The sequence below is a fragment of the Cannabis sativa genome, chromosome 5 (assembly GCF_029168945.1).
Source record: "Cannabis sativa cultivar Pink pepper isolate KNU-18-1 chromosome 5, ASM2916894v1, whole genome shotgun sequence".
Lineage (NCBI taxonomy): Eukaryota > Viridiplantae > Streptophyta > Magnoliopsida > Rosales > Cannabaceae > Cannabis > Cannabis sativa.
Genome location: NC_083605.1, coordinates 20,854,435 through 20,926,523, shown reverse-complemented (window position 1 = coordinate 20,926,523; position 72,089 = coordinate 20,854,435). Strand labels below are relative to the sequence as shown.

The window sequence follows — 72,089 nt, the reverse complement described above, 5'->3', positions numbered from 1 at the left end:
AGTTAACCACAAACACTGAAATTTTAGCGGCATAACTATCTAAACTCTGGTTCCGTTTTGCTCTGTACCCCTCCGTCTAAAAACTAAAGTTAAGTGCAACGGTGGACTGTCCACGTGTACATACTTGTAAACGTGGTAAATTTTTAGTGATCCACGTAATTTTAATTTTAAAAAATAATTATAAATAATTTAAAAATTAAAAAAAAAACAATTTATAAAAATAAAAAAAAAAAGTCTTTTTCTTTCTCTTTCTTCTCGACAGAACCTCTTTCCCTTTCTCTTTCTTCTCGACAGAACCCCCTAACCCTTCTGCCCTTCTTCTTCTTCTTCATCTGCCATTTTAAAATTGGGACAAAGATAGACTCATCCAATACCAGGTTAACTTAACAAAAATTCTAATTCAAACATAGGGGGAAAAAACATGTTTTTTTAAAGTATCATCAACAACAATGAAATTCACTATCAAAGGTGCACAGCGCCAACTAATGTAAACGGAAAAACAAAAAGCAGTTACCAATTGACTGAGGATGATACAATGTCGTCGTTGTCCAACGCAAGACCCGTGACTTGCAACTCATGGCTCTTTAGAGTGTGGACCTTCTCCCCAGTTCTCAAGTCCCAAACTTGGACCAGCGTGTCCATGTTGGGTTTTATGCCCTAAATAAAACTCATTTCAATATAATCAGATTTACTTACTAATATAGATTAGAAATAACATTTAATGTTGCATGGCTCACATGATTTATTTCATGATTATGTGTACATAATTTAAAAATTCATCTGAAACCCTTTTCACATACTTGATCCTGTTTATTGTGCTGTCAACACATTGGAAAGTAAACATGACTATGTGAATAAAGTTTCCTAGATTTATCAGACACAGGGTTTTACTGATATGATAATCTACAACAGAGTTTACTTGCATTTGGAGAAATGCTATGTTCTTTCCAGAGCATTGGTTAAACACACCCTTATAGACTAACATATAGTTCCTCTTCTTAATCTTAGGATTTACTTGATTGTCTTCCAATGTTCTTCTCCTGGATTAATCTGATACCTACTTATTACTCCCACTCAACAGCAGGTGTCTGGTCTAAGGCATACAAAAGCATATCTAAGACCTCTCACTGTTGATATAAGAAATTCTTTCATAGCTTTATCTTTTCTGGAATAGTTGAGATTTTTCCTTAGATAAATAAAATCTATGCCTAAGAAGTTGTGAAGCTTCTATAGATTGCCATTAGAAAGAAAATGCTTCAGCATCTTACTAAAGTAAGTTTCTTGCATTAGAGTAAGTAATTACCAGGTATACCACAAGCCATAGGTTTGGATAAACTCAAACCTATAATACTAGGAACAAGAAGCTTTGTTAAGTCTATTGAATGGACTTATAAAAGAAAATTTCCTTTTATGTCCTTGTAATAGAAAACTTTAGGTTATTCCATGTGAGTGGATTAAACCATATTTCTTTTGGCTTTCTTCTTAGTTTCTTATCTTGACAATCCATTACTTGTTTAAACTCACAATGGATTTTAATCACTAGTGTCTCCCAAGTCATAAGAAGGTGAGTTCCTAGAAACTCTCCCACTACGACAAGGTACCGTGAATTATGTCTAAGAAAACTAAATGGTATTGATCTCTTCGGTTGTGACAAGACAACAGAGGCAGTGGGATCATCATATGTAGGATGATAGAACACTTTTGGAATCAAGAATTAAATATCTCCTTTGTTTGCTACTTGATTTTTCAGACTTAGTCATTTTCTTAGAAAAGTAGTATTTGTTTGAACAAACACTTTCTTATCTATTGACAATGGGATGGTCCACCCCTAATCACTTAGAATAGCTAACAAACCATGGTTAACAGTTCTAGCTTTTCTTAAGATTTTGATTAGGTCATCTATGAATCTAGTAATGATTTACATTAAGTATACAACCATTACATCATTCTGAAATTGTATTACCATAGAAGGATTTAGGCAACGACTAGTAACTAATCATCAACATGCAACTCGAAATTTCTGGGGAGGTAAGTTTGGATATAATTCAAAAATCAAATTAATGATCTTTGAACTGCATATCTACTAACTATTTCTCCACCCTTATCAGTTCGCAAGATCTTTAACCACTTACCTTAATGGTTTTAACCATTGCTAGAAATTAATGAAATTTTTCAAACATTTCAAATTTCTTGCTAAAAGGTATACCTAGAGTTATCGTTTTTAGAATACAACAAAAAACTCATATCCACCCCGGAATGTACATCCATCTGCGAATGAGATGAACTACTTTCAGTGGATATAGGCATATTAACTCTTTGCAGAGATTGATCTTGTCAAATCCACTATGAACAAGATACAAATGCCATAGATTAATAAAAATGTGGTTGTGTCGTTTTGATGACTTAGGTTTAGTTACATCAAAGAGTTCTTAGAATAGTGCAAGTGGATCCTGGTCACAGAATACCAAACTCATATTCCATACAGTTTGAATCCATTAATAGAAGATGGATATTGAACACTTGGAAAGTGTAACTGTATTGCTTCCTGGAAATAGAAATATAAGAAAATTTCTGTTTGGATTCTAAAATTAAAGTCAAAGACTTAAATTCAACCAAATATAATGAGTAATTCTATCTTGGACCACCACTACTAATATAACTCTAAGTCTGATTTGCCCATACAAGTAGGAGATTTCTAAGATTAAGGTTTTATATCAATTGGGAATAGAATTTCGGGATTATAATCATATGCGTCATTTAATTTCTTAAGAAAAAATATAGAATGACATGAAATGATTTTTAGACCATTCATCCAATGATATGTTATTGACCTAATTCGCAATGAATAAGCTAAGAGGAATTAGGATAATTTCGTTGTTTAAATAAGAATCCAACAATGCTTCGATTAGCGAAAGTCAAAGTAATCTTATTTATATAATCTTCTTGTTTCATATTGTAAAAATACTAGTCTAAGGTGTCATCAATTGATGAACAGCTAGATGTCGCATATACAATATTTATCTTTCGAGATCTAACACTATTATGAATGTCTAATGGTGAAAATCTATTAGGGATTTATCTCATTAGATAAACAAACGAAGTTAGACCAACAATGAAGATTCGAAATTAAGCTACAACTTAATAACAGAAAATAACATGGTTCAATATAAATTCATACACAATTCAGAAATTATTAAACATATAGCAAGTAGGAATGACAAGTGAAAATACTAAAACATACAATCCTAAATAATTTCTAAGGTTTTCAACAAACTGATATCAGTGTCCCGTTTAGGCGAGAGTCAAAGCTACCATCCATTGAATAGAGTTGTCAGCTCATCTAAAATGTTAAACATTCTAGCAACCTTTTATTCGATCAAGATTGGAATTCAGCGTTGTCCCGTTTAGGCAAGAGTTAAGGCAATTCTATCTTATGAGCTTACACAATTGTATCGCAATTTGCAAGTCAAATATGGTCGCCACTATTAGGGTGATCCATACCATATAAAATACTTACAAACTACTTATCTTTTGAGATTAAACGGTGCGAAATTGCTAATGAACGTTCCTCCATTAGGGAGGATTACTCACTAAAACAAACGCGGTGTAAAACTAACAATGGAGATCGAATATCTTAATAATAAAGCTTACTATTTAAAGAGAGTTGTATTTTCTTTGATTCTCTTTATTTAATCTATTTATTTTAAATATATATTTATTTAATTAAAATTTCTAATTTAGAATGAAAAATTCTAAATATAAATTTTAATTTAATATTTATAAATTTTACTTAGATGGATATGAAAATAACATGAATTATTTCCATCTTAGTAATAATTTCCAATAAATATTTAGAAAAATATTCAATTTAAGTTGTTACAAAATTAATTTAAATTAATTTACGACTCAAATTTAATTTTCTATAAATATATATTGCATTTCGAAAAATTAAAGTATTCAAGGACACAATTTTCGAAAATGCATGTTAAAATAAAAAATTAATCTTGGAAAAATTATTCTAATTTAATGTTGGCCCAAAATTAATTAATTAATTTACAACAAAAAATATAATTTTCCTATTTAATTAAATATATAAGAAAAATTTCAAATATTTAAGTATGATGATGAAAATCAACTTAAATATTAATTTTCAATTTAATTAAATACACTAGAAAAATACTTCAAGCAAAAATATCATCTATCTAGATTTTCCTTTGACTAATTAATTCAATTTCTAATAATATACTTTAATTCAATTTATTTTAAGTTAATCAATAAATGAAAAAATCATTGATTTAAGTTGATCCAAGAATTAATTAAAATAAATAATTAATTTACAACTTAATCTATTTTTCAAGATAAATTCAAAATCATCTTGCATTATGAAATGCAATTTTGAAAATTGATTAATAAAATAAAGAAAAATATATTTTACTTCATTTATTTTAATTAATCATTAAATGAAAACAAATAATTGATTTAAGTTGGTCCAAAATTAAAATAAATAGTTTACAACTTTAATCTATTTTTCAAATAAAATTCGAAATTCCAGCACTTAAGAAATGCAATTTTGAAATTTGATTAATAAAATAAAGAAAAAATATATTTTGAAAATTATTTAAATTTAGTTGAAAAAAATAAATTTCAACTAAAAATAATTTTCTATTTAATTAAGTGTCATGAAAAAGAAATATTTAAGTATTATGATGAAAATCAACTTAGATGTTTAATTTTCAAATTAATTAAATGTATTAAATTCAAGAAATAAATAATTAAGTGTAGAGAAGGCTTAATTATTAATCTCTAGTTTAATACTAGGAAAAAATATACTTAAAATAAATTGTACCAAAATCAATTATTTAAATAATTAATTTCACAATGTATAATATTTTCCTATTTAATATTAGAAATAATAAGTAGTCTAGAAATAACTATCTAGAAAATATCTTATTTGACTAAGTATCTTTTCCACAAAATTTGAAAAAATATCTAATTTAAGTTGTATTAGAAAAAATCTAGAACTTAAATATTTTCAAATTTAAATTTAATTAAATATCAAAAATTAAGTTGTAACCACTTAATTTATAAATATTCAATTTTAAGTTAATATTCGAAAAGATATTAACTTAAAAAAAATATCTAAAATATTCCATTTTAAGTTAATATTCGAAAAGATATTAATCAATCTTCGAAATTGCATTTCATAATGCAAGATGATTTTGAATTTATCTTGAAAAATAGATTAAGTTGTAAATTAATTATTTATTTTAATTAATTCTTGGATCAACTTAAATCAATGATTTTTTTCATTTATTGATTAATTTAAAATAAATTAAATTAAAGTATGTTATTGGAAATTGAATTAATTAGTCAAATGAAAATCTAGATAGATGATATTTTTGCTTGAAGTATTTTTCTAGTGTATTTAATTAAATAGAAAATTAATATTTAAGTTGATTTTCATCATCATACTTAAATATTTGAAATTTTTCTTATATATTTAATTAAATAGGAAAATTATATTTTTTGTTGTAAATCAAGTAGCAAATAAAGGAGATATTTTTATTGATTCCAAAAGTATTCTATCATCTTATATGACATATGATGATCCCACTGCCTCTGTTGTCTTGTCACAACCAAAGAGGTTAATACCATTTAGTTTTCTTAGACATAATTCACGGTACCTTGTCGTAGTGGAAGAGTTTCTAGGAACTTACCTTCTTATGACATGGGAGACACTAGTGATTAAAATCCATTGTAAGTTTAAACAAGCAATGGATTGTCAAGATAAGAAACTAAGAAGAAAAGCCAATAGAACTATGGTTTAATCCATTCACATGGAGTAACCTAAATTTTTCTATTACAAGGACATAAAAGGAAATTTTAGTTAATAAGTCTATTCAATGGACTTAACCAAACTTCCTGTTCCTAGTATTATAGGTTTGAGTTTATCTAAACCTATGGCTTGTGGTATACGTGGTAATTACTTACTCTAATGCAAGCAACTTACTTTAGTAAGATGCTGAAGCATTTTCTTTCTAATGGCAATCTATAGAAGCTTCACAACTTCTTAGACATAGATTTTATTTATCTAAGGAAAAGTTTCAACTATTCCAGAAAAGATAAAGCCAAGAAAGAATTTCATAAATCAACAGTGAGAGGTCTTAGATATGCTTTTGTATGCCTTAGACCAGACACCTGCTGTTGAGTGGGAGTAATGAGTAGGTATCAGATTAATCCAAGAGAAGAACATTGGAAGACAATCAAGTAAATCTTAAGATAAAGAAGAGGAACTATATGTTAGTCTTTAAGGGTGTGTTTAAAACTCTTAGACTACACCACATCAGATTTCAAAATTTTCCTTTGTGCTAGAAAATCTTTCTGATAAGATGGTGATTACTCTGGGGATGGAATAGTGATTTTGGAGAAGTGTAAAACCCTATCTGAAGTCTCTAGGTCTACCAGGAAGGGACTGAATGTTAAAGTTCCAGGAAAGGTACTTATTCAGTCTAAGGAAAGTTCTATACATTTTTGGCATCATTCCAAATTGCCTTAACTACTAGTGTTAATTTCCTGAATAACCAAGAAGTAGTTGCCAAAGGTATAGAATCCAGTATCCCAAGAGAGTAGACATATAGAGAAGAATTTTCACATTATCAATGATTTTGTGATTAAGGAAGAGTAATGGTGGAGAAAAAGTTGTGTTTAAATTCAACCTTTCACATCCTATTACGAGGAGTTTACTACTACTACACTTGATTTGTATATCAAGGTGTTGAGATTATTTGAAACACACTTTTTGTTTTATATTAGTGCAAGTGGGAGTTTGTTGGGTTTTATGCCCTAAATAAAACTCATTTCAATATACTCAGATTTACTTATTAATATAGATCAGAAATAACATTTAATGTTGCATGGTTCACATGATTTATTTCATGATTATATGTACATAATGTATGAATTCGTGTGAAACCCTTCTCACATACCTGATAGAACTTACAATGCGGTAGAAAGCATGAACAGATTCGCTTGAAAGCTTAAAAATTTTACACCATGCAATTCAAGTTTTGTCGATCACAGCTAATAAGCACTCTTCAACTAACAACTCTAGGAAACTTTCAAACCCCAAAACTAAGACCAAACATGTGCTTCAGAATCACTCTGAGATCACAAAATGAAGAAATCCCACAAACACACAAACCAAAACTTGTAGAAAAGAAAGAAAAGGAGAAGAGGAGGGTAGCAACAAAAGACACAGTAGACTAGAGAGAGAGAGAGAGAGAGAGAGAGAGAGAGAGAGAGAGAGAGAGAAACCCTAAGGAGTCACTGTTAAAAATGTCCCAAGAAACAAGATGGAAGAAAGTTAAAAGAGAAAAACTTGTAAATTGTTTGGGCAACACGAAAACGCCATAAATGTGACTACCCAATTAAGAAAAACAATTATTTTTCACTATCTTTTGAGTTCGCAACTTTCCCAATTATTTTTTAAAAAACTAAAAAGGAAAAATAACCAATATCTTTTAGTTATGGTATTCTCCATTGAAGGTAAGCTTGAGATTAACACTGATTAGTTTAATACACTTTAATAAAGTTAATAGATTTAAAATGAGAGAGTTAAAAATGGTGTTGGGTTTTGGAGTTTCCTCATAAAAGGAAGAAGCGCGTGGGTCAATGTGTGTGTGTGTGTGACAGTTGAGAACCTGGGATAAAATTTTACTCTGCCTTCATATTAGGGGAATACATACTTTGAAATCAAAGAAAGGTACCGACGAGGAAGGGTAAAATAGTTCCTATGGTGGAGTTGTATTCCATATATATATAGATAATAATCTAAAGTAAAGCTCAGGTTGGATGCATGGAGTATGCATCGGAAGGGACCGATATTGAACTTTGACTTAGATTTATTAAACTTACCGTAATATCTATTCAAGTCAATATCGCCTAGTTGACCCTAGATCAAATGATCTTAATCCTGTTATGATTAGGCTCAATCTCAAGAGGCTATTCGTGTTCTTTGATTTGTTAGTTAAGCCTACTTTTAGGTCAGGGTGATACGTACATTTTGGGAACACGGTAGTGCAATTGAGTGGGAGCGCTAAAATAAACATAGAATCTATAGCTTCTATCTGGCGAATAGTAAGTAAAGGATGATCTCCTTCGAGCTTGACCAAACGAAAATAAATGGTGGAGATCTCATTTCACATAAGCTGAAATATCATTTATACGGGGTTAAGTGTTTTAAGGATAAAATACATTGTAGGGTGTAACGGTAATCTAATCCCTTTACAGTGTAGATCATTCATATAGAGGATCATTTCTCAAATTAGGATTATAACAATGGATAACTAATGATGTGTCTATATGGTGGAACATATAGAGCATTCTATATACTGAGAGTGCAATTCTAAGTTCTATGCGTGGGTTCAACGAAGAATTAATAAGTTAGTGAATTTTAGTAATAAATTCTTGATCTACTTATTGGAAGCTCGATTATATAGACCCATGGTCCCCGCACTAGTTGAGATAATATTGCTTGTAAGACTCATATAATTGGTTTTGATTAATCAATTATAATTCTCAAATTAGGCTATGTCTATTTGTGAATTTTTCACTAAGTAAGGGCGAAATTGAAAAGAAAGAGTTTTAGGGGCATATTTGTTAATTATGATACTTTGTATGGTTCAGGTAATAAATATGATAAATGACAATATTATTTAATTATTATTTATAGTTATTAAATAGTTAGAATTGACATTTAAATGGTTGAATTTGAAAATTGGCGTTTTTGAGAAAATCATATGCAGAAAAGATAAAACTGCAAAATTGTAAAAAGTGAGGCCCAAATCCACTATGTATGGCCGGCCACTTTTGTAGGGAATTTAAACTGATATTTTCATTATTTTAATGCCAAATAATTCAAACCTAACCCTAGTGGAATGCTATAAATAGATAGTGAAGGCTTCAGGAAATTTACACTTAAATTTCACACTTCTGATTCAGAAAAAACTGAGCCTTCTCTCTCCCTATCTGGCCGCCCACTCCCTCTCTCTCTCTTCTTCCTCTTGAATTTTGAAATTTTTAGTGTGACAATAGTGCTCACACACAGCAAGTGATACCTCAATCATAGTGAGGAAGATCGTGAAGAAAGACTTTCAGCAAGAAGGAGTTTTAGCATCAAAGATTTAGAGAAAGAGATCCAAGTTCAGATATTGATAATGCTCTGCTACAGAAAGGAATGAAGGGCTAGATATCTGAACGGAAGGAGTCATATTATTCCGCTGCACCCAATGTAAGGTTTCCTAAACTTTATATGTGTTTATTTCATCGTTTTAGAAAGCTCATATTTAGGGTGTTAATCAACATACTTGTGAGTAGATCTAAGATCCTGGTAAAATAATTTGCAACACTCTCTCTCTCTCTCTTCTTCCTTGAGATTTCTAAATACTTAGTGATTAGAGTAGTGCCCACACACAGCAAGTGATACCTCAATCATAGTGAGGAAAATCGTGAAGAAAGACATTCAACAAGAAGGAGTTTCAGCACTAAAGAAGGAAAGAAAGAGATCCAGGTTCAGATATTGATAATGCACTGCTGCAGAAAGGAATCAAGGGCTAGAAATCTGAACGGAAGGAGTCATATTATTCCGCTGATCGTGAAGAAAGACATTCAACAAGAAGGAGTTTCAGCACTAAAGAAGGAAAGAAAGAGATCCAGGTTCAGATATTGATAATGCACTGCTGCAGAAAGGAATCAAGGGCTAGAAATCTGAACGGAAGGAGTCATATTATTCCGCTGCACCCAATGTAAGGTTTACTAAATTTTATATGTGTTTATTTTATCGTTTTAGAAAGTTCATATTTAGGGTGTTAATCAACATACTTGTGAGTAGATCTAAGATTCTAGTAAAATAATTTCCAACAACTGGCCTCAGAGCCATGGTAATTGATTTTCTTGCAAGAAATTTAGACTTTAAAACGATTGTTTGATGTTTTGAATGGTATCATGTTGTATTGAGTGTTATATGATGATTGATTGATGTTTGTGAATTTTCGTGTAAAATAATTGAACATTTGTTTCTGGAATTATTTTTATTAGATAGTATGGAAAAAATTAAGCAATTTACTTTTTTACAGAACTCAATTTCGATTTAATTTGAATTAGTTATGATTTTTTGAAGTTTCGAAAAAAAATCGGGATCGAGCAACAGGGACACGCGCGCGGAAATCATGCTGTCTCCTCCTTGCGCCGTGTCTCCTCGCCCAAGCAACCCTATAGCGCGCGGACGTGTATGCACAGCATACCGTCCATACAACTCGCATTTTTTTTTTCGTTTTTCTTCAATTTTTCATGCTATTTCATGGATTTAAGTTCCGATTTTTTGTGTAGTTCTCTATTTATACATTTACTATTCCTAATTCAATTCTAATTATCATAATTAGATTAATTAATCTATTAGTGTAATTTGAATTTAAAAAAAATAGTAAATATCTATCTTTTTGCTTAATTATCTATATTATTTTTAAATTTGATTATATCTTATCTTATTTTTAAATTTAAGGTCAGATATTAAATTTTTTAAATTAATTTTTTTTAAATAATTTGACCTTATTTAAATTTAAAATAAGATAACTATAATCATGTAATTTTTAATAGATGTAAGATATTTTGCTAACTTTTAAATTTTGTTGTTTTATTTATTTAAATTAAATTATAAAATCTGAAAAAGATATTTATTTATCTTTTTTAAATTTTTTATTTAATTTTTATTTATAAAATAACATTAAATTTTTAAAAAGTAGTTAGCAAATTTTGAAATGATATTTAGGTTGGTTGAAATCTAATTTTTCAAAAATTGTAGGTTTAATTTTAAATATTATTATATTAATTTCGAAATTTTTTAAATTTTATTTTGTTTTATTAGTTTTCGAAAATAATTTTTTTTTATTTAATTTTTCGAAATTATTTATTTAAAATAAAATAAATCCTACATCCAACTATCCAGCTAACCTTGTTGCAGGAGTATGTGTTTTAGCTTGTGTGTAAGTTTTCAAAACCTATTATTACTTGATTGCAAATAGCCATGGTTACTTTTTGCCAGATCTAATGATCTGATGGCTCCCTTGGTCAAGTAAATAATTTGTAACAGGTATATTTACAATCTTCTTTCATCTGTGTATGACCTAGCAACATGATAGGACCCATCCAAAGTGTGTCTGTGTGAGCCTATGTGTTTAATTTTATTTAGGCCCATTTAGTTTTGGGCCTATTCAATTAATAACAGTTGTTCATTTTAAGGTTAAATTCCTCTCTTTTGGGCCTTGTGTGAGAGTTGGGAGCCATAGAAGTGGGTACGACATACTAAACCCAGCACCCCCTCACATGAACTACCCCAATTGTGAAGGCCCATTTGCTTGATTTGAATAACTGTACTAGATTAATTAAATTAGTTTAACCTAATAAAATTGATTAGCAACATAATTAATTTCATTTATTTTGAAATTAATTTAAGAAAACCATAGTTTAAAGAATTTTATTCTAAGCTAAACTATATGTATTTTCTTGTATTTAATTAAATATAGAATTATAACCATCTAGATTCTTTCTGCAGCTTAATTTAAATTTTTCATTAAATATTCCTATTTAAGTTGATATTTAGGTATCAATAACTAATCAGCTTAAATCTGAATATCTTTTGGATTTAAAATTTCAAAATTAAGTTGAGGAATTTTAGGAATTGGTTATTAAGATTCTTTAGATATTTTTTAAGTTGATATTTTTCCAAATATTTACTTAAAATGGAATATTTTCAAATTAAGTGGTCATAACTTAATTTTAAATTTAATTAAATCTAATTTGAAAGATATTTAAGTTGATCTTTTAGATTCTTCTAAAACAACTTAAATTAGATATTTTTTTCAAAAGTTGTGGAAAAGATACTTTGTCAAATAAGATATTTTCTAGATAGTTATTTCTAGACTACTCAATATTTCTAATATTAAATAAGAAAATATTATACATTGTGAAATTAATTATTTAAATAATTAATTTTGGTACAATTTATTTTAAGTATATTTTTTCTTAGTATTAAACTAGAGATTAATAATTAAACCTTTTCTACACTTAATTATTTATTTCTTGAATTTAATACATTTAATTAAATTAAAAATTAAATATCTAAGTTGATTTTCATCATGATACTTAAATATTTCTTTTTCATGACACTTAATTAAATAGAAAATTATTTTTTAGTTGAAATTTATTTTTTCAACTAAATTTAAATAATTTTCAAAATATATTTTTTCTTTATTTTATTAATCAATTTTCGAAATTTCATTTTATAATGCAAGATGATTTTGAATTTATCTTGAAAAATAGATTAAGTTGTAAATTAATTATTTATTTTAATTAATTCTTGGACCAACTTAAATCAATGATTTTTTCATTTATTGATTAATTTAAAATAAATAATTAAAGTCTATTATTAGAAATTGAATTAATTAGTCAAAGGAAAATCTAGATAGGTGATATTTTTGCTTGAAGTATTTTTCTAAGTAATTATTGTTTAAGTATTTCGAAAAACATAAAGTTTTTATACTTTCTTTTTCAAAATACAATAAATATATTCTCATGAAAATTTATTTTGAGTCGCAAATTAATTTAAATTAATACAACTTAAATAATTTTCTTAATATTTATATAAATTACTACTTAGATGGAAATAATTCAATTTATTTTAATCAACATCTAAGTGTAATTTTATAAATATTAAATTAAATTTTAATTTAGAATTTTAATTCTAAATTCGATATTTAATGAATATATTTTATTATAAATAATAATGAAAATACATTTTAAAGAATAAGCTTTATTATTAAGATATTCGATCTCCATTGTTGGCTTTACATCGTGTTTGTTTTAGTGAGTAATCCTCCCTAATGGAGGAACGTTCATTAGCAATTTCGCACCGTTTAATCTCGAAAGATAAGTAGTTTGTAAGTGTTTTATATGGTATGGATAACCCTAATGGTGGCGACCATATTTGACTTGCAAATTATGAAACAATGGTAGAAGCTCATAAGATAGAATTGCCTTGACTCTCGCCTAAACGGGACAACGCTGAATTCCAATCTTGATCGAATAAAAGGTTGCTAGAATGTTTAACATTTTAGATGAGCTGACAACTCTATTCAATGGATGGTAGCTTTGACTCTCGCCTAAACGGGACACTGATAACAGTTTGTTGAAAACCTTGGAAATTATTTAGGATTATATGTTTTAGTATTTTCACTTGTCATTCCTACTTGCTATATGTTTAATAATTTCTGAATTGTGTATGAATTTATATTGAACCATGTTATTTTCTGTTATTAAATTGTAGTTTAATTTCGAATCTTCATTGTTGGTCTAACTTGGTTTGGTTATCTAATGAGATAAATCCCTAATGGATTTTTACCATTAGACATACATAATAATGTTAGATCTCGAAAGATAAATATTGTATATGCAACATCTAGCTGTTCATCAATAGATGACACTTTAGACTAGTATTTTTACAATATGAAACAAGAAGATTGTATAAATAAGATTACTTTGACTCTCGCTAATCGAAGCATCGTTGGATTCTTATTTATAAATAAAATTATCATAATTCCTCCTAGCTTGTTCATTTCGAATTAGCTCAATAACATATCATTTGATGAATGGTCTATAAATCATTTCATGTCATTCTATTTTCTCTTAAGAAATTAAATGATACTTATAATTATAACCCGAAATTCTATTCCACAATGATATAAATCCTCAATCTTAGATATCTCAAACTTGTATGGGCAAATCTGACTTAGAGTCTAAATTAGTAGTGGTGGTCCAAGAAGAATTACTCATTATATTTGGTATAAATTTAAGTCTTTGACTTTAATTTTAGATTCTAATCAGAAATTTTCTTATATTTCTAATTCCAGAATACAATACAGTTACACTTTCACAAGTGTTTAATATCCATCTTCTATCATTGGTTTCAAACTGTATGGAATTTGAGTTTAATATTCTGTGACCAGGATCCACTTGCACTATTCTAAGAACTCTTTGATGTAACTATACCTAAGTCATCAAAAAGACACAACCACATTTTTATTAATCTATGGCATTTGTATCTTGTTCATAGTGGTTTTGACAAGATCAATCTCTGCAAAGAGTTAATATGCCTACATCCACTGAAATTTGTTCATCTCATTCGTAGATGGATGTACATTGTATTCTTAAAACGATCACTCTAGATTATACCTTATGCAAAGAAATTTAAAATGTTTGAAAAATTTCATTAATTTCTAGCAATGGTTAACACCATTAAGGAAAGTGGTTAAAGATCTTGCGAACTGATAGGGGTGGAGAAATAGTTAGTAGATATGCAATTCAAAGATCATTAAATTGATTTTTGAATTATATCCAAACTTACCTCCCCAGAAATTTCGATTTGCATATTGATGATTAGTTACTAGTTGTTGCCTAAGACCTTCTATGGTAATACAATTTTCAGAATGATGTAATGATTGTATACTTAATGTAAATCATTACTAGATTCATGGATGACCTAATCAAAATCTTAAGAAAAGCTAGAACTGTTAACCATGGTTTGCATGTTTGTTAGCTATTCTAAGTGATTAGGGGTGGACCATCCCATAGTCAATAGATAAGAAAGTGTTTGTTTAAACAAATACTACTTTTCTAAGAAAATGACTAAGTCTGAAAATAAAGTAGCAAATAAAGGAGATATTTATTTCTTGATTCCAAAAGTGTTCTATCATCTTATTTGACATATGATGATCTCACTACTTCTGTTGTCTTGTCACAACCAAAGAGATCAATACCATTTAGTTTTCTTAGACATAATTCACGGTACCTTGTCGTAGTGGGAGAGTTTCTAGGAACTTACCTTCTTATGACTTAGAAGACACTAGTGATTAAAATCCATTATGAGTTTAAACAAGTAATGGATTGTCAAGATAAGAAACTAAGAAGAAAAGCCAATAGAACTAGGGTTTAATCCATTCACATGGAGTAACCTAAACTTTCTATTACAAGGACATAAAAGGAAATTTCGTGTATAAGTCTATTCAATGGACTTAGCAAGACTTCCTGTTCCTAGTATTATAGGTTTGAGTTTATCTAAACCTATGGCTTATGGTATACCTGGTAATTACTTACTCTAATGCAAGCAACTTACTTTAGTAAGATGCTGAAGCATTTTCTTTCTAATGACAATCTATAGAAGCTTCTCGACTTCTAGGCATAGATTTTATTTATCTAAGGAAAAGTCTCAACTATTCCAGAAAAGATAAAGCCATGAAAGAATTTCTTATATCAACAGTGAGAGGTCTCAGATATGTTTAGTATGCCTTAGACCAGACACCTGCTGTTGAGTGGGAGTAATGAATAAGTATCAGATTAATCCAGGAGAGGAACATTGGAAGACAGTCAAGTAAATCTTAAGATTAAGAAGAGGAACTATATGTTAGTAAATAAGAGTGTATTTAAAACTCTTAGACTACACCACATCAGATTTCAAGACTTGCCTTTGTGTTAGAAAGTCTGCTGATAAGATGGTGATTACTCTGGGGGTGGAATAGTAATTTTGGAGAAGTGTAAAAACCTATCTGAAGTCTCTAGGTCTATCAGAAAGGGACTGAATGTTAAATTTGCAGGAAAGGTACTTATTCAGTCTAAGGAAAGTTCTATATATCTTTGGCACCATTCCAAATTGCCTAAACTACAAGTGTTAATTTCCTGATTAACCAAAAGTAGTTGCCAAAAGTATAGAATCCAGTATCCCAAAAAGAGTAGACATATAGAGAGGAATTTCACATTATCAATGATTTTGTGATTAAGGAAGAGTAATGGTGGAGAAAAGGTTGTGTTTAATTCAACCTTTCAGATCCTATTACGAGGAGTTTACTACTACTACACTTGATTTGTATATCAAGGTGTTGAGATTATTTGAAATGCACTTTTTATTTTATATTAGTGCAAGTGGGAGTTTGTTGGGTTTTATGCCCTAAATAAAACTCATTTTAATATAATCAGATTTACTTATTAATATAGATCAGAAATAACATTTAATGTTGCATGGTTCACATGATTAATTGCATGATTATGTGTACATAATTTATAAATTTATCTAAGACCCTTTTCACATACTTGATCCTGTTTATTGTGCTTTCAACACATTGGAAAGTAAACATGACTATGTGAATAAAGTTTCCTAGATTTATCAGACACAGGGTTTTACTGATATGATAATCTATAACAGAGTTTACTTGCATTTGGAGAAATGCTATATTCTTTCCAGAGCATTGGTTAAAGTAAAGCTCAGGTTGGATGCATCGAGTATGCATCGGAAGGTACCGATATTGAATTTTGACTTAGATTTATTAAACTTACCGTAATATCTATTCAAGTCAATATCGCCTAGTTGTTCCTAGATCAAATGATCTTAATCCTGTTATGATTAGACTCAATCTCAAGAGGCTATTCGTGTTCTTTGATTTGTTAGTTAAGCCTACTTTTAGGTCAGGGTGATACGTACATTTTGGGAACACGGTAGTGCAATTGAGTGGGAACGCTAACATAAAGATGGAATCTATAGCTTCTATCTAGCCAATAGTAAGTAAAGGATGATCTCATTCGAGCTTGACCAAATGAAAATAAATGGTGGAGTACTCATTTCACATAAGCTGAAATATCATTTATACGGGGTTAAGTGTTTCAAGGATTAAATACATTGTAGGGTGTAACGGTAATCTAATCCCTTTACAGTGTAGATCATTCATATAGAGGATCATTGATCAAATTAGGATTATAACAATGGATAACTAATGATGTGTCTATTGTTGGAAAATTATTTTACCAAGATCTTAGATCTACTCACAAGTATGTTTATTAACATCCTAAATATGAACTTTCTAAAACGATAAATTAAACACATATAAAGTTAAGAAAACCTTACATTGATGCAGCAGAATTAATGTCTCCTTCCACTCAGATCTCTAACCATTGAATCCTTTCTGTAGCAGAGTATAATCAAGATCTGAGCCCGAATGTCCTTCTTCTTCAAGTTTGATCCTTCACAGTCTTCCAATCTATGATTGAGTTACTGCTTGCTGTGTGTGGGCACTTACTCTTTCACTAGGGTCACGAAAAAGATGAAGGGAAAAGAGAGAGAGGTATTTCGGCCAAGGATAGAAAGTGGGAAGGCTCAGTTTTCTGAAGAGAGAAATTTCTGTCAGAAAGGCTTGTTAAAAACTTGTGATTTGACTGAGCCATCACTTTCTATTTATAGGCAACTACTAGGTCTAGGTTTAGAATTATTTGGCATTAAAATAATGAAAATATTAATTTGAAAAATCAACATTAAGTGGCCGGCCTAGGTGTTGTAATGGGCCTCACTTAATTTTGCAATTTTATCAAATTTTATCTCTATTTTCTCAAAAACGCCAATTTTCCAATTCTAACCTTTTAAATGCCAAAACTAATTATTTAATAACTAAAATAGATTATTAAATAATATTGTCATTTAATTTAACTATTAATTAGACATATAAAGTCCATTAATAAATAAATAAACCTAGAAAACTCTTTTCTTTACAATTTCACCCCTGCTTAGTGAAAATTCATAAAATTAGACATAGTCTAACTTTAGAATTATAATTGATCAATCACGAATCAATTAATGAGTCTTACAAGCAGAATGTTCTCAACTAGAATGGGGACCATGGATCTATATGCTGAGCTTCCAATAAGTGAACCAAATTTACCAAGTAAATTCCTACTTATTAATTCTTCGTTGAATCCACTCTTAGAACTTAGAATTGCACTCTCAGACTTATATAGAGCATATTGTATGTTTCACGATACCAATATACTATCTCATTTAACCATTGTTATAATCTTATTGTGATTTAAAGATCCTCTATATAGATGATTTACATCGAGATGGGATTTCTTTACCGTTCTCACCCATCAATGTATTTTGCCCCTTAAAACACTTAGCTACCTGTAAATGGTGTTTAGTGATCTAATAATTAGTCAGTTAAACAAGAGCTCATCCATTTACTTCTATTTGCTAAGCTCGAAGGGAATCATCACTTAACTTCTATACACCAGTAGAAGCTATAGATTCCATATTTATGTTCAGCACTCCCACTCAATCATACTATCATGTTCTCGAAATATACGTATCATCCTGACCCGAAAGTAGGCTTAACTAATAAATCTAAGAACATGAATAGCACTCCTGAGTTGAGCCCAAGCATATCAGGATTTAGATTCTTTTAATCTTAAGATCAACTACTGATATTGACTTGGAAAGATATGTATAACGGTAAGTTTGTAATATCTTAACTTAGTTGCAATATCGGTCCAGTCCAATGTATACTCCATACATTCGAAACTAGTATACTTAACTAATGTCCTGGAAAGAACATAACACTTACTCCAAGTGTAAGTACACATCATCGCTGATTATCACATTAGTGTAAATCCAATAACACTGATGAAACAGGGACCAAAACTTTTGATTCATATGATCACAATCACATTCCACTGTGTTGACGATACTGTAATTGTGAATAAACATATGATCTGGATTTAACTGATTTTGTGTGTATGAATGTAATAAACATATTAAACATATTAAACCATTAGCATGTAGAATTCATGCAAACATCAATCACTTCAAATTTCTTATATTGATAACTAATCAGATTGTAAAGAGTTTTATTTAGGGCATAAAACCCAACAAACTCCCACTTGCACTAATATAAAAAAAACTGTGCAAATAGGTTAATCTGATGTCTTGATCTTCAGATCAAGTGTAGTATATTTGAATCCACCCAAACTTCTGGAAACTAGTTCATAAATACACTTATGAAACATCCTTTACTATATGCTTTATTCATCAAGGGATACTGAAATCTTTACTGTTTTAAAAGTGCATCTGAATTAACAGAAGACATATCTCTCATATTTTAAAATATGTAATTGAGATAATACAGTGTAGACTTTTCTTCAGTGATATAACTTTCTGGTATTTTCGAATAGACCAAGTTATAGTTCTTCTCTGGTAGAGCTTGAATTATTATACAATAATTCCTCCACCCCCAAAGTAAGCACCATCTTATAGAAATCGAAATTAGATGGTGAGATACAAGGATAACTGATACACAGTTCCTTAATATCTAACATATAGATCACTTTCATAAATCCTTCTTGAATATCTTCTAATGTTCCCTATTTGATTACATCTCAGATAGCTCCCACTCAATAGCAGATGTCTGGTTAAATAATACTTTTAACCTCTGATTGTTTAGAGAGTTACCTAGTTGTGACTTTTGTATTAGTCTGAAACTTTAAGTCAAGACTAAGTCATCAACATAGCAGACTAGTATTTGAAGTGAAAAATACATGCCAGAGATTAAAGTAATCAAAATTAAGATACCATCAAATTTTATGAGGATTAAGAATTCTTGGTTCAAGTCATTCGAATGGACTGAACTAGAGTTCTTTATCTTATTCTCATAATACTGATAAGCTATACCTATCCATGTGAATGGTTAGATTTGCTTTTCAGTATTGTTCTTAAGTACCTATCACAATTATCAACCTAATGAAGATGGGTATAGAACTTTAAAATTCTCCCACTCAATTAAGGTAGTGTGAAACTTTAACAAAGAACTTTCAAAGGTATCAAACTTTTACTTACAATAGTAAAATCGAAATGGAACATACAATCAAGATCAAGAATTTATATTGACAATAGTTGACTCATTATATTACTTCCATGTTTGAACAAGATATGTGTTTCATAGGGAATTGTGGAATGGACTCCTCCACCCCTAAGAATATACATATAGGGTACTATGGATAACCTCCACCCCTAAGTATATAGAGATTATGATCCACCCCTAAGGGTTGTAAAGATCATGATTCTCTTAGTGTGATAGAGTTTATGTGGAGTTGAATACTATCCAGAGTTCATTAGATATAAAAGATCGTTGAATTGCATAGTTTTCTTAACTTTTCTCCACCCCTATCAGATCATAAGATCCTTTTATTAAACAAATTCTTAATAATTGTATGAGAATTAACAATTATTGATAAACATAGAAATAATTTCTAGTGTTTATATAATATAACTCTATGAAGAGTTGTAAATATTATAGAATTTGCATCAATAATAAAAACACTTACACATACAAACATACAAATATAATGTGGTAATAGTTGATGAAGATAAAATAAATGAAGCTCAGTCTCATAATTTGCAATAGTGAATTTCGAAAAAAATAAAACTTTATTAATAAAAAAAAATGTATTGCAACAATATGAGAAAAACAGGGATAAATATCCCTAACTAAAATTTGAAATCCAAATTGTCTTTAAACTAAAACAATTAATTCAAAAATTGAAGAGCTTCATCTTCATCTGGACGATTTCACCCTTGGTCCAAATTACGATCCAACTCAATTGAGTTCAAGTAGCTTGGCCTATAAGAAGAAGAAAACAAATAAACAAAGTTAGTCCAGAATCATAAATCCAATTGGATAATAATTCACTAAAACTCTTAAAGTTTATAACTGGAAATACCTTGTTTCTTTGCAAGAAGTTTAGGACACTGGGGTTTCCAATGACCTTTTTCATTGCAGTGGAAACACTTTCCTTTAAGTGTAGCATCACCAGAAGGAGCAGCCTTTTTCATGGCTTTTGCTCGCTTCTTGGTGTTCTTCCACTTCTTCTTCGATTTGGGCTTTGAAGCAGAGGCAACATTTGCTTCAGGTTTCATCGTCCATTACCAGGATTGTGAGGTTTACTCCCTTTCTTCTTGGGTCCTCCAATCAAATTTTCATAAGTTTGAAGGTCATTGACTAATTCATGAAAGTCAATTTCCTTCTTATTCATGACATAATTTGATGTGTATGGTAGAAATACTGGAGTCAGGCTATTCAAGATGAGACTAACTTGAGTAGCACTGTCCATTTCAGCACCTTGATCCTGGGCTTCTTGGAAATAACTGGACATGAGGAGAACATGATCACGCACGTTTTGATGAGGTTCCATCCGTGCATTGATGTACTTCTTAGTCGCGTCAAAGCGTGACTGAAGTGATGCCTTACCGAATAGCTCATTTAACTTCGTCATAACTTCAGCAGCCTTCTCAGTTTTAGAAAACCGAGTTTTGAGGGTGTCAACCATGCTAGAAAGCATAAAGTATAGAGCTTTGTCATTTGCCTTCTGCCAACGCTCATACTTTTCTTTCACAGCTTTGGATGCATTATCCCCGGGCACTTCAGGTGACGGCTCAGTTAAAACAAACAAGGCACTTTCTCCTATGAGAGCAATATTAATGTTCTCATTCAATTTATTGAAGTTAGATCCATTCAAACCTTTTATTTTCTAACAATAAATGATAACATGGGATTCATTTTGACAAAACAGGATGCTACAAAATAATAGAAATCAACAAATAGAAATTAATAATGGTTTAACACACAAAATCAATTCAGAAATTATAAGCACATAGCAAGTAGGAATGATATGAGAAAATACTTAAAAAATTCAATCCTAAATAATTTCCAAGGTTTTCAACAAACTGATATCAGTGTCCCGTTTAGGCGAGAGTCAAAGCTATCATCCATTGAATAGAGTTGTCAGCTCATCTAAAATGTTAAACATTCTAGCAACCTTTTATTCGATCAAGATCAGAATCCAGCGTTGTCCCGTTTAGGCGAGAGTCAAGGCTATTCTATCTCATGAGCTTCTACCATTGTTTCGCAATTTGCAAGTCAAATATGGTCGCCACCATTAGGGTGATCAATACCATATAAAACACTTACAAACCACTTATCATGCGAGATTAAACGGTGCGAAATTGCTAATGAACGTTCCTCCATTAGGGAGGATTACTCACTAAAACAAACGCGGTGTAAAATCCACAATGGAGATCGAATATCTTAATAATAATAAAGCTCATTATTTAAAATGTATTTTCTTTATTATTCTAATAAATAAATCTCATTAAATTCTAAATTAAGAATTAAAATTCAAAAATAAGAATTTAATATAATATTTATAAAATTATACTTAGATGGTGATTGAAATAAAATTAATTATTTCCATCTCAGTAATAATCTTAAATATAAATATTAAGGAAATTAATTTAAGTTGAATTAAATAAATAATTAGCAACTTAAAAATCTCCTTTGAGAATATATTTATTGGGTTCAAAAAATTTAAAGTATATAAAAATACAGTTTTCGAAAATAATAAAAATAGAAAAGAAATACTTCAAGCAAAAATATCACCTATCTAGATTTTTCTTTTGACTAGTTAATTCAATTTCTAATAATATATATATATATTTTAAATTCATTTATTTAAAGTAATCAATTAAATGAAAAAATCATTGACTTGAGTTGGTCCAAGAATTAATTAAAATAAATAATTAATTTGCAACTCAATCTATTTTTCAAAAAAAATTCGAAAATATTGCATAATTAAAATGCAAATTTCGAAATTGATTAATAAAATAAAGAAAAATATATATATTGAAAATTATTTAAATTTAAGTTGAAAAATTAAATTTCAACCTAAAAATAATTTTCTATTTAATTAAGTGTCATGAAAAATCAATAAATATTTAAGTATCATGATGAAAATCAACTTAGATATTTAGATTTTTCAAGTTAATTAAATGTATTAAATTCAAGAAATAAATAATTAAGTGTAGAGAAGGCTTAATTATTAATTTCTATTTAATACTAGGAAAAATATACTTAATAAAATTGTACCAAAATTAATTATTTAAATAATTAATTTCACAAAAATATAATATTTTCCTATTTAAATATTAGAAATAATAAGTAGTCTAGAAATTACTATCTAGAAAATATCTTATTTGACTAAGTATCTTTTCAAAATTTGAAAAATATCTAATTTAAGTTATATAGAAAAAATCTAAAACTTAAATAATTTCAAATCTAGATTTAATTAAATATCACAAATTAAGTTGTAACCACTTAATTTGAAGATATCTTTTAAAGTTAATATTTGAAAAGATATTAACCAAAAAAAAATATCTAAGATATTCCATTTCAAGTTAATATTTGAAAAGATATTAACTTAAAAAATATCTTAAGAATCTTTAATAACTAATGCCTAAGATTCCTCAACTTGATTTAAAATTTAAATCAAATATTCAAATTTAAGTTAGTTAAGAAAAATCAGTTGATACAACTAATTTATAACTTAAATAGGAATATTTAATTAAATAAGCTCCAGAAAGAATCTAGTTAGTTAAAATTCTTTATTTAATTAAATACAAGAAAAATACAAATAGTTTGTCTAGAAATAATATCTAAACTAAAAGTGTTTTTCTTAAATTTAACTTTAAAATATTAAAATGAAAATAAATTTCATATATTTTAAAAGTTAATTATGTTGCTAATTCAATTTTATTAGGTCAAACTAATATAATTGACCTAGTACAGTTATTCAAATCAGGCAAATGGGCCTTCACAATTGGGGTAGTTCATGTGAGGGGGTGCTGGGTTCAGTATGTCGTACCCACTTCTATGGCTCCCAACTCTCACACAAGGCCCAAAAGAGAGGAATTTAACCTTAAAATGAATAACTGTTATTAATTGAATATGTCCAATAACTAAATGGACCTAAATAAAATCTATCAAGGTGTGACATTTTATTTAGCAACAACCTATATGCATCTATATAATAAAATAAACACATAGGCTCACACAGGCACACTTTGGATGGATCCTATCATGTTGCTAGGTCATACACAGATGAAAGAAGATTGTAAAATATACCTGTTACAAATTATTAACTTGACCAAGGGAGCCATCAGATCATTAGATCTGGCAAAAGGTAACCATGGCTATTTGCAATCAAGTAATAATAGGTTTTAAAAACTTACACACAAGCTAAAACCACATACTCCTGCAACAAGGTTAGCTGGATAGTTGGAAGTAGGATTTATTTAATTTTAAATAAATAATTTCGAAAAATAAATAATAAAAAAAATATTTTAATTTTCGAAAAATAAAATAAAATTTAAAAAAAATTTAATTTCGGAAATAAAATTTAAATTTCGAAATTTAAAAAAAAAAAAATATTTAAAATTAAACCTACTTTTTGAAAAAATTAGGTTTCAACCAACCTAAATATCATTTCAAAATTTGCTAACTACTTTTAAAAAATTAAATGTTATTTTAAAAATAAAAATTAAATAAAAATCAGAAAAGATAAAAGAAATATCTTTTCAGATTTTTAAATTTAATTTAAATAAATAAAATAACAAAATTTAAAAGTTAGCAAAATATCTTATATCTATTTAAAATTACATGATTATAAATATCTTATTTTAAATTTAAATAAGGTCAAAATATCTAAAAAGATTTAATTTAAAAAAAAATCTTAAAAGATAAGATATTATTAAAAAAATATCTTAAAAGATAAGATATTTTAAAATATCTTAAAAGATTTTATAAATATCTTATAAAATCTGACCTTAAATTTAAAAAAAAATAAGATATAATCAAATTTAAAAATAAGATAGATTTTTAAGCAAGAAGATAGATACTAATTCTATTCAAATTCAAATTACACTAATATCTTGAATTAAATTTAAAAAATATTAAATTAATTCAAAATGATAATTAGAATTGAATTAGGAATAGTAATAGTATATATACAAAACCATACAAAAAATCGGAAGTTAATTACATGAAAAAGCATGAAAAATCGAAGAAAAACGAAAAAATTCGAAACTGTACGGACAGATTTGCGATCGCAGGAAAAAGTCAGCACAGCCCCGATTTTTTCAAATCTTCAAAAAATCATAACTAATTCAAATAAAATCCAAATTAAGTTCTGTAAAAGGCTAACTTGCTTAATTTTTTCCATACTATCCAATAAAAATAATTCCAGAGATAAAATCGCAATTATTTTTCACGAAAATTTAACAAACATCAATCAATCATCAAATAACACTCAATACAACATGATACCATCCAAAGAACATACAAACAATCGTTTTAAAGTCCAAATTTCATGCAAGTAAATCAATTACCATGGCTCTGAGGCCAGTTGTGGGAAAATTATTTTACCAGGATCTTAGATCTACTCACAAGTATGTTTATTAACATCCTAAATATGAACTTTCTAAAACGATAAATTAAACACATATAAAGTTAAGAAAACCTTACATTGATGCAGCGGAATTAATGTCTCCTTCCACTCAGATCTCTAACCCTTGAATCCTTTCTGTAGCAGAGTATAATCAAGATCTGAGCCCGAATGTCCTTCTTCTTCAAGTTTGATCATTCACAGTCTTCCAATCTATGATTGAGTTGCGCTACCGTGTGTGGGTACTTACTCTTTCACTAGGGTCACGAAAAAGATGAAGGGAAAAGAGAGAGAGGTATTTCGGCCAAGGATAGAAAGTGGGAAGGCTCAGTTTTCTAAAGAGAGAAATTTCTGTCAGAAAGGCTTGTTAAAAACTTGTGATTTGACTGAGCCATCACTTTCTATTTATAGGAAACTACTAGGTCTAGGTTTAGAATTATTTGGCATTAAAATAATGAAAATATTAATTTGAAAAATCAACATTAAGTGGCCGGCCTAGGTGTTGTAATGGGCCTCACTTAATTTTGCAATTTTATCAAATTTTATCTCTATTTTCTCAAAAACGCCAATTTTCCAATTCTAACCTTTTAAATGCCAAAACTAATTATTTAATAACTAAAATAGTTTATTAAATAATATTGTCATTTAATTTAACTATTAATTAGACATATAAAGTCCATTAATAAATAAATAAACCTAGAAAACTCTTTTCTTTACAATTTCACCCCTGCTTAGTGAAAATTCATAAAATTAGACATAGTCTAACTTTAGAATTATAATTGATCAATCACGAATCAATTAATGAGTCTTACAAGCAGAATGTTCTCAACTAGAATGGGGACCATGGATCTATATGCTGAGCTTCCCATAAGTGAACCAAATTTACCAAGTAAATTCCTACTTATTAATTCTTCGTTGAATCCACTCTTAGAACTTAGAATTGCACTCTCAGACTTATATAGAGCATATTGTATGTTTCACGATACCAATATACTATCTCATTTAACCATTGTTATAATCTTATTGTGATTTAAAGATCCTCTATATAGATGATTTACATCGAGATGGGATTTCTTTACCGTTCTCACCCCTCAATGTATTTTGCCCCTTAAAACACTTAGCTACCTGTAAATGGTGTTTAGTGATCTAATAATTAGTCAGTTAAACAAGAGCTCATCCATTTACTTCTATTTGCTAAGCTCGAAGGGAATCATCACTTAACTTCTATACACCAGTAGAAGCTATAGATTCCATATTTATGTTCAGCACTCCCACTCAATCATACTATCATGTTCTCGAAATATACGTATCACCCTGACCCGAAAGTAGGCTTAACTAATAAATCTAAGAACATGAATAGAACTCCTGAGTTGAGCCCAAGCATATCAGGATTTAGATTCTTTTAATCTTAAGATCAACTACTGATATTGACTTGGAAAGATATGTATAACGGTAAGTTTGTAATATCTTAACTTAGTTGCAATATCGGTCCAGTCCAATGTATACTCCATACATTCGAAACTAGTATACTTTACTAATGTCCTGGAAAGAACATAACACTTACTCCAAGTGTAAGTACACATCATCGTTGATTATCACATTAGTGTAAATCCAATAACACTGATGAAACAGGGACCAAAACTTTTGATTCATATGATCACAATCACATTCCACTGTGTTGACGATACTGTAATTGTGAATAAACATATGATCTGGATTTAACTGATTTTGTGTGTATGAATGTAATAAACATATTAAACATATTAAACCATTAGCATGTATAATTCATGCAAACATCAATCACTTCAAATTTCTTATATTGATAACTAATCAGATTGTAAAGAGTTTTATTTAGGGCATAAAACCCAACATCTATATGGTGGAACATATAGAGCATTCTATATACTGAGAGTGCAATTCTAAGTTCTATGCGTGGATTCAACGAAGAATTAATAAGTCAGTGAATTTAGGTTATAAATTCTTGATCTGCTTATTGGAAGCTCGGTTATATAGACCCATGGTCCCCCCACTAGTTGAGATAATATTGCTTGTAAGACTCATATAATTGGTTTTGATTAATCAATTATAATTCTCAAATTAGACTATGTCTTTTTGTGAATTTTTCACTAAGTAAGGGAAAAAATTGTAAAGAAAGAGTTTTAGGGGCATATTTGTTAATTATGATACTTTGTATGGTTCAATTAATAAATATGATAAATGACAATATTATTTAATAATTATTTATACTTATTAAATAGTTAGAATTGGCATTTAAATGGTTGAATTAGAAAATTGGCGTTTTTGAGAAAATCAGATGCAGAAAAGATAAAACTGTAAAATTACAAAAAGTGAGGCCCAAATCCATACTGTATAGGGCCAGCCACTTTTGTAGGATTTTACCTCTGATATTTTCATTATTTTAATGCCAAATAATTCAAACCTAACCCTAGTGGAATGCTATAAATAGATAATGAAGGCTTCAGGAAAATTACACTTTTCATTCAGAAAAAATTGAGCGTTCTCTCTCTATACCTGGCCGCCCACTCTCTCTCTCTCTCTTCTTCCTTGAGATTTCAAAATACTTAGTGATTAGAGTAGTGCCCACACACAGCAAGTGATACCTCAATCATAGTGAGGAAGATCGTGAAGAAAGACAATCAACAAGAAGGAATTTCAGCACTAAAGAAGGAGAGAAAGAGATCCAGGTTCAGATATTGATAATGCACTGGTACAGAAAGGAATCAAGGGCTAGATATCTGAACGGAAGGAGTCATATTATTCCACTGCACCCAATGTAAGGTTTACTAAACTTTATATGTGTTTATTTCATCGTTTTAGAAAGTTCATATTTAGGGTGTTAATCAACATACTTGTGAGTAGATCTAAGATCCTGGTAAAATAATTTCCAATAGTCCATGCCTCTAGACACAATTGCACCATTCAGGAATTCTTCAGCATCAGGCAAAATCCATGCCAACAGACCCACAAAGCTCATATGGCCGAGAAGAATTTTAGATGCCGGGAATCGTCTCTCGTCGGAGGGGTCCAAAGACCAGAACCTCGCAGTTCGATCCCGAGACGAAGTGGCAATACTGCATTGCTGCAAACGCAAATCCCTCGAACCTAAAAATAGATTCTCACCAATCAAGTAAATTAACAAGAAAGAAGAAGAAGAAGAATGGCAGAAGAAGGGTTAGGGGGGTTCTGTCGAGGAGAAAGAGAAAGAGAAAGAGAAATAAAAAGAAAAAAGAGAAAAAAAAGAAAAAAGAAAAGATTTTTTTTTATTTTTATAAATTGTTTTTTTTTTATTTTTAAATTATTTATAATTATTTTATATAATTAAAATTACGTGGACCACTAAAAATTTGCCACGTGTACAAGTGTGTACACATGGACAGTCCACCGTGGCACTTAACTGTGATTTTTGGACGAAGGGGTACAGAGAAAAACGGAACCAGAATTTAGATAGTTATGCTGCCAAAATTTTGGTTTTTGTAGTTAACTATTACAAACCTAAAAGTTAGGGTGGTTTAGCCACCAATATCCCTTATTTTTATATTACTTTTATGTAGTTTTCTTGTTGTTTTGTGTTGTTTGTATAGAAACCGTAAAAATGTAAAAAAAAAAAAGTCTTTAAACGTCACTACTGCAAATATTAAAATTCATGACAGTCCTAAACACGATTTTTTTCGGGGACCGTCGCTAAAAAAATTAAGTAACTATTTAAAACCGTCGAGAAAAATTTAGTATTCCCGACGGTTTAAACTCGTAGTAAACAAAATAGGCGAAATTTTTTAATAAAATTAGATTTTTTAATAGACCCTTATAGGCGACGGTTTTATTAAAAAAATCATCATCTACTTCTCGCCACATTTCTCACGTGCCCACCTACTTTTTTTCTATTTCCCACATGCCCACCTATTTCTTCTCCATTTCCCACTCCCTAAAACAAAAATCTTAACTCTCTAAAACCCCACCCACGCGTCCGCACTATCGCCCTCATCTCTCGCTGTCTTCCTCCCTCTCTCAATCTCTCTTTCTTCTTATCTCTCTCGTCCATCGATCTCCCCCCACCCCTCCTCTCGTTGGTCTCCCTCTACTCTCTGTCGCATACGTCGGACCACCACCACCTCCCATCGGTGTCCCTCTTATCTTCGTCTCATATGTCGGACCGCCACCACCTCACGTCCGTCTCCCCCTCTCTTTTTCTCTCTCTCCGAGCTCGATATAAATATATTTATTTATTTATATACTTTTTTATTTATTATATATATTTATTTTGTTATTGTATAAATTTAATGTGTTTTAAAGTTAGTTGTTATTGTAACAAAATTAATTAGTTCTTTTATTTTAATTTAGGTAAAATTATAAAATGGGGGAAAATACAGATTTTTTTGCCATTAATGGCAGAAAAATCTATATTTTTTCTCTTTTTTTTTACATTCCTGGCGGTTATAAATTGTCGCCTATACCCAGTTATAGGCGACGGTTTTAAACTGTCAGGAAACCGATATTAGCGACGGTTTTGAACAGTCTCCTATTCTGCCCGTTTTACGACGGTCGTATAGGCGACGGTTATAGAAACCGACAGAAATACTTTAAACGACTGTTTAAAAACGTCGAGAAAACTCATTTTTGTAGCAGTGCATAAAAATGTAATTTTTTTACAAAAAATAGTGCTCTATATAATTATCCCCTTCTTTTATATATTATATTCCACTCTTCATCTCTTCACCATAATCTTATATATCTATACTTTATATTAAACTTGTTCTATATTATACTTATGTTTTATATTGCTTTTACATATTTATATGTAATTTATACTGAGTAACTCTAATCTTCTACCTTGCTAATCTTTTCTTTATTTGTATTTTGAGCTTTTAGAATTATAACACTTTAATTCTCTTTTTAGTGCTCAAAGCTTTTTACATAGAGTTGTCTTAATATTATTTTATTTATGTCTATTATTTTCCTGTATGCCCCCATCGTCTAGCGGTTTAGGACATCTCTCTTTCAAGGAGGCAGCGGGGATTCGACTTCTCTTGGGGGTAGGGTACTACGAAAGGAAGTTGATCGTGGATTATCACTAAGCATGGATTGATTCTTCCTGGGTCGATGCCCGAGCGGTTAATGGGGACGGACTGAAAATTTGTTGGCAATATGCTCGAGCGGTTAAGATCCAGTCGAAAGAATAAGTGATGCGGCATAATTTTGATTAGATTATGTTTTTTATCTTTCACTTACTTAATAGTATATAAATGGATTCATTTCCTATGCATTGACTTGATTTATCATACTATCGGAGTGAAACAAGGGATCTAAAGAAGAATAGAGGCTAAATTCAATTAGTAACAAGTAAATTCTTTGTATACAAAAAATCTCGCTATTTGGGGGGATAAAGCCCAATTGAGAGGTCCGAAACGACCCATAAAGCACTTGATTATAATCAACCTTGCAAGCTTACTTGGGTATTGAGCATTTATCTGTATTGATCTTCGTATTCTCTAACATGTCTTGCATTGCAAAAACATTGTGTGGATTATGCTGCCTTTGGATTTGTCTTATCTTATGTTTATGAATTTTGCTCTTGAATGAATGTTGTTGAGATAAATTATATTGTTCCAAGTCTATTAAGTATTGCTCATAATTTAGCCAAGTTGACTTTGACTTTGACTTTATAATCTGCAAAGGTATATTTGTCGGGACTTCCACTACAAAAAACTGCTACTTTTAGTGACAACTTTTTAGTCATAACATAAATTTTTTGTGACTAAATGTGACTTTTAGTCACAACAAAAAATTATTTGTGACTAAAACATACCATTTAGACACAAGTTATCACTAATTTAGTTTTAGTCACAACAAGTATTGTGACTAAAAACACATTTAGTCACAATAAATTGTAATTTTTGTGACTAATACCTTTAACCACGAACCTTTTAGTCGCAACATAAGAATAATAATTTTTAATTAGTCACAACTTTTTTACTTTTAGTCACAAATTTTATTGTGACTAAAAGTAAGATTTTTTGTAGTGTTCCCTGTTATATATATCGTATTCATATATTTCTATCCTTTTATTGAGCATATCTCTTGTAATTGTTTTTTTTTTTCTTAATCTTAAAAATTAAAATGTCCAAGCTTTTTACAATTGCCCACAAGTAATTTTATAATTTTTTATTATTATTTTCTTTCTAAATCATAAGAGTATGTTAGTATATGTCATCATTTCAAAAAATTATAGCAAATGATCCTAAATCATAGGACTATGTTAAACTTGTAGAGAAATGACTCTTTTAAACTATTTATTATTTATATTGCCTTTTGTCACATAAAAAATCATTAATTTTTTTTTTATTATTTTTTTTAGAATTAGAAGCAAATTATTTAAATATTATGGTCTATCTATATTAGTTTTGTTAAAATCTTTTTTATTTAAAAGTTATGTCAAATATTTTTTTAAAATTTTTTATGAGTTGTTGTGGGATGTTGGTATATAGATTTTGTTATACAATATATTTCTATTTTATTGTATGGTATATTATTATTCTTAGATGATAGTTATTTTTTATTTTGATATATATATAATATAGTGGTATCTAATTTTATTAGCATAATAAAAATATTTTAATGTATGTATATAATTTTATTGGCATGCTACATATATTTAATTATTATTTTTATATATTTTGCTTGTATGATTATTTATTTTAAATAATATTTAATTAATTTTTATTTTATTATATACAATGATAGTATATAATTTTGTTATTATGGTATATATATTTTAATTGTGGTATATAATTTGGTTAGTTAATATATATATATATTAGAAATATATATTTTTATTGTTATTATTTTTGGTATATATATTTTGGTAAATGGTATATGTATTTTATGTTATACGGTATATAATTTTTTTAAATAATATTTAAGTTCTATTTTCTATTGTACTTTTGTTGACATGATATATAATTTTATTAGCATCCTATATATTTTTATTTTTATTTGTTGTTATTATTATATATATTTCTATTATAAGGTATATATTTTCTGTTATATGGTATATAAATTTTATTGTATAGTATATCATTTTATTTTAGATAATGCATGTTTAGTTTTAATTTTATTATACATAAAGGTGTCGGTGATATATAATTTTGTTAATATGATATATATAATTTTTTTTTAATAATATTATATTATTTTGTTTTCTTTTTTATTGTAGGTACGTATATACGTTTTCTTGTATAGTATATAGTTTTTGTTGTCTATAGTATATTATTTATTTAAGATGATATTTAGTTTCTATTTTATTATATATAAATTTTTTGGTATGTATTCATATTTTAATAGTGGTATATATAATTTTATTAGCATGGTATACATTTTTTGAGTAATAATTTAGTATTGTTATAATTTTTTTTTGTGGTATATAATTTTATTACTACGGTATATTAATTTTCAGTAATACGATATATCAAATACTGCTATATATATTTAATGATCTAATATATTTATTTATTTTTGTTACAATATATAATAATATGCAATACTAAAAAAATGATATAATTTAATTTTATTATTATACATATTTTTTTAAAATATCTGGTAAATGTATTTTTATAATTTTTATTAGCTAATTTATTATATTCGGTCATTTTCTTAATTTTTTAAAAAATGGACATTTAGTAACTTAGTTTCCAAAGTTCTCAAATTTAAGACTGCATCTCAGCCCATCAAAAAAATTAGAACAAAGTTTCACATTCCACATACAATTGTACTCTTTTTCTAAATATGTCTTTTAAAAAAAAAAAAAAATCATAAATTAAAAGTTGGATGATGTAGTGTTAGGCCTGAGAATGTAAGATTTTAACTTTTGCGTATGCAGAAAAATTGTTTACGATCAAACACAAACTATAAGTAATGTAACAAAATGAAAAACATTGCACGAAGCAATAACAAACTTGCTGATATTGTAATTCCACGCTACTAACTTACATTTATAAAAGCTAATTTTCATTGAAAGTAGAAAGTAGAGCGCGCAAGTACTCTCTCAATCAAAACGATACGCGAAAAAAGACTGGAAAAGGCCATGCAAGCAAATCAATAATAATATATATTTATATATAGGGTCTATTTGAAAGGTCAAATAGTCAATCTGCTACAATCAGTGGGCTTAAACGATACCGTTCCACCATCAATATCATAGCCCACCAAAAAGTTCATTTGAGCTAAGTTTCCAAATATGGCAAAATCCGTAGAAGGCGCCATAGTGAAGCAGAATAAATCATCCTCAACCTTTGCAAACGTGTTCAGTGGATTCAAAACGACGTCGGCTCCTGTAAAGTGAGCTGTGATAGCAGGAACACTAATACTACTCTCCGATCTAAAACACAGACTCAACACTCCTTTCGGATCACTCACCTTCTCGGCTTCAATGGATTTTTCTAGAACCTGCACCAAATCATCGTAGAACCCAGCCGGGAGAAACGTCAGAGTCGTCCCGGAATCGATTATGATGTTCCCCTCGTTATCCGCTACCCCAGCCTTGGACGATGACGTCATATTGTAATGGTTAGTATCATATACCAACCTCTGTTTTCCAACGCTAATGGCTTCTAAAGTGAGGTAATAGTAAGTTTTAGGGTCTTTGTTTGAGACTAAAGACGTGGAAACCACACCGTTACCAGATACAACCGCCGCACTGCCGAAACTGATCTTGCTTGTGACGTAAGATTCAGCTGACAAAGGAACTAAACAGTAGGAGAACTTACCACCGATGGTCTTGCCCAATTGAGTGACTAACGAAAGAGACCCACCTCCGAGACCAATCAAGCCAGAACCAGACTCATCGAACGTACCACCATTGTCGTGGCCACAGCCGAAAACGATTTTGGGGATTGAAGTAGAGCCAACGGTAAAGGTCTCGGAAGCGAGATCGCCCTTCGTGTAGGAACGGTCTCCGTATGAGTAGCTGTACATGCACGTGTCGTGGTGCGAACCACAAGTAGCTTGGTAGAGCTCGGCGCAGGGTTTGGCGGAGCATGGAACGTCGTGGTAGGTGGTGGACTTGGCTGGGTCGAAAAGGGTTGGGGTCTGCTTGAAGCACTCGGTGCATGGCTTGCACTGAGTCCATATTAGATCGCTGCCAGTGTCAGCTATGCCGATGAGTTGGATTGGTGGGGTTCCGATGGAAATGTTCATGAGGTACTCGCCTTCGCTGGGAATGATTCTTGATTGGATAGCTGATTTTTGTGTCACTAAGGTTGATTGGTAGTGGCTGAGGCGGGAGAAAGAGCGGCGGAAAGCGTTGTGAAGGCGGTCATAATGAGTGGTGGAAGGAATTGTAGTGTGGGAGAATGGAGAATCGCGTTGAATGAGATCAGTTGAGAAACTATTAGTTTTACTGATTGATACTCTCGATGCAGCTGTGAAACAAAAACCTGGTATGAAACAAATAATTGTTAACAAAGGAAGAGCAATGTGTAGAGCCATATTATTCTCTTAGGTAAGTAACAATCAATTATATGAAAAATAACAAGACAATATTCTATATAAATGAGAATTTGACGAGGAAATCATAGTGGTTTTGCAGGGCTTATATAGAGATTGCGGTAAATGACCGTTATTAAATTTTACTTCATTGTCCCATGAATTGGTTATTAAGAGTAGGGAAAAGTGAAGAGTTGGTCAATAAGTATTTATATGTTTATCATGATCAAATGTTAATAAATGTGTACGTTTCTAGGTATAAATTAATTAATTTTCTTTCTCGTTATTAAGTATTGTGATATTTATGAAATAATCTCGTTACTAGTTATTAAGTATAAACTTCTCCGCATAGAAAATAACATTTTAACATTCTGAGTTGAAGATGAAAAAGCGAAACCTATATATGCATTAAAACATACGTTATGTGCCTATGAATTTTATTGTATTCAAAGGGGTTATTGACCACGATAATGTTATTTAAATGTCATCCTTCAAAGAAAAGAAAAAAGCTACTTAGTTCTCTCTCTCTCGTACACCCAAAAAAAAAAAAAAACAATGTCAAAAATGATTTAAGGGTTATCGTAGGAATTTTGACAGCACTAAAATATTGCGATTACTTACTTAGAATATTGAGTACATACTTTATATGGTTTACAATATATGCTCTAAATAATATAAAATTGACTCAGAAAATTATAGTGGTTCTAATTAATTCACTTTTAAAAGAGTACTCTTATTATGTATTTTTATTTCTCATCAGTCTCCCTTTAAATACAGGTGGATTCACTAAGGTACTCAATGAATGTTAAGTCAGAATTATTTTACCAGGATCTTATATCCACTCACAAGTATGTTGTTTGACATCCTAAATATGAACTTCTAAAACGATATGTAATAAACACATATAAAGTATGAGAAACCTTACAATGGTTGCAGCAGAATAATATGTCTCATTCCACTCAGATCTCTAACCCTTGTATCCTTTCTGTCGCAGAGTATTATCAAGATCTGAGTCCGAATGTCCTTCTTGTTGAATCTGGATTCTTCACGATCTTCCACACTATGATTGAGGTACCACTTGATGTGTGTGGGCACTACTCATTCACTCAAGGGGTTTGAATCAATAATGAAGAATAAAGAAAGATAAGTGGCGGCTAGGTTAGGTAGAACGCACTCAGGTTTTTCTCTGAAAGGAATAAGATGCATCATCTTTTTCTGATGCCATCACTACCTATTTATAGTATGCCACCTAGGGTTAGGTTTGAATTATTTGACATTCAAATAATGAAAATATTAAATGGTAAAACCTACTTAAGTGGCTGGCCAAGACTTGTGGATATGGGCCCCACTTTTACAATTTGCTGTTTTATCATTTCTACATCTCATTTTCTCAAAAACGCTAATTTTCCAATTCAATCATTCAAATGCCAATTTCAACCATTTAATAATTAAAATTAATTATTAAATAATATTGTCATTTAATATATTTATTAATTAGACTAGCCAAAGTCTCTTAATTAACAAATATACCCTAGAAACTCTTTCTTTACAATCTTGCCCTTGCTTAGTGAAAAATTCACAAACTAGACATAGTCTAATTTTAGAATTATAAATGATTAATCAAAATCAATCAAGTGAGTCTTACAATTAGTATTGTCTCAACTAGTGTGGGGACCATGGGCCTATATATCCGAGCTTCCAATAAGCAGAAAGAACTTACCACTTAAGTTCACTGACTTATTAATTCTTTGTTGCATCCACGCATAGAACTCAGAATTGCACTCTCAGCTATATAGAACGCTCTATATGTTCCACCATATAGACACACTATTAATTATCCATTTTTATAATCCTAATTTGATTAATGATCCTCTATATAAATGATCTACATTGAATAGGGACTACAATTACCGTAACACCCTTCAATGTATTTTATCCTTAAAACACATAGCCCCGTATAAATGATATTTCAGCTGAGTGAAATGAATATTCAACCATTTATCTCTGTTTGGCCCCAAGCTCGAAGGAAATCATCTTTTACTTTCTATTCGCCAGATAGAAGCTATAGACTTCATATTTATGTTAGCGCTCCCACTCAATTGCACTACCGTGTTCCCAAAATGTACGTATCACCCTGACCCAAAAGTAGGCTTAACTAACAAATCAAAGAACACGAATAACACTCTTGAGATTGAACCTAATCATATCAGGATTAAGATCATTTGATCTAGGATCAACTAGGTGATATTGAATTGAATAGATATTACAGTAAGTTTAATAAATCTATATCAAAGTTCAATATCGGTCCCTTCCGATGCATACTCCATGCATCCAACCCAAGCTTTACTCTGACATATGTTCTGGAAAGAACATAGCATTTATGCAAGTAAAGTATGTTGTAGATTGTCATATCAGTCAAACGCAGTGTTCTGATAAATCTAGGAATCTTTATTCACATATTCTTGATTACTTTCCATTGTGATGACGACACAATAAACAAGAATATAAATGTGAAAAGGGTTTGGATGAATTTATAAATCAAATTAACAAGTAATTGATAATGTGAACCAAAAATTACACAAATGAATGAAAAATACTTCTGTTGCTTTATTGATATTGAATAATACGGATTACATTGAATTGGAGTTTTATTTAGGGCATAAAACCCAACAAACTCCCACTTGCACTAATATAAAACTAATCAGTACAATTAATCCTAAATTCTGACGGTGCTTTTCGAATGCAGTCCCTGCCAAGACTTTGGTGAATGGATCAACTAGGTTGTCCTCTGTGTCCACTTTCTCCACCAGTACATCCCCTCTTGCCACATATTCTCTGATGATGTGATACTTCCTTTATATGCTTGCTCCTTTTGTGGCTTTAAGGCTCCTTACTGTTGGTTATGGCTCCAGTGTTATCACAAAGCAAAACTAGAGGCTTTTCCATTCCATGCACGACACCGAGCCCACGAAGAACTTTCTGAGCCAGAAAAGTTCTTTGGCAGCCTCTACAGCAGCTATGTATTCTGCCTCCATGGTAGAGTCTGAAATCGCGGTTTGTTTAGCACTTCTCCAAACCACTGCTCCACCTCCAAGAGTAAATACCATCCCAGATGTAGATTTCTAGTCATCAAGACATGCCTGGAAATCTGAGTCGGTATAGCCTACGGGATTTAAAGCACCACGCTTGTAGACTAACATAAATTGCCTTGTACTCTTCAAGTACTTCAAGAGATGCTTAACAGCAGTCCAATGTTCCTGTCCTGGATTTGTCTGATACCTGCTCACGATTCCTACAGCATAACAGATGTCAGGTCTAGTGCATAACATTGCATACATTAGACTGCCAACTGCAGAAGCATAAGGAACTCTTCTCATGTCCTCTATCTCTTGAGGATCAGTGGGACACTGTTCCTTAGATAGACGGATACCATATCTAGAAGGCATAGTCGCCCCTTTGGTGTTGGTCATTGAGAATCTCTCTAAAACTTTATCAATGTAAGTTGTTTGAGAGAGAGCAAGGGATCTGTTCTTTTGGTTTCTGATAATCTGAATACCGAGAACATAGGCAGCCTCACCCAAATCTTTCATTTCGAATTGAGTGTCTAACCATTCCTTGATGTCAGTTATTTTCTGTATATTGTTGCCAATGATCAAAATGTCGTCAACATAATGTTGGGTTTTATGCCCTAAATAAAACTCATTTCAATATAATCAGATTTACTTATTAATATAGATCAGAAATAACATTTAATGTTGCATGGTTCACATGATTTATTTCATGATTATATGTACATAATGTATAAATTCATTTGAAACCCTTTTCACATACTTGATGCTGTTTATTGTGCCGTCAACACATTAGAAAGTAAACATGACTATGTGAATAAAGTTTCCTAGATTTATCAGACATAGGGTTTTACTGATATGATAATCTACAACAGAGTTTACTTGCATTTGGAGAAGTGCTATGTTCTTTCCAGAGCATTGGTTAAAGTAAAGCTCAGGTTGGATGCATGGAGTATGCATCGGAAGGGACCGATATTGAACTTTGACTTAGATTTATTAAACTTACTGTAATATCTATTCAAGTCAATATCGCCTAGTTGATCCTAGATCAAATAATCTTAATCCTATTATGATTAGGCTCAATCTCAGGAGGCTATTCGTGTTCTTTGATTTGTTAGTTAAGCCTACTTTTAGGTCAGGGTGATACGTACATTTTGGGAACACAGTAGTGCAATTGAGTGGGAGCGCTAGCATAAACATGGAATCTATAGCTTCTATCTGGCGAATAGTAAGCAAAGGATGATCTCCTTCGAGCTTGACCAAACGAACATAAATGGTGGAGTACTCATTTCACATAAGCTGAAATATCATTTATACGGGGTCAAGTATTTTAAGGATAAAATACATTGTAGGGTGTAACGGTAATCTAATCCCTTTACAGAGTAGATCATTCATATAGAGGATCATTGATCACATTAGGATTATAACAATGGATAACTAATGATGCGTCTATATGGTGGAACATATAGAGCATTCTATATACTGAGAGTGCAATTCTAAGTTCTATGCCTGGATTCAACGAAGAATTAATAAGTTAGTGAATTTTAGTGATAAATTCTTGATCTACTTATTGGAAGCTCGGTTATATAGACCCATGGTCCCCGCACTAGTTGAGATAATATTGCTTGTAAGACTCATATAATTGGTTTTGATTAATCAATTATAATTCTCAATTTAGACTATGTCTATCTGTGAAATTTTCACTAAGTAAGGGCGAAATTGTAAAGAAAGAGTTTTAGGGGCATATTTGTTAATTATGATACTTTGTATGGTTCAATTAATAAATATGATAAATGACAATATTATTTAATAATTATTTATAGTTATTAAATAGTTAGAATTGTCATTTAAATGGTTGAATTAGAAAATTGGCGTTTTTGAGAAAATTAGATGTAGAAAAGATAAAACTGCAAAATTGCAAAAAGTGAGGCCCAAATCCACTAGTATAGGGCCGGCCACTTTTGTAGGCAATTTAAACTGACATTTTCATTATTTTAATGCCAAATAATTCAAACCTAACCCTAGTGGAATGCTATAAATAGATAGTGAAGGCTTCAAGGAAAATCACACTTCTGATTCAGAGAAACCTGAGCCTTCTCTCTCCCTATCTGGCCGACCACTCCCTCTCTCTTTCTTCCCTCTCAAATTTCAAAATTCTTAGTGTATGAGTAGTGCCCACACACAGCAAGTGATACCTCAACCATAGTGACGAAGATCGTGAAGAAAGACTTTCAGCAAGAAGGAGTTTCAGCATCAAAGATTCAGAGAAAGAGATCCAGGTTCAGATATTGATAATGCTCTGCTACAGAAAGGAATCAAGGGCTAGATATCTGAATGGAAAGAGTCATTATATTCCGCTGCACCCAACGTAAGGTTTCCTAAACTTTATACGTGTTTATTTTATCGTTTTAGAAAGTTCATATTTAGGGTGTTAATCAACATACTTGTGAGTAGATCTAAGATCCTGGTAAAATAATTTACAATAACTGGCCTTAGAGCCATGGTAATTGATTTTCTTGCAAGAAATTCGGACTTTAAAACGATTGTTTAATGTTTTTTGGATGGTATCATGTTGTATTGAGTGTTATTTGATGATTGATTGATGTTTGTGAATTTTCGTGAAAAATAGTTCTATATCTGTTTCTGGAATTATTTTTATTAGATAGTATGGAAAAAATTAAGCAAGTTACTTTTTTACAGAACTCAATTTCGATTTAATTTGAATTAGTTATGATTTTTTGAAGTTTCGGAAAAATCGGGTTGTGTCGCTGCACCACGTGCGCGCGCGGAGAGGCTGCTAGCAGCCTCCTACGTGGAGAAACCACGCCCACGCAGCCCCAAGTGCGCCCATGGCAAGCATACTGTCCGTACAGCTCACAATTTTTTCGTTTTTTCATGTTTTTTCATGGAAATAACTTCCGATTTTTTGTGTAGTTCTGTATTTATACTATTACTATTCCTAATTCAACTCTAATTATTATAATGAATTAAATTAATATTTTTTAAATTTAATTCATGATATTAGTGTAATTTGAATTTAAAAAAAGTTAGTATCTATCTTTTTTTTGCTTAATAATCTATCTTATTTTTAAATTTGATTATATCTTATCTTATTTTTAAATTTAAAGTCAGATTTTAAATATTTTAAATTAAATCTTTTTTTAAATAATTTGACCTTATTTAAATAAGATAATTATAATCATGTAATTTTAAAAGGATGTAAGATATTTTGCTAACTTTTAAATTTTGTTATTTTATTTATTTAAATTACATTTAAAATCTGAAAAAGATATTCATTTATCTTTTTTAATTTTTTATTTATAAAATAACATTTAATTTTTAAAAGTAATTAGCAAATTTTGAAATGATATTTAGGTTGGTTGAAACCTAATTTTTAAAAATTGTAGGTTTAATTTTAAATTTAATTTTTTTTTTAAATTTTCGAAATTTTTTTTATTTTAATTTTTCGAAAATAAATATTTTATTTATTTAATTAATTATTTCGAAATTATTTAATTTAAAATTAAATAAATCCTACATCCAACTATCCAGCTAACCTTGTTGCAGGAGTATATGATTTAGCTTGTGTGTAAGTTTTCAAAACCTATTATTACTTGATTGCAAATAGCCACGGTTACTTGGTCAAGTAAATAATTTGTAACAGGTATATTTACAATCTTCTTTCATCTGTGTATGACCTAGCAACATGATAGGACCCATCCAAAGTGTGCCTATGTGTTTAATTTCATTATAGATGCATATAGGTTGTTGTTGCTAAATAAATTATCATAGTTCTTGATAGATTTTATTTAGGCCCATTTAGTTTTTGGGCCTATTCAATTAATAACAGTTGTTTATTTTAAGGGTAAATTCCTCTCTTTTGGGCCTTGTGTGAGAGTTGGGAGCCATAGAAGTGGGTACGACATACTGAACCCAGCACCCCCTCACATGAACTACCCCAATTGTGAAGGCCCATTTGCCTGATTTGAATAATTGTACTAGGTTAATTAAACTAGTTTAACCTAATAAAATTGATTAGCAACATAATTAATTTCATTTATTTTGAAATTAATTTAAGAAAATTATAGTTTAAAGAATTTTTTATTCTAAGCTAAACTATATGTATTTTCTTGTATTTAATTAAATATAGAATTATAACCATCTAGATTCTTTCTGAAGCTTAATTTAAATTTTTCATTAAATATTCCTATTTAAGTTGATATTTAGTTATCTCTAACTAATCAACTTAAATCCGAATATCTTTTGGATTTAAAATATCAAAATTAAGTTGAGGAATTTTAGGCATTGGTTATTAAGATTTTTTAGATATTTTTAAGTTAATATCTTTTCGAATATTAACTTAAAATGGAATATTTTAGATATCTTTTAAGTAAATATCTTTTCGAATATTAACTTAAAATGGAATATTTTCAAATTAAGTGGTTACAACTTAATCATTGATATTTAATTAAATTTAAATTTGAAAATATTTAAGTTCTAGATTTTTTCTAATACAACTTAAATTAGATATTTTTTTCAAATTTTGTGGAAAAGATACTTAGTCCAATAAAATATTTTCTAGATAGTTATTTATAGACTACTTATTATTTCTAATATTAAATAGGAAAATATTATACATTGTGAAATTAATTATTTATATAATTAATTTTAGTACAATTTATTTTAAATATATTTTTCCTAGTATTAAACTAGAGATTAATAATTAAGCCTTCTCTACACTTAATTATTTATTTCTTGAATTTAATACATTTAATTAATTTGAAAATTAAATATCTAAGTTGATTTTCATCATCATACTTAAATATTTCTTTTTCATGACATTTAATTAAATAGAAAATTATTTTTTTAGTTGAAATTTAATTTTTCAACTAAATTTAAATAATTTTGAAAATATATTTTTTCTTTATTTTATTAATCAAATTTCGAAATTGCATTTCTTAAATGCTGGAATTTCGAATTTTATTTGAAAAATAGATTAAAGTTGTAAATTATTTAATTTAATTTTGGACCAACTTAAATCAATGATTTTTTTTATTTGATTAATTAAAATAAATGAATTAAAATATATTATTAGAAATTGAATTAATTAGTCAAAGGAAAATCTAGATAGGTGATATTTTGCTTGAAGTATTTTTCTAGTGTATTTAATTAAATAGAAAATTAATATTTAAGTTGATTTTCATCATCATACTTAAATATTTGAAATTTTTCTTATATATTTAATTAAATAGGAAAATTATATTTTTGTTGTAAATTAATTTTATTAATTAATTTTGGGCCAACATTAAATTAGAATAATTTTTCCAGGATTTATTTTTTATTTTAACATGCATTTTCGAAAATTGTATTCTTAAATACTTTAATTTTTCAAAATGTAATATATATTTATAGAAAAATTAAATTTGAGTTGTAAATTAATTTAAATTAATTTTGTAACAACTTAAATTGAATATTTTTCTAAATATTTATTGGAAATTATTACTAAGATGGAAATAAATCATGTTATTTTCATATCCATCTAAGTAAAATTTATAAATATTAAATTAAAATTTATATTTAGAATTTTTCATTCTAAATTGGAAATTTTAATTAAATAAATATATATTTAAAATAAATAGATTAAATAAAGAGAATCAAAGAAAATACAACTCACTTTAAATAATGAGCTTTATTATTATTAAGATATTCGATCTCCATTGTTGGTCTTACAATAGTTAAATGTTTTCAATATAACCTCGAGACGCTAGACTTCGTCCCCCTATGGATGGTTATTCATTGAACGCATTTAACACCGTAAGATCTCCTTTGATAAGTGTTTTGTAAGTTTTCGTCTCTATTAGACTCTCCCCTACGGTGACTACTTAGAGATAAACTTATAAAACATGAAACAATGGTGGAAGCTCATAAAATGAGAATAACCTTGACTCTCGCCTACCGGGACAACGTTGGATTCTTATTTTGATTGAATAAAAGGTTGCTAGAATGGTTTCTATTTTAGATGAGCTGACAACTCTATTCAATAAATGATACTTTGACTCTCGCCTACCGGGACACTGTATCAGTTTGTTGGAAACCTTGGAAATTATTTAGGATTGTATGTTTTAGTATTTTCACTTGTCATTCCTACTTGCTATATGTTTAATAATTTCTGAATTGTGTATGAATTTATATTGAACCATGTTATTTTCTGTTATTAAATTGTAGTTTAATTTCGAATCTTCATTGTTGGTCTAACATGTTTGTTTTTCTAATGAGATAAATCCCTAATGGATTTTCACCATTAGACATACATAATAGTGTAAGATCTCGAAAGATAAATGTTGTATATGCAACAGCTAGCTGTTCATCAATTGATGACACCTTAGACTAGTATTTTTACAATATGAAACAAGAAGATTACATAAATAAGATTACTTTGTCTTTCGCTAATCGAAGCATCGTTGGATTCTTATTTATAAACGAAACTATCCTAATTCCTCTTAGCTTATTCATTTCGAATTAGCTCAATAATATATCATTGGATGAATGGTCTATAAATCATTTCATGTCATTATATTTTCTCTTAAGAAATTAAATGACGCATATGATTATTCCCGAAATTCTATTCCCAATTGATATAAATCCTCAATCTTAGAAATCTCCTACTTGTAAGGGCAAATCAGACTGAGAGTTAAATTAGTACTGGTGGTCCAAGATAGAATTACTCATTATATTTGGTTGAATTTAAGTTTTTGACTTTAATTTTAGAATCCAAACAGAAATTTTCTTACATTTCAATTTCCAGGAAGCAATACAGTTACACTTTCTAAGTGTTTAATATCCATCTTCTATTAATGGATTCAAACTGTATGGAATATGAGTTAGGTATTCTGTGACCAGTATCCACTTGTACTATTCTAAGAATTCTTTGATGTAACTAAACCTAAGTCATCAAAAGACACTACCACATTATTTTTTATCTATGGCATTTGTATCTTGTTAATAGTGGATTTGACAAGATCAATCTCTGCAAAGAGTTAATATGCCTATATCCACTGAAAGTAATTCATCTCATTCGCAGATGGATGTACATTCAGGGGTGCATATGAGTTTTTCGGTGTATTCTTAAAACGATCACTCTAGATTATACCTTTTGCAAAGAAATTTGAAATGTTTGAAAAATTTCATTAATTTCTAGCAATGGTTAAAACCATTAAGGTAAGTGGTTAAAGATCTTGCGAACTGATAGGGGTGGAGAAATAGTTAGTAGATATGCAGTTCAAAGATCATTAAATTGATTTTTGAATTATATCCAAACTTACCTCCCCAGAAATTTCGAGTTGCATGTTGATGATTAGTTACTAGTCGTTGCCTAATTCCTTCTATGGTAATACAATTTCAGAATGATGTAATGGTTGTATACTTAATGTAAATCATTACTAGATTCATGGATGACCTAATCAAAATCTTAAGAAAAGATAGAACTATTAATCATGGTTTGTTAGCTATTCTAAGTGATTAGGGGTGGACCATCCCATAGTCAATAGATAAGAAAGTGTTTGTTCAAACAAATACTACTTTTCTAAGATAATGACTAAGTCTGAAAATAAAGTAGCAAATAAAGGAGATATTTAATTCTTGATTCCGAAAGTGTTCTACCATCTTATTTGACATATGATGATCCCACTACCTCTGTTGTCTTGTCACAACCAAAGAGGTTAATACCATTTAGTTTTCTTAGACATAATTCACGGTACCTTGTGGTAGTGGGAGAGTTTTTAGGAACTCACCTTCTTATGACTTGGGAGACACTAGTGATTAAAATCCATTGTGAGTTTAAACAAGTAATGGATTGTCAAGATAAGAAACTAAGAAGAAAGCCAATAGAACTATGGTTTAATCCATTCACATGGAGTAACCTAAGTTTTCTATTACAAGGACATAAAAGGAAATTTTAGTTAATAAGTCTATTCTATGGACTTAACAAATTTTCCTGTTCCTAGTATTATAGGTTTGAGTTTATCTAAACCTATGGCTTGTGGTATACCTGGTAATTACTTACTCTAATGCAAGCAACTTACTTTAGTAAGATGCTGAAGCATTTTCTTTCTAATGGTAATCTATAGAAGCTTCACAACTTCTTAGGCATAGATTTTATTTATCTAAGGAAAAGCCTCAACTATTCCAGAAAAGATAAAGCCATGAAAGAATTTCTTATATCAACAGTGAGAGGTCTCAGATATGCTTTTGTATGCCTCAGACCAGACACCTGCTGTTGAGTGGGAGTAATGAGTAGGTATCAGATTAATCCATGAGAGACAATCAAGTAAATCTTAAGATAAAGAAGAGGAACTATATGTTAGTCTATAAGGGTGTGTTTAAAATTCTTAGACTACACCACATCAGATTTCGAAATTTGCCTTTGTGCTAGAAAATCTTTCTGATAAGATGGTGATTACTCTGCGGGTGGAATAGTGATTTTGGAGGAGTGTAAAAACCTATCTGAAGTCTCTAGGTCTACCAGAAAGGGACTGAATGTTAAAGTTGCAGGAAAGGTACTTATTCAGTCTAAGGAAAGTTCTATACATTTTTGGCACCATTACAAATTGCCTAAACTACTAGTGTTAATTTCCTGATTAACCAAAAGTAGTTGCCAAAGGTATGTATAGAATCCAGTATCCCAAGAGAGTAGACATATAGAGAGGAATTTCACATTATCAATGATTTTGTGATTAAGGAAGAGTAATAGTGGAGGAAAGGTTGTGGTTAATTCAACCTTTCAGATCCTATTACAAGGAGTTTACTACTACTACTACACTTGATTTTTATATCGAGGTGTTGAGATTATTTGAAACGCACTTTTTGTTTTATATTAGTGCAAGTGGGAGTTTGTTGGGTTTTATGCCATAAATAAAACTCATTTCAATATAATCAGATTTACTTATTAATATAGATCAGGAATAGCATTTAATGTTGCATGGTTCACATGATTTATTTCATGATTATATGTACATAATGTATAAATTCATCAGAAACCCTTTTCACATACTTGATCCTGTTTATTGTGCCGTCAACACATTGGAAAGTAAACATGACTATGTGAATAAAGTTTCCTAGATTTATCAGACATAGGGTTTTACTGATATGATAATCTACAACAGAGTTTACTTGAATTTGGAGAAGTGCTATGTTCTTTCCAGAGCATTGGTTAAAGTAAAGCTCAGGTTGGATGCATGGGGTATGCATCGGAAAGGACCGATATTGAACTTTGACTTAGATTTATTAAACTTACCGTAATATCTATTCAAGTCAATATCGCCTAGTTGATCCTCGATCAAATGATCTTAATCCTGTTATGATTAGGCTCAATCTCAGGAGGCTATTCGTGTTCTTTGATTTGTTAGTTAAGCCTACTTTTAGGTCAGGATGATACGTACATTTTGGCAACACGGTATTACAATTGAGTGGGAGCGCTAGTATAAACATGGAATCTATAGCTTCTATCTTGCGAATAGTAAGCAAAGGATGATCTCCTTCGAGCTTGACCAAATGAACATAAATGGTGGAGTACTCATTTCACATAAGCTGAAATATCATTTATACGGGGTCAAGTGTTTTTAAGGATAAAATACATTGTTGGGTGTAACGGTAATCTATATGGTGGAACATATAGAGCATTCTATATACTGAGAGTGCAATTCTAAGTTTTATGCGTGGATTCAACGAAGAATTAATAAGTTAGTGAATTTTAGTGATAAATTCTTGATCTACTTATTGGAAGCTCGGTTATATAGACCCATGGTCCCCGCACTAGTTGAGATAATATTGCTTGTAAGACTCATATAATTGGTTTTGATTAATCAATTATAATTCTCAATTTAGACTATGTCTATCTGTGAAATTTTCACTAAGGGAAAAATTGTAAAGAAAGAGTTTTAGGGGCATATATGTTAATTATGATACTTTGTATGGTTCAATTAATAAATATGATAAATTACAGTATTATTTAATAATTATTTATAGTTATTAAATAGTTAGAATTGGAATTTAAATGGTTGAATTAGAAAATTGGCGTTTTTGAGAAAATTAGATGCAGAAAGGATAAAACTGCAAAATTGCAAAAAGTGAGGCCCAAATCCACTAGTATAGGGCCGGCCACTTTTGTAGGCAATTTAAACTGATATTTTCATTATTTTAATGCCAAATAATTCAAACCTAACCCTAGTGGAATGCTATAAATAGATAGTGAAGGCTTCAAGAAAATTACGCTTCTGATTCAGAAAAAATTGAGCCTTCTCTCTCCCTATCTGGCCAACCACTCCCTCTCTCTTTCTTCCCTCTCAAATTTCAAATTTCTTAGTGTATGAGTAGTGCCCACACACAGCAAGTGATACCTCAATCATAGTGAGGAAGATCGTGAAGAAAGACTTTCAGCAAGAAGGAGTTTTAGCATCAAAGATTCAGAGAAAGAGATCCAGGTTCAGATATTGATAATGCTCTACTACAGAAAGGAATCAAGGGCTAGATATCGGAATGGAAGGAGTCATTATATTCCGCTGCACCCAATGTAAGGTTTCCTAAACTTTATACGTGTTTATTTCATCGTTTTAGAAAGTTCATATTTAGGGTGGTAATCAACATACTTGTGAGTAGATCTAAGATCCTCGTAAAATAATTTCCAGCACATAAAGGACCAGGAATATTACTACTTGGTCTTCCTTGAGTTGGTAAACACAAGGTTCATCTTCATTCTGAAGAAAGCCGTAGGTCTTGATGATTTCATCAAACCTTTTGTTCCATGAGCGAGAAGCTTTCTTAAGTCCATAAATAGACCTATTAAGCTTCCAAACTTTCTTTTCCTGCCCTGGAAGAACATAGCCTTCTGGTTGATCCATATAGATGGTTTCTTCAAAACCAATTATATGAGTCTTAAAAGCAATATTATATGAGTCTTACAAGCAATATTATCTCAACTAGTGGGGGGACCATGGGTCTATATAAGCGAGCTTCCAAAAAGCAGATCAAGAATTTATAACCTAAATTCACTGACTTATTAATTCTTCGTTGAATCCACGCATAGAACTTAGAATTGCACTCTCAGTATATAGAATGCTCTATATGTTCCACCATATAGACACATCATTAGTTATCCATTGTCATCATCCTAATTTGATCAATGATCCTCTATATGAATGATCAACACTGTAAAGGAATTAGATTATCGTTACACCCTACAATGTATTTTATCCTTAAAACACTTAACCCCGTATAAATGATATTTCAGCTTATGTGAAATGAGTACTCCACCATTTATTTTCGTTTGGTCAAGCTCGAAGGAGATCATCCTTTACTTACTATTCGCCAGATAGAAGCTATAGATTCCATGTTTATGTTAGCGCTCCCACTCAATTGCACTACCGTGTTCCCAAAATGTACGTATCACCCTGACCCAAAAGTAGGCTTAACTAACAAATCAAAGAACACGAATAAGCTCTTGAGATTGAGCCTAATCATAACAGGATTAAGATCATTTGATCTAGGATCAACTAGGCGATATTGACTTGAATAAATATTACGGTAAGTTTAATAAATCTAAGTCCAAGTTCAATATCGGTCCCTTCCGATGCATACTTCATGCATCCAACCTGAGCTTTACTTTAACCAATGCTCTGGAAAGAACATAGCGTTTCTCCATATGCAAGTAAACTCTGTTGTAGATTATCATATCAGTAAAACCCTGTGTCTGATAAATCTAGGAAACTTTATTCACATAGTCATGTTTACTTTCCAATGTGTTGACAACACAATAAACAGGATCAAGTATGTGAAAAGGGTTTCAGATAAATTCATACATTATGTACATATAATCATGAAATAAATCATGTGAACCATGCAACATTAAATGTTATTTCTAATCTATATTAATAAGTAAATATGATTATATTGAAATGAGTTTTATTTAGGGCATAAAACCCAACACACGGCACCCCCAGATTTTATAATGGCATAAACTAGGTGTACAACCATTCCATAGTTCTAAAGGTGTCTTAGGGACTGATTTAGATGGAACAACATTTAATATGTCGGTTGCCATCTTAATTGCATATCCCTAGAAGGACGTAGGTAGAGTTGAGTAGCTAAGCATGGACCTAACCATTTCCAAAAGCGTGCGATTTCTTCTTTCTACAACTCCATTTTGCTGTGGAGTGCTAGGGGCAGTTAATTGGGATTCAATGCCAAGTTCGATCAAATGATCTTTGAACTGCATATCCATATATTCTCCACCCCTATCAGTTCGCAAGATCTTTAACGTTTTATCCAATTGGTTTTGAGCCAATGCAAGAAATTCCTTAAACTTTTCAAACGTTTCAGATTTCTTATGCATAAGGTAAATATGACCATATCTAGAGTAATCGTCAATGAAAGTGACAAAGTACTCATAACCACCTCTAGCTTTGACATTCAATGGTCCACATAGATCTGAATGTACTATCCCTAGTGGTTCTTTGGCACGCTCTCGCTTTGCAGAGAAAGAACGTTTGGTCATCTTTCCTTCTAGGCAAGACTCGCAAACAGGTAATTCACCTAAGACGACATTTTTCAATGGACCGTCTTGTTGGAAATTATTTTACCAGGATCTAGATTTACTAACAAGTATGTTGGACTAACAACCTAATATGAATTCTAAAACAATGAAAATAAACACATATAAAGTTAGAAAACCTTACAGTGGGTGCAGCGGAATAATATGACTCCTTCCGTTCAGATCTCTAGCCCTTGATTCCTTTCTGTAGCAGAGCATCACCAAGATCTGAACCTGGATCTTCTTTTCTCCTTCTTTGATGCAGAAATTCCATAGTCTTCCATACTATGATTGAGATACCACTTGATGTGTGTGGGCACTACTCATCTCACAAGGATTTCGAAATTTCTCTCTATTTTTCTCTCTTAATTTCGTGGCTTATGGCTTACTATGATGTACAAGAGAAGAGAACAAGGGCTGCTATATATAGGGAGAAGGGAGAGCACAACTTTCCAAATAAACAGTTTCCTTAATTACTGTGTAATCAATTAACTGCCTTATTTAGTGTGATCCACCACTTTCCTATTATAGCTAGGCTTTGATTAGTAATTACATAACAATTAAAAAATAAAAATAATAATTGGAAAACACAAAGGGAGTGCTCGGCCATAGAGGGAATATGGGCCTCACTTGGATTTTGCAGTTTCCTCAATTTTATTTCAATTTCTCCAAAAATGCCATTTTTCCAATTCTAATCATTTAAATGCCAAAACTAATTATTTAATAACTAAAATAGATTATTAAATAATATTGTCATTTAAAATAATTATTAATTAGACATACAAAGTCTCTTAATTAATAATTAAACATAGAAACCCTTTTATTTACGATTTCATCCTTAAATTGTGAGAATTCATAAAGTAGACATAGTCTAACTTTTAGAATTATAATTGATTAATTAAAATCAATTAACTGAGTCTTACAAGCAGTATGGCCTCAACTAGTATGGGGATCATGGGTCTATATCACCGAGCTTCCAATAAGTCGAACCGAATTTACCAAGTAAATTCCCTAACTTATTAATTCCTCATTGAATCCACACTTAGAACTTGGAATTGCACTCTCAGTCATATAGAAACGCTCTATATGTTCCACGATATAGACACGTCATTAGTTATCCATTGTTATAACCCTAATGTGATCAATGATCCTCTATATAGATGATTTACACTGTACAGGGATTAAATTACCGTAACACCCTACAATGTATTTTATCCTTAAAACACTTAACCCTGTATAAATGATATTTCACCTAAGTGAAATGAGATCTCCACCATTTATCTTCGTTTGGTTAAGCTCAAAGGAAATCATCCTTTACATCTATTTGCCAAATAGAAGCTATAGATTCCATATTTATGTTAGCGCTCCCACTCAATTACGTTACCGCGTTTCCAAAATGTACGTATCACCCTGATACAAAACTAGGCTTAACTAACAAATCAAAGAACACGAGTAACACTCTTGAAATTGAGCCTAACCATATCAGGATTTCGATCATGTGATCTAGGATCAACAGGTGATATTGAATTGAATAGATATTATGGTAAATTTTAACATATCTAATCAAAGTTCAATATCGGTCCCTTCCAATGTATACTCCATACATCCGATACTGGTAAACTTTGCCAATGTCCTGGAAAGGACATAACACTTTTCCAAGGTGTAAGAATACCTATCGCTGATTATAGCATGTCAGTCTAAATCCAGTGTTCTGACAAATCAGGGAATAAACTTTTGAACATATAATAAAGATTATATTCCACTGTGCTGACAACACTATAATCTTTAACCAACTCATATGTTCTGGACTTAAAAAGAATTCATACATTATATACCTATAATCATGAAATAAATCATGTGAACCATGCAACATAAAATGTTATTTCTGATCTTTATTAATAAGTAAATCTGATTATATGAAATGAGTTTTATTTAGGGCATAAAACCCAACACGTCTTTGGTTAGCCTATTTAGTCTGTCATAGCCTATGTGACCTAAACGTAAATGCCATAGATATGTTTCTTTATCATTATCGATCTTTTGCTTTTTGTGGTTTCTTGGTTTAGCTACTTTAAACAGTTCATTATGTAGGGCAAATGGTTCGTCTGGTCTTAGAACATAAAGCCCCTGTTCCATGGATGCAACACAAATATGAATGTCATTTCGTGAAATGGTAGAACCAGAACTCGAAAAATCTAATTTGTATTGTTGCAATTGTAAGCATGAAAAAGAAATCAAGTTTCTACTGAAATTTGGAATGTGTAAGACATTGTCTAATTCCGAAATTCTGCCTTGAAACTTGAGTTTGGCTTTTCCTCTAGCTCTAACCGATACCATTTCGACATTATGTGCTTAATAGAACTATATTATTATATAGTATTCATGTGTTGTCTTTTCAGGTGTGTTCTGACAGGTTGGCGCGGTATAGTCACAACTGGGTATTTCGGGCCGAACCGGGGTCGGGCCCGAAATGAAAATTGGATTGAATTAATTGGCATTATATTTGATATTATGAAATCTGAAATTTATTTGGGAATTAATTGAGTGTGAAATGGCAATTTCGCCCTTGAAAATGTGTATGTATGATTAATTGGTCCTAAGGGCATTTTGGTCATTTGACCCCTTATTATTGTATTTGGAAAATGGGATTTTATTAAAAAAAATCAAAGTAATTTTCTGGTTATTTCCTTCTCTCACCTGAACCCTCTCCCTCTCTCAAACCCTCTAAATTTTTGAGACTTGAATTTGGTGTGTTCTAGCTTGGATTAAGAGTGTTGATTGGGAAGAATTGTGTTGAAGATTGGGATTAAGCTTGTGCAAGGAATTAAGGTAGCTTCTTGCTGATTTATTTGAAATTAAATGCTGAAATTCTTAGGGTAAAAAGCATGTTCTTTGAGTTTTGAATGTTCTTATTGCATGATGAGTGAATTGATGTTACTCTTGTGGAAATTGAGCTTCTATTTGTTATATGCTTTGTTCTTGAGCTTGGGCAGAGATTGTATGGTGATTCTAGGTTAGAATTCATGTTTTATTTTGTGTTCTTGCTGCTGAAAGTTGTGGTGAAGTATGCTTGTGAGATTCAAGAGCTTGAATAGATGATGTATTGAATTTTTGGGTCAAGTTTGGAGCTTGAAAGTTGTATATTGTAAAATCTGATTTTGGTAGTGGATTAATGCATGAATTTTGTGTTTTTATCCTCTGTTTTGGTTGGGGTTCGAAGGAAAAGTTGGCATGTTTAGGCTTTAAAAATGGAGTTTTTGGGTGTTCTGAACCCAGTCGTCGCGACGGGATTTTTGGCCGTCGTGACTGGGTTTGGCAGTGAGAAAATATGTTTTTCCCGATTTTGTTTTGGCCATAACTTTTGACTCGGGACTCCGTTTGGGACATTCTTTATACCGTTGGAAAGCTCTTTTCGAGCTCTATGTGATTATCTGTGATTTGGGTGCAAATTTTATACTTTTGTGGAAGTGAATTTAGGGATTAACCCTATTTGTGTAAATCCCAGTATTGTGACTAGGATTACCGGCACCTTGTCAGGAGCACCCGGGGATTTGGAATCTCTACTATTGCGAGACAACAGGTAAGACAATGATTAGAATGTAGAGTATGCGCAATGGCGCTTATGTTGAGAATGATATGCATGAATGTTTAGTAACTGGGATTAGGGTTATTACCCTAATAGGAACGGTCTAATAGCCTAGGGTTATTACCCTAGTGATATATGGGTATAAATTCCATGCCATGTTAATTGAAATGAGATTTAGGGATTATGCGCTCAAGGCATAATCAGGTTGGACTCGATACTCATAACCGAGATGAACCACTTCTATGGCCTTAATGTATTTAGACGTGTGAGAGCAACACGTGGGTCTACGTCTCGTAGATTTAAATAGATGTGTGAGCGCAACACATAGGTCTACGCCACGTAGACATAAATGGGCATGTTGGTATAATAATCAGGTCTGTGTCATATAGTCGTATGTGAATGGCATATCTATTAAATAGTATGATGAGCATATTATATTTGTTGTGATTTATACTGTCTTGCTGGGCTTGGCTCACGGATGGTCTATTGTGCAGGAAAGGGTAAGTCAGTGGCTGTTCAACCATGAGTTTGAGGAGCAAGACATAGAATGTACATGTTCAAGCCATATCAGACCAAGCGGGTTAAGGGTCTATCAGTGATGAAATTTTGAATTCTATTTTGCTGTTTAGGTCGGCTAGAAAGAAATGACTTGTCATAGCATTTGTAAATATTTTTGGGATCCCAACTATTTTGAAAGTTTAAATATATTACAAGTTTATTTTCATTCTGTTTAATATAAAAGTTTAAATTCTTGTTTAGTAATCCCGATTAGGGGATTAGGGTTTGATAAGCATTTTTGGGTAGCGTGCCGAATTATTTTAGGGCGTTACAATTTGGTATCAGAGTGCCAAGGTTTTTAAACTTCCTGTAGACCGGCTGAACATGTACATTCGTCGTCAGAGATAAGCTCGATTCATGGTGCAGTAAGTATTGAGAGTAAATACTTGACTGTTGTGTGATCATCTGTTTACCGCTTTCCATTTTAGGCAGTATGCAAGCATCTAGAGTATGTATGTGTTATGTGATGCCATGCTATAAATGCTATTTGTTTATGTAAATATGTATGAGGTAAATAGATGAGTTAGGGTTTAAGGCATTAAGTGTGGTATTGGTGCTTAACTCGCTGGGGTTGTTGATTACAGGGTTACTAGTAATGAACCCTCTGCAATCATCCAGACCACAGGGCGAGCAAGTAGAGCCCGGGGCTACCCAAACCAATCCACCAGCACCGCCTCCACCTCCGCAGAATCCGGGGATAATGCGGGGGCTGTTAATGCTAATCCTCCTGCTGACTGGCAGTAGATGTTTCTTGAAATGTGAAGTGTCATACTTCGTCAAGAAGAAGAGTTGCAACGTTTAAGGCAACAAGCTGCCCCAGTTAATCAAGGGTTACCACCAGCTCCTGTGCCAGTGGTGGGTAACCAAGGGTATATTATGCTGCACCGGGACACTGTGTTCGAGCGGTTTGTGAAGCTGCAACCTCTGGTTTTTCTGGGAGGCATTGATATTATTATGGCCGATCAGTGGATGAGCACTGTTACCCGTATCCTCGATAATATGGGGGTGACGGGAACTGAGAGGGTGAATTGTGCGGCCTTTATATTTCAAGATCATGCCCGCGTCTGGTGGGACATCGTGAATCAAACTCGGGATGTCAGTGTGATGACATGGGAAGAGTTTAAGAAACTTTTTGAGGAAAAGTTCTATAACTTTGCAGTGAGGACTTCACATCAATAAGATTTTGTGAAGTTGACTCAGGGGAAAATGTCTGTGGCCGAGTATACTATAGAATTCGATCGGTTATCTAAATTTGCTAGTGATCTGGTGCCTACTGATTTTACCAGAAAACAGAAGTATGTTCGAGGACTGAATGCTACAAACAGTCGAGACTTGAAAATTACCACATCCCATGACACTCTGTACAAGAGAGTGGTAGACTTGGCCTTAATTTCTGAGGAGGCCGAGCAGCAAGTAATGAAAGAGCAGGCTGCAAAGGATGCCGTCATGGCATCAAATCCTCCTGGTAGTCGTAACGTCAGTAAGGGGACCGACAGTGGCAGCCCTGAGCACAAACGGAAGGCTGAGGCTTCCGGAGCATCAGGGGAAACAGAAAGTTTCGGGGAAACAGAGGTGGCCTTCAGGGTCGCGGGTCCTCATTTCGATCATATCCAGAATGCCCTAAATGTAAGAAGCATCATCCTGGTGAGTGCCGAGCCAAGGCATGTTTCTAGTGTGGCATGGTGGGCCACTTTATCAGAGATTTTCCCCAAGCCAAGAGAGAAGAGCCTAAGAAGATTACTGCTCAGAACCCGGGGCGACTTTTCACTATAACTCAGGCAGAGGCTGATGCTAGTCCGTCAGTTGTGACAGGTCAGTTGTCTATTAATGGTTGTTCATATATTGTGCTATTTGATTCGGGGGCTACTCATTCATATGTATCGAGTAGAGTGATAGAAAGTTTATATAAGCCCTGTGATATTTATGCTTCGGGATTTGGAACCCTGTTACCCTCGGGAGACCTGATAGTATCCACAAGGTGGATTCGGTCCTTGTCTTTTTGGATTGACGGTTGTGAGTTGACCGCCAATCTAATTGAGTTGCAATTATTTGATTTTGACATAATCCTGGGAATGGATTTTTTGTCTAAATATGGAGCAATGATTGATTGTAAGCGGAAGATGGTGGTGTTTGAGCCCGATAGTGCTAACCCAGCAGTGTTCGTGGGTAAAGTTCAAGGGGCACGCATACCGAGAATATCGTTGTTGAAAGCTAAAGACCTGATGGGTGGAGGTTGTCTAGGGTTCATAGTTAGTACAGTGGACACCAGCCAACCTGTGACATCAGGGCCTAAGGATACGAGATTGGTATGCGAGTTCCTTGATGTCTTTCCAGAAGATTTGTTGGGATTGCCACCTATCCGGGAGATTGAATTTGTTATTGAATTGGCTCCGGGAGTGGATCCAGTGTCTAAAGCACCGTACCGAATGGCTCCACGATATAGACACATCATTAGTTATCCATTGTTATAACCCTAATGTGATCAATGATCCTCTATATAGATGATTTACACTGTAAAGGGATTAAATTACCGTAACACCCTACAATGTATTTTATCCTTAAAACACTTAACCCTGTATAAATGATATTTCACCTAAGTGAAATGAGATCTCCACCATTTATCTTCGTTTGGTTAAGCTCGAAGGAAATCATCATTTACTTCTATTTGCCAAATAGAAGCTATAGATTCCATATTTATGTTAGCGCTCCCCCACTCAATTGCACTACCGTGTTCCCAAAATGTACGTATCACCCTGATACAAAACTCGGCTTAACTAACAAATCAAAGAACACGAATAATACTCTTGAAATTGAGCCTAACCATATCAGGATTTCGATCATGTGATCTAGGATCAACTTATGATATTGAATTGAATAGATGTTTACGGTAAGTTTCAAAATCTAATTGAAAGTTCAATATCGGTCCATTCCAATGCATACTCCATGCATCCGATACTGGTAAACTTTGCCAATGTCCTGGAAAGGACATAACACTTTGCCAAGGTGTAAGAATACCTATCGCTGATTATACCATGTCAGTCTAAATCCAGTGTTCTGACAAATCAGGGAATCTACTTTTGAACATACAATAAAGATTATATTCCACTGTGCTGACAACACTATAATCTTTAACCAACCCATATGTTCTGGACTTAAAAAGAATTCATACATTATATACATATAATCATGAAATAAATCATGTGAACCATGCAACATAAAATGTTATTTCTGATCTTTATTAATAAGTAAATCTGATTATATGAAATGGGTTTTATTTAGGGCATAAAACCCAACAAACTCCCACTTGCACTAATATAAAACAAAAAGTGCATTTCAAATAATCATTAACACCTTGATATACCAATCAAGTGTAATAGTAGTAAACTCCTCGTAATGGGATCTGACAGGTTGAATTAAACACAACCTCTTCTCCACCATTACTCTTCCTTAATCACAAAATCCTTGATAATGTGAAATTCCTCTCTATATGTCTACTCATTTGGGATACTGGATTCTATACTTTTGGGCAACTACTCTTTTGTTATACAGGAAGTAACCCTAGTAGTTAAGTCAAGTTGGAACACTGCCACAAAAGTATAGAACTTTCCTTAGACTGAAAAAGTATCTTTCCCGCAACTTTTAACATTCAGTCTCTCTCTAGTAGACCAAGAGATTTCAGATAGGTTTTTACACTTCTCCAAAATCACTACTCCACCCCCAAAGTAATCACCATCTCATCAGCAGACTTTCTAGCACAAAGGCAAGTCTTGAAATCTGATGTGGTGTAGTCTAAGAGTTTCAAAACCACCCTTATTGACTAACATATAGTTCCTCTTCTTAATCTTAAGATTTACTTGATTGTCTTCCAATGTTCTTCTCCTGGATTAATCTGATACTTACTCATTACTCCCACTCAACAGCAGGTGTCTGGTCTAAGGCATACTAAAGCATATCTGAGACCTCTCACTGTTGATTTAAGAAATTCTTTCATGGCTTTATCTTCTCTGGAATAGTTGAAACTTTTCCTTAGATAAATAAAATCTATACTAGATTTCCATTGGAAAGAAAATGCATCAGCATCTCATGCTTGCATTAGAGTAAGTAATTACCAGGTATACCACAAGCCATAGGTTTAGATAAACTCAAACCTACAATACTAGGAATAGGAAGTTTTGTTAAGTCCATTGAATAGACTTATGAACAAAAATTTCCTTTTATGTCCTTGTAATAGAAAACTTTAGGTTACTCCATGTGAATGGATCAAACCATAGTTCTATTGGCTTTCTTCTTAGTTTCTTATCTTGACAATCCACTACTTGTTTAAACTCACAATGGATTTTAATCACTAGTGTCTTCCAAGTTATAAGAAGATGAGTTCCTAGAAACTCTCCCACTACAACAAGGTACTGTGAACTATGTCAAGGAAAACTAAATGGTATAGACCTCTTCAGTTGTGTTAAGACAACAGAGGCAGTGGGATCATCTTGTAAAATAAGATGATAGAACACTTTTGGAATCAAGAAAAAAAATATCTCCTTTATTTGCTACTTTATTTTCAGACTTAGTCATTTTCTTAGAAAAGTAGTATTTGTTTAAACAAAAACTTTCTTATCTAATGACTATGGGATGCTCCACCCCAAATCACTTAGAATAGATAACAAACATGCAAACCAAGGTTAGAAATTCTAGCTTTTCTTAAGATTTCGATTAGGTCATCCATGAATCTAGTAATGATTTACATTAAGTATACAATCATTGCATCATTCTGAAATTATATTACCATAGAAGGATTTAGGCAACAATTAGTAACTAATCATCAATATGCAACTCGAATTTCTGGGGAGGTAAGTTTGAATATTATTCAAAATCAAATTAATGATCTTTGAACTGCATATCTAGTACCTTTTTCTCCACCCCTATCAGTTCGCAAGATCTTTAACCACTTACCTTAACCATTGCTAGAAATTCATGAAATTTTTCAAACATTTCAAATTTCCTTTGCATAAGGTAAAATCTAGAGTGATCGTTTTAAGAATACAACGAAAACTCATATCCACCCCTGAATGTACATCCATCTGCGAATGAGATGAAATTACTTTCAGTGGATATAGGCATATTAACTCTTTGCAGAGAATGATCTTGTCAAAACCACTATGAACAAGATACAAATGCCATAGATTTATAAAATATGTGGTTGTATCTTTTGATGACTTAAGTTATATCAAAGAGTTCTTAGAATAGTGCAAGTGGATTCTGGTCACAGAATACTAAACTCATACAGTTTGAATCCATTGATGGAAAATGGTTATGAAACACTTGTGAAAGTGTAACTGTATAATTAGTAACTCTTTCTTGGACCACCACTACTAATCTAACTCTATGATTTGCCTATACAAGTAGGAGATATCTAAGATTGAGGATTTATATCATTTAGGGATAGAATTCTGGGAATATAATCATATGCGTCATCCAATTTCTTAAGAGAAAATATGACTTTATATGATTTATAGACCATTTATCCAATGATATGTCATTAAGCTAATTCGAAATGAATAAGCTAAGAGGAATTAGGATAATTTCGTTTTAAATAAGAATCCAACGATGCTCCGATTAGCGAGAGTCAAAGTAATCTTATTTATACAATCTTCTTGTTTCATATTGTAAAACACTAGTCTAAGGTGTCATCAATTGATGAACAACTAGATGTTGCATATACAATATTGATCTTTTGAGATCTAACACTATTATGTTAGTCTAATGGTGAAAATCCATTAGGGATTTATCTCATTAGAAAAACAAATCAAGTTAGACCAACAATGAAGATTCGAAATTAAACTACAATTTAATAACAGAAAATAACATGGTTCAATACAAATTCATACACAATTCAGAAATTATGAAGCACATAGCAAGTAGGAATGACAAGTGAAAATACTAAAACATACAATCCTAAATAATTTCCAAGGTTTTCAACAAACTGATATCAGTGTCCCGTTTAGGCGAGAGTCAAAGCTATCATCCATTGAATAGAGTTGTCAGCTCATCTAAAATGTCAAACATTCTAGCAACCTTTTATTCGATCAAGATGTGAATCCGCGTTGTCCCGTTTAGGCGAGAGTCAAGGCTATTCTATCTTATGAGCTTCCACCATTGTTTCATATTCTTGCAAGTCTTATACAGTCGCCACCATTAGGGTGATCATAAACTATATAAAAAACTTACAAGATTACTTATCTTTCGAGATTAAACGGTGCTAACTTGCTAATGAACGTTCCTCCATTAGGGAGGATTACTCACTAAAACAATAGCTATGTAAAACCAACAATGGAGATCGAATATCCTTATAATAATAAAGCTCATTATTTAATGAAGGGTTGTATTTTCTTCTAATATTTATTTTAATCCATTTATTTTAAATATATATTTATTTAATTAAAATTTCCAATTTAGAATGAAAAATTTTAAATATAAATTTTAATTTAATATTTATAAATTATACTTAGATAGATAAATAACGTGAATTATTTCCATCTTAGTAATAATTTCCATAAATATTTAGAAAATTATTCAATTTAAGTTGTTTCAAAATTAATTTGAATTAATTTACAACTCAAATTTAATTTTCTATAAATATATATTGCATTTTCGAAAATGCTTTAAAATAAAATAAAATAAATCCTGGAAAATTACTCTAATTTTATGTTGGCCCAAAATTAATAAAAATTAATTTTCAACAAAAAAATATAATTTCCCTATTTAATTAAATATCTACGAAAAATTTCAAATATTTAAGTATCATGATTAAAAAATCAACTTAAATATTAATTTTCTATTTAATTAAATACACTAGAAAAATACTTCAAGCAAAACAGATAATATCTATCTAGACTTTCATAGACTAATTAATCCAATTTCTAATTATAATATATTTTAGTTCATTTATTTTAATTAATCATTAAATGAAAAAATCAATGATTTAAGTTGGTCCAAAATTAAATAAATAATTTTCAACTTTAATCTATTTTTCAAATAAAATTCGAAATTTCTGCATCAAGGTGATGCAATTTCGAAATTTTGGGAAATGATTAATAAAATAAAATAAAATATATTTTGAAAATTATTCAAACTTAAGTTATTCTGAAATAAAATTCCAAACTTAAAATAATTTTCAACTTTAATTAAATAACATGAAAATAACAACATTTAAGTATCATGATTAAAATCAACTTAGATATTGAAAATTTCAATTTAATTAAATGTATTATATTCAAGAAATAAATAATTAAGTAAAGAGGAAACTTAATTATTAATTCTAATTTAATACTAGGAAAATATTCTAAACTTAGATTGTACCAAAATTAATTAGGAAACAATTAATTTCACAATCTATGATATTTTCCTATTTAATATTAGAAATAATAACTAGTACTAGAAATAACTATCTAGAATATATCATTGACTAAGTGTTTTTCTAAAATTAACTTTAAAATATTACAATGAAAAATAAATTTCATATATTTTAAAAGTTAATTATGTTGCTAATTCAATTTTAATTAGGTTAGACTAATATAATTAACCTAATACAATTATTTAAATAAGGCAAATGGGCCTTCACAATTGGGGTAGTTCATGTGAGGGGAGAGTTTGGGTTCAGTATGTCGTACCCACTTCTATGGCCCCCAACTCTCACACAAGGCCCAAAAGAGAGGAATTTAACCTTAAAATAAACAATTGTTATTCATTGAATAAGCCCAAATCTAATTGGGCCTAAATAAATTTCCTTATGTCAAAATTTATTTTAGCAACCTAGTCTATTTACTTAGTAAAAACTTAAATGGGCTCCCTATATGCATCTAAGCCCAAAAGCAAACATATAGGCTCACACAGGTCAAATGATTTGGATGGACCCTATCATGTTACTAGGTTTACACAGATGAAAGAAGTACAAAATTTACCTGTTACAAATTATTTATAAGATCTATCGTCAATTGGACTATGATTAAAAACAAATCATTAGATCTGTCAACAAGTTAATCATAGCAATTTAGATCAGATAAATAATAGGTTTGTTAAAAAGAGTTTTGAATAAACAATATAAACAAACAAACATTTTCCATGTAACAGATGTGAATCAAGATATTAATATAATTAAATTATTATTCTTAAACTAACCAAATAAAGGAAACTAATTTTAAAATATCTAGGTTTATTTGAATCAAATTAAATTAAATATCTAATAAGACCAATGATTTAAAAGGAAAGAATCTCCAATATTACTTTCAGATCTTATAATTTAATAAAATAAATCAATTTTAAAATAGATTTGGTTAAATAATAATTACCATAATTATATGTCAAAATATCTCAAATTAAGCAATATTTAAATCTCTACAAAAATATCTATGTTATTTAAATATTTAAGATATGATTTATAAATTTCTAATAAGGAAAAAATGATATATATAGAAAAAATATCATTTTTATACTTATAATTTATAAATAATTAAATATTTAACAAAATAACAAATTTTTGAATTTGAAAAACATTATGGTAAGTATATCTATAAAAATATCTATGTTAATTTCAAATTTATTAATTATTTAATTTGACATATAAGATAATTTTAATATAATATTTTAAGTAAAAAGACAAAGTTATCTTTTAATTTAAAATATCTTAAATATCAAAATATCTAATCTTATAATTAAATAATAAATAAATATTAAAGAAGTTAACAAATTTTTAAATCTGACCATAATAGGAAATATTTAAAAATTGGAAACAATCCAAAATAAAAATAATTAAAATTGGAAAAATTCCAAATTGAAAATATTTAAAATTGGAAACATTTCAATTTAGAAATATTTAAAATTGGAAAAATGAATTTTGGGAAACAATCCCTTGGAAAAATTGGATTTTTGGGAAAAAATCCCAAAAATCGCAATTTTGGGAAAGTGGCTGCATGCAGCAGCCCAGGAGGCTGCCAGCAGCCTCAAACGCGCGCGGATCGAAGGGATGCAGCCCCATCTGCCGAGAAACCTTGGCGGGCTGCAGGGCGAGACTCCTGGGCGCTGGCAGGGTGCACACGGGCGTGTCACGCGCGCGCGATTGAGCACCCTGCATACCCGAAATCCCTATTTTTCCAAAATTCATAACTTTCTCAATTTTTATCGGAATCGAGTTACGTAAAAAACAAAATTGCTTAATTTTTCACAAGGAATCCAAATAAAATATTTTCAAAAATTGAAAAAATATATTTCATGGAAAAATTTCGTACAACATTAACATTCATCACATAAGCACATAAACCAACATGAAACCATCCAAATCAACACAGAAACATGCATTCATCGTTTTAATTCATATTACATGAAAGTAAATCATTACCATGGCTCTGGTGCCAGTTGTTGGAAATTATTTTACCAGGATCTAGATTTACTAACAAGTATGTTGGATTAACAACCTACTATGAATTCTAAAACAATGAAAATAAACACATATAAAGTTAGAAAACCTTACAGTGGGTGCAGCGGAATAATATGACTCCTTCCGTTCAGATCTCTAGCCCTTGATTCCTTTCTGTAGCAGAGCATCACCAAGATCTGAACCTGGATCTTCTTTTCTCCTTCTTTGATGCAGAAATTCCATAGTCTTCCATACTATGATTGAGATACCACTTGATGTGTGTGGGCACTACTCATCTCACTCAAGGGAATTCGAAAAACAGAGAAGAAAGAAAGAGAGAGAGTGGCGGTTTCATAGTGTTTGAGAGAATAAACTGTGAAGTGTATCTCAAACCTGAAGCCTTTACCTTCTATTTATAGAATACCACATAGGGTTAAAGTTGAATTATTTGGCATTTAAAAAATAAAAAATAAAATGAGAAATAGGGGTAAAGGTGGCCGGTCATGTGTTGAGGAAACACAAATCCTTCCACTTTTCCAACTTTCCTATTTCATCATTTCTAGTTTCCTATTTTCTCAAAATTGCCAATTTTCTCTTTCAACTTCATAAATGTCAAATCTAATTATTTAATAACTATAATTAATTATTAAATAATATATTGTCATTTATTTTATTTATTAATAAAAACTAAACAAAGTTTCTCAATTAATAAATATACCCTTTAAACTCTCTATTTACTGTTTTACCCTTGCTTAGTGAAAATTCATAAAGTAGACATAGTCTAACTTTTAGAATTATAATTGATTAATTAAAATCAATTAACTGAGTCTTACAAGCAGTATGGCCTCAACTAGTATGGGGACCATGGGTCTATATAACCGAGCTTCCAATAAGTCGAACCGAATTTACCAAGTAAATTCCCTAACTTATTAATTCCTCATTGAATCCACACTTAAAACTTGGAATTGCACTCTCAGTCATATAGAAACGCTCTATATGTTCCACGATATAGACACGTCATTAGTTATCCATTGTTATAACCCTAATGTGATCAATGATCCTCTATATAGATGATTTACACTGTAAAGGGATTAAATTACCGTAACACCCTACAATGTATTTTATCCTTAAAACACTTAACCCTGTATAAATGATATTTCACCTAAGTGAAATGAGATCTTCACCATTTATCTTCGTTTGGTTAAGCTCGAAGGAAATCATCATTTACTTCTATTTGCCAAATAGAAGCTATAGATTCAATATTTATGTTAGCGCTCCCCCACTCAATTGCACTACCGTGTTCCCAAAATGTACGTATCACCCTGATACAAAACTAGGCTTAACTAACAAATCAAAGAACACGAATAATACTCTTGAAATTGAGCCTAACCATATCAGGATTTCGATCATGTGATCTAGGATCAACTTATGATATTAAATTGAATAGATGTTTACGGTAAGTTTCAAAATCTAATTCAAAGTTCAATATCGGTCCATTCCAATGCATACTCCATGCATCCGATACTGGTAAACTTTGCCAATGTCCTGGAAAGGACATAACACTTTTCCAAGGTGTAAGAATACCTATCGCTGATTATACCATGTCAGTCTAAATCCAGTGTTCTGACAAATCAGGGAATCTACTTTTGAACATACAATAAAGATTATATTCCACTGTGCTGACAACACTATAATCTTTAACCAACCCATATGTTCTGGACTTAAAAAGAATTCATACATTATATACATATAATCATGAAATAAATCATGTGAACCATGCAACATAAAATTATATTTCTGATCTTTATTAATAAGTAAATCTGATTATATGAAATGGGTTTTATTTAGGGCATAAAACCCAACAGATTTGTCATATGAAGAACAACCAGTGCAGATACTTGATAGAAGAGAGAAAGTCTTGAGAAGCAAGACTGTGGAACTGGTGAAAGTACTGTGGAGGAGCAATAAAGTAGAAGAGGCAACCTGGGAACTCGAGACGAATATGCAACAGAAATATTCGGAGTTGTTCAGGTAAATTTCGGGACGAAATTTCTATAAGGAGGGGGTAATTGTAATACCCTGGAATTAGGAAATGGATTAGGAAAACCCTAACTAGATAATTATGTATAATTGAGGAATTATATTATTATATAGTTCAATATATGTGAAATTATATGAATTTTATTATGTTAAGACCCCGTTGGTGAGCCAGGGGTATTTTAGTAATTATAACCCGAGAAGGGTAAAATGATGAAATTAATTTAATTATGTACTTAATAGAACTATATTATTATATAGTATGCATGCGTTGTCTTTTCAGGTGTGTTGTGACAGGTTGGCGCGGTATAGTCACAACCGGGTATTTCGGGCCGAACTGGGTTTGGGCCTGAAATGCAAATTTGATTGAATTAATTGACATTATATTTGACATTATGAAATCTGAAATTTATTTGGGAATTAATTGAGTGTGAAATGGCAATTTTGCCCTTAAAAATGTGTATGTATGATTAATTGGCCCTAAGGGCATTTTGGTCATTTGACCCCTTATTATTGTATTTGGAAAATGGGATTTTATTCAGAAAATCAAAGTAATTTTCTGGTTATTTCCTTCTCTCACCTGAACCCTCTCCCTCTCTCAAACCCTCTCAATTTTTGAGACTTGAATTTGGTGTGTTCTAGCTTGGATTAAGAGTGTTGATTGTGAAGAATTGTGTTGAAGATTGGGATTAAGCTTGTGCAAGGAATTAAGGTAGCTTCTTGCTGATTTATTTGAAATTAAATGCTGAAATTCTTAGGGTGAAAAGCATGTTCTTTGAGTTTTGAATGTTCTTATTGCATGATGAGTGAATTGATGTTAATCTTGTGGAAATTGAGCTTCTATTTGTTATATGCTTTGTTCTTGAGCTTGGGCAGAGATTGTATGGTGATTCTAGGTTGGAATTCATGTTTTATTTTGTGTTCTTGCTGCTGAAAGTTATGGTTAAGTATGCTTGTGAGATTCAAGAGCTTGAATAGATGTTGTATGGAATTTTTGGGTCAAGTTTGGAGCTTGAAAGTTGTATATTGTAAAATCTGATTTTGGTTGTGGATTAATGCATGAATTTTGTGTTTTTATCCTCTGTTTTCGTTGGGGTTCGAAATCTAGGAAAAGTTGGCGTGTTTAGACCTTAAAAATGGAGTTTTTGGGTGTTCTGAACCCAGTCGCCGCGACGGGATTTTGGGCCGTCGCGACTGGGATTGGCAGTGAGAAAATATGTTTTTTCCCGATTTTGTTTTGGCCATAACTTTTGACTCGGGACTCCGTTCGGGACGTTCTTTATACCGTTGGAAAGCTCTTTTTGAGCTCTATGTGATTATCTGCGATTTGGATGCCAATTTTATATGTTTTTTGGAAGTGAATTTAGGGATTAACCCTATTTGTGTAAATCCCGGTATTGTGACTATAATTTCCGGCACATTGTCAGGAGCACTCGGGGATTTGGAATCTCTACTATTGCAGGACAACAGGTAAGACAGTGATTAGCACGTAGAGTATGCATAGTGGCGCTTATGTTGAGAATGATATGCATGAATGTTTAGTAAACGAGATTAGGGTTATTACCCTAATAGGAACGGGCTAATAGCCTAGGGTTATTACCCTAGTGATATATGGGTGTAAATTCCATGCCATGTTAATTGAAATGAGAATTAGGGATTATGCGCTCAAGGCATAATCAGGTTACACTCGGTACTCATAACCGAGATGAACCACTTCTAAGGCCTTAATGTATTTAGACGTGTGAGAGCAACACGTGGGTCTACGCCATGTAGATTTAAATAGATGTGTGAGCGCAACACATAGGTCTACGTCACGTAGACATAAATGGGCATGTTGGTATAATAATCAGGTCTGTGTCATACAGACGTATGTGAATGGCATATCTATTAAATAGTATGATGAGCATATTATATTTGTTGTGATTTATACTGTCTTGCTGGGCTTGGCTCACGGATGCTCTACTGTGCAGGAAAGGGTAAGTCAGTGGCTATTCAACCATGAGTTTGAGGAGCAAGACAAAGAATGTACATGTTCAAGCCATATCAGACCGTAAGGGTCTATCAGTGATGAACTTTTGAATTCTATTTTGCCGTTTAGGTCGGCTAGAAAGAAATGACTTGTAATAGCATTTGTAAATATTTTTGGGATCCCAACTATTTTGAAAGTTTAAATATATTACAAGTTTATTTTCATTCTGTTTAATATAAAAGTTTAAATTCTGCGCTATTTTGGTTAGTAATCCCGATTAAGGGATTAGGGTTTCATAAGCATTTTTGGGTAGCGTGCCTAATTATTTTAAGGCGTTACAGCATCACTGCTTAATTGTTTTTGAATTGTTGTTATTGCTGGTTCTATCTATTGTGTAGTATAATTTGAAGAAGTGGAATAACTTTCTCTAATCTTCTCAACTGAGCTTGAATTAGTAGGATTGATGGAGCTATGAACTATTTGCTCTTCAGAGTGAACAATTCCCAGGTTACTGCTTTTTGGAATTTCATGTTCATCATGAGCACATGTGAAGTATTACTCTCACCAGGAGTCTTATTCACATCTTCAAGTTCATTCCTAAAGGAAATTTCTAGATGAGTGTTGGGATGTGGGTTGTACATTTCGGCACTACAAATATCAATAAACAGAAGTAAGTTTTCGGTTCAAAATTCATACACAAGTTCAGAAAATAACAAGTAATCAGATATGTTGCAAAAATACTAAAACTCTAACATATTTTATTTTCCAAGGTTTCCAACATAATGAAATACAGTGTCCCAGTAGGCGAGAGTCAAAGATAACATTAGTTGAATAGAATAGTTAGCTCATCTAAAATAAAACCATTTTAGCAACCTTTTATTCGATCAAAATGAGAATCCAACGTTGTCCCGGTAGGCGAGAGTCAAGGTTATTCTCATTTTATGAGCTTCCACCATTGTTTCATATTTTATAAGTTTATCTCTAAGTAGTCACCATAGGGGAGAGTCTAATAGAGACGAAAACTTACAAAACACTTATCAAATGAGATCGATGTTAAATGCTTTCAACGAATAACCATCCATAAGGGGGACGAAGTCTAGCGTCTCGAGGTTATATTAAAAATATTTAAATATTGTAAGACCAACAATGGAGATCGAATGTCTTTTGATTCAAGCTCATTATTTAAAAGAAATATGTATTTTATTTAATCATTTATTTTAATCTATATTTTAATAATGAAAATTATAAATTAAAGTTGGTTAAAAAAATTTCCAACTTCAATTAAATTTCAATTATTTAATTTTTGAAAAATAAATTCGAAATTAAATAAATAATTAAAATATAATAAAATAAAATTTTAAAAATATCTTATTTTTTTTTTTTTTGAATAATAAAAAAAATCTAAAATACCCAACTTAAAAATATCTTATTTAAGTTGCTATAGATAAAAAATCTAAAATACCCAACTTAAATATTTTTCAAATAAAATTTAATTAAATATCAGAATTAAATTGTAACCACTTAATTTAAAAATATTCTATTTTAAGTTTATCCATATTTAAAGGAAATATCAACTTAAAAAATATCTAAAGAATCTTCAATAACCAATTCCTAGAATTCTTCAACTTAATTTTGAAAGATATCAAATTCAAGTTGATCCAAAATTAGTTAAAATACTAATTTACAACTTAAATTAAAATTCAAAAAAAAAAAATTCTAAATTTAAGTTGATAAAAAAAAATTAGTTAGAAATAACCAATTTTCAACTTAAACAGGAATATCTAAAATTAAGCTTCAGAAGAATCTAATTAGTTAAAATTCTATATTTAATTAAATACAAGAAAAATACATATAGTTTATCTAGAAATAAATTCATTAAACTAAGTGTGTTTTCTTAAATTAATTTCAAAATATACGAATAGAAAATTAATTCTATTTACTTTGAAATTACTTATGTTGCCAATCAATTTTATTAGGTTAAACTAATTTAATTAACCTAGCACAGTTATCCAAATAGGGCAAATGGGCCTTCACAATTGGGGTAGTTCATGTGAGGGAGAGCTGGGTTCAGTATGTCGTACCCATATCTATTGGCCCCCAACTCTCACACAAGGCCCAAAAGAGAGGAATTTAACCTTAAAATGAACAACTGTTATTAATTGAATAAGCCCAAAAACTAAATGGGTCTAAATAAAATCTATCATGGTGTGACATTTTATTTAGCAACAACAACCTATATGCATCTATAACAATAGTAAACATATAGGCTCACACAGGCACAAGATTTGGATGGATCCTATCATGTTACTAGGTCATACACAGATGAAAGAAGAATGTAAAATTTACCTGTTACAAATTATTTACTTGGCCTATTGACAATTGAACCATGGGTTAAAATCAGATCATTGGATCTGTCAACAAAATAACCATGGAAATTTAGATCAAGCAATAATAGGGTTTATAAAACTTACACACAAGCTAAAACACATACTCCTGCAACAAGTAGAATTTGGATAGTTGGATGTAGGATTTATTTAATTTAAAATATTAATTTAGAAAATAATAAATAAATAAAATAAAAAAAATATTTTCGGTTTTAAATAAAATAAAATAATATTTAAAATTAAACCTACAATTTTGAAAAAATTAGGTTTCAACTAACCTAAATATCATTTCAAAAAAAAAAAATTGCTAACAACTTTTTAAATTTCATGTTATTTTATAAATTAAATATTCAATAAAATAAAATGATAAATTAATATCCTTTTCTAATTTTATAATTTAATTTTAAAAAAAAAAATAACAAAATTTAAAAGTTAGCAAAATATCTTATATCTATTCAAAATATCATGATTATAGTTATCTCATTTTAAATTTAAATAAGGTCAAATAATTTTTTTTAAAAAAATAATTTTTAAAAAAATAATATCTGACCTTAAATTTAAAAATAAGATAAAATAATAAAATTTAAAAATAAGATATAAAATTAAGTAAAAAAGATAGATATTTACCTATTCTCAAGATCATATTACACTAATATCAAAAATTAATTTAAAAAATTCAAGTAATTTAATTATGATAATTAGAATTGAAATAGGAATATTAAATATCTAAATACAAAACTACACAACAAATCGGAAGTTAATTCCATGAAACAGCATGAAAAATTAATGAAAAATGAAAAAATTGCATGTGGTACGGACAGTATGCAATGCATACTGTCCAGGGATTGCATACTGTCCAAGGGCATGCAACCGGGCGGATGGGGCTCAAAACATGCCCACGGATGCTGCTAGCAGCATTTCCGCGCGCGTAGCCCATGCTCCAGACACCCTCAGCGCCTTCAGACCGAGAAATCTCGGACAAAAGGTTGTCCGAACCCGCACACGACCGAGAAATCCAAGGATCCGCGCGCGTGGGGTGAGTGATGTCACCCTCATATTTTCTGATTTTCAAAAATTCATAACTAATTCAAATAAAATCGAAATTAAGTTCTGTAAGAAAGTAAATTGCTTAATTTTTTCCAAACTATCCAATAAATATAATTCCAGAAACGAAAATTCAATTATTTTTCACAAAATCTCACAAACATCAATCAATCATCATACAACACATAGACCAACATGAAACCATCCAAATCACACACAAATCGTTTTAAGTTCAAATTTCTTACAAGAAAATCAATTGCCATGGCTCTGATACCAGTTGTTGGAATTATTTTACCAGGATCTTAGATCTACTCACAAGTATGTTATTTAACATTCTAAATATGAACTTCTAAAACGATATGTAATAAAACATATAAAGTATGAGAAACCTTTCAGTGGTTGCAGCGGAATAATATGTCTCCTTCCACTCAGATCTCTAACCCTTGTATCCTTTCTGTCGTAGAGTATTATCAAGATCTGAGTCCGAATGCCCTTCTTGTTGAATCTGGATTCTTCACGATCTTCCACACTATGATTGAGGTACAACTTGATGTGTGTGGGCACTACTCATTCACTCAAGGGATTCGAATCAATAATGAAGAATAAAGAAAGATAAGTGGCGGATAGGTTAGGTAGAAGGCACTCAGGTTTTTCTCTGAAAGGAATAAGATGCATCATCGTTTTCTGAAGCCATCACTACCTATTTATAGTATGCCACCTAGGGTTAGGTTTGAATTGTTTGGCATTAAAATAATGAAAATA

The 72,089-nt window shown here is 30.9% G+C and overlaps 1 protein-coding gene across 1 annotated transcript; it reads right to left on the bottom strand.

Annotated features, from left to right (window-relative positions):
• Window positions 1–33,162: 33,162 nt before the first annotated feature.
• LOC115717838 (aspartic proteinase CDR1-like) lies at window positions 33,163–34,698 on the bottom strand. Its single transcript, XM_030646809.2, has one exon. It carries the CDS (start codon window positions 34,693–34,695, stop codon window positions 33,346–33,348), a length of 1,350 nt encoding a protein of 449 aa, XP_030502669.2. The 5' UTR covers window positions 34,696–34,698; the 3' UTR covers window positions 33,163–33,345.
• Between the last annotated feature and the right edge of the window lie 37,391 nt (window positions 34,699–72,089).

Excerpts from the sequence above, each read along its gene's own strand:
- LOC115717838 (XM_030646809.2), bottom strand. The coding sequence starts at position 34,695 with ATGGCTCTACACATTGCTCTTCCTTTGTTAACAATTATTTGTTTCATA.